The 72,089-nt window shown below is 33.2% G+C and overlaps 7 protein-coding genes across 10 annotated transcripts; 3 read left to right on the forward strand and 4 right to left on the reverse strand.

Annotated features, from left to right (window-relative positions):
- Nucleotides 1-8,585: 8,585 nt before the first annotated feature.
- On the reverse strand, nucleotides 8,586-12,608 carry LOC145034852 (CHY-type/CTCHY-type/RING-type Zinc finger protein). Of its 2 annotated transcripts, none has more exons than XM_078983399.1 (12): nucleotides 10,753-12,608; nucleotides 10,426-10,563; nucleotides 10,235-10,322; nucleotides 10,099-10,158; nucleotides 9,975-10,007; nucleotides 9,805-9,882; nucleotides 9,678-9,721; nucleotides 9,518-9,558; nucleotides 9,329-9,411; nucleotides 9,147-9,238; nucleotides 8,941-9,052; nucleotides 8,586-8,865 (listed from the first exon to the last, which is right to left on the reverse strand). In XM_078983399.1, exons 1-12 carry the CDS (start codon nucleotides 10,794-10,796, stop codon nucleotides 8,755-8,757), a joined length of 924 nt encoding a protein of 307 aa, XP_078839525.1. In that variant the 5' UTR covers nucleotides 10,797-12,608; the 3' UTR covers nucleotides 8,586-8,754. The 2 variants fall into 2 exon arrangements, with proteins under 2 accessions (XP_078839525.1, XP_078839526.1); XM_078983400.1 differs by having other exon boundaries at nucleotides 12,392-12,605.
- An 8,332-nt stretch (nucleotides 12,609-20,940) lies between these two features.
- LOC145034853 (pentatricopeptide repeat-containing protein At5g13770, chloroplastic-like) lies at nucleotides 20,941-23,079 on the reverse strand. Its single transcript, XM_078983401.1, has one exon. It carries the CDS (start codon nucleotides 22,955-22,957, stop codon nucleotides 21,098-21,100), a length of 1,860 nt encoding a protein of 619 aa, XP_078839527.1. The 5' UTR covers nucleotides 22,958-23,079; the 3' UTR covers nucleotides 20,941-21,097.
- An 8,170-nt stretch (nucleotides 23,080-31,249) lies between these two features.
- Nucleotides 31,250-32,690, reverse strand: LOC145034854 (Protein prenylyltransferase superfamily protein). Its single transcript, XM_078983402.1, has one exon. The coding sequence runs from the start codon at nucleotides 32,560-32,562 to the stop codon at nucleotides 31,576-31,578; it is 987 nt and encodes a 328-aa protein (XP_078839528.1). The 5' UTR covers nucleotides 32,563-32,690; the 3' UTR covers nucleotides 31,250-31,575.
- A 6,412-nt stretch (nucleotides 32,691-39,102) lies between these two features.
- Nucleotides 39,103-42,721, forward strand: EMB2794 (Tetratricopeptide repeat (TPR)-like superfamily protein). 3 transcript variants are annotated; one of them, XM_078983403.1, is made up of 5 exons: nucleotides 39,103-41,708; nucleotides 41,851-41,903; nucleotides 41,993-42,060; nucleotides 42,357-42,445; nucleotides 42,545-42,721. In XM_078983403.1, the coding sequence occupies exon 1, from the start codon at nucleotides 39,286-39,288 to the stop codon at nucleotides 41,566-41,568; it is 2,283 nt and encodes a 760-aa protein (XP_078839529.1). In that variant the 5' UTR covers nucleotides 39,103-39,285; the 3' UTR covers nucleotides 41,569-41,708; nucleotides 41,851-41,903; nucleotides 41,993-42,060; nucleotides 42,357-42,445; nucleotides 42,545-42,721. The 3 variants fall into 3 exon arrangements, with proteins under 3 accessions (XP_078839529.1, XP_078839530.1, XP_078839531.1); XM_078983404.1 differs by having other exon boundaries at nucleotides 42,549-42,721; XM_078983405.1 differs by having other exon boundaries at nucleotides 42,021-42,060.
- A 10,033-nt stretch (nucleotides 42,722-52,754) lies between these two features.
- LOC145034856 (PPR containing protein) lies at nucleotides 52,755-55,621 on the reverse strand. The gene is made up of 9 exons (XM_078983406.1): nucleotides 55,515-55,621; nucleotides 54,867-55,362; nucleotides 54,570-54,693; nucleotides 54,146-54,487; nucleotides 53,908-54,070; nucleotides 53,690-53,813; nucleotides 53,540-53,605; nucleotides 53,221-53,442; nucleotides 52,755-53,109 (listed from the first exon to the last, which is right to left on the reverse strand). Exons 2-9 carry the CDS (start codon nucleotides 55,047-55,049, stop codon nucleotides 53,008-53,010), a joined length of 1,326 nt encoding a protein of 441 aa, XP_078839532.1. The 5' UTR covers nucleotides 55,050-55,362; nucleotides 55,515-55,621; the 3' UTR covers nucleotides 52,755-53,007.
- A 6,792-nt stretch (nucleotides 55,622-62,413) lies between these two features.
- Nucleotides 62,414-64,122, forward strand: LOC145035286 (uncharacterized). Its single transcript, XM_078983855.1, has 8 exons — nucleotides 62,414-62,455; nucleotides 62,528-62,556; nucleotides 62,708-62,843; nucleotides 62,925-62,980; nucleotides 63,211-63,331; nucleotides 63,405-63,584; nucleotides 63,766-63,834; nucleotides 63,913-64,122. Exons 1-8 carry the CDS (start codon nucleotides 62,414-62,416, stop codon nucleotides 64,120-64,122), a joined length of 843 nt encoding a protein of 280 aa, XP_078839981.1.
- Nucleotides 64,123-67,084: 2,962 nt separating this feature from the next.
- Nucleotides 67,085-69,541, forward strand: LOC145035287 (uncharacterized). Its single transcript, XM_078983856.1, has 2 exons — nucleotides 67,085-68,318; nucleotides 69,534-69,541. The coding sequence occupies exons 1-2, from the start codon at nucleotides 67,085-67,087 to the stop codon at nucleotides 69,539-69,541; spliced, it is 1,242 nt and encodes a 413-aa protein (XP_078839982.1).
- The last annotated feature ends 2,548 nt before the right edge of the window (nucleotides 69,542-72,089 follow it).

Here is a 72,089-nt window from a genome sequence, read left to right on the forward strand (position 1 = left end):
TTGGACATACAATTGTACCAAGACTCACTTAGAGGATCAATTGAGATATGGTTCTTAATCATTAAGACCTAACATAAAGCATAAAAGGTACTCTCCCTTCTTCTTAGAATGGAGAAACTTTTATCTCTCTGCCTACATGATTCTTGTTATTCGTTCTACTATTGATCTAAACCCTTTAATCAATTCAGAATTACACTTAATCTTATAAGTATAATCATATTTACCAAACCTTTAGTAAATCATGACGAATATATTTGTTACTCTTATGGTGAACTTGATCAACACACAACTTTGTGTACTTGATCTCCTAGTCCTTCACTTGACACTTTGTCAATGAATTAGTCTAATTTCCAAATACGTAATTTCTCATTCATCGTGCATCTACGTTGCATGATTCCAAGTTTCTGTCCAATTGAAACTTGGGCGATGAGAAACTCTCCCTATTTGGTAAATTCTTGACATTTCCATAAATAACATAACTAAGAATCACATCCATTCGTTGTAGAAATATTCAAACATCAATTTTCATAACGATTTCATTGCAAGGAAATAAACAAATAAATAAGTGATTCAAAATTTATTTTATTTATAAAAGCAGCGGAAAAACATTTGTCCTTACAATGCAAAATCCATTGAAAACTATGTAAGAAATGAAAATTTTCTAACAACTTTATCATAACTATCTAAGCTCAAAATCCAATCTTCAAGTCCATGCGATCAAGATCCATCTCTTGTGATTAGATTCATCTTGCTCTCTTATCAAGCTTCCTTTCTTTTCACCGATCCTTCAAAACATTCAAATGCAATCTTATCACATCATGTATTAAGAATCAATGAATAGGAACTTAATGGAGTTAGATAGTAGATTCTTACCTAAAGCGTAGTCATACTTTTGACTCTCCCATCTCTTAGATCTCTTAGGTAAATAGGGCAACTTCGTCTCCAATGCCCCTTCTCTTGGCAATAAAAGCAAATTGACTCTTTTGGAACAACACATGGAACTACTTCAGACATCGCCTTTCACTTATGATCAAACTTTTTGATCATTTCATGTCTTCCATTGCCATTGTCTATATCCATAGAGGTCTTGAAGGCAGATTCACCAATCAACTTTGCTTTTCTATTGCGCCAAACCATTGTTGATTCAGCAGCAATAAGCATGTAGGTGAGATCTATAAGTGTCATGTCGTGGTTCATCATATAGTACTCTCTTACGAACTCACTATACGAGTTAGGAAGTGACTGAAGAACCCAATCAACAACCATCTCTTCACCGACAACGGATCCCATCATTCTTAACCTATCAATGTGTGACTTCATCCCTAAGACGTGTGCACACACCGACTTGCCAAAAGGGCTTGAGTGATATTGAACCTTTCAATTTTACAATCTTGTGGGTTAAGGAGACTAATTGGAGGAGGAGGAGGAAGTGAAGCATGATTACTTGTTCCTCGATCGAATCGTGGAATATCATCTTCATGTGGAATGCTTGTTCCACGGGATTTGAGAAGACCATAGTTGTCGAACTTTGACATCGGGAGAAAAACGAATTCAAATTAGTTGATTGATTGAGTCCTTGGTAAATCACCCAAATGAAATTCCAAGGCTAGGACCCAACACAATATCCTACAACTCGGGAGAGGGATGCCTTAACCCAAATTGCAGAACATTTGAAGGTAAGTGAATGACGATTCACTAATTTCCACCATGAAAAACGAAAAAGAAATTTAAGTTTTAAATCTATGAAAACTCCTAGATCCTTTGAGATTCATTGAACATTTCAATGGCATGTTTAAATCTCGATATGCCCCTCTTTTTTGTGATTGGGATGCCGAGGATCACAAAGCGGGTGTGAATAACCATGCAAACTACATGGTGCCCTCACATGTTACAATCACCTATTCGATGTGCCGGTAAACCACACACGCTCCACCGAACTATGACAAACATTGAGTCACCCTTTGCTACCTTTTCTTAGAACCATTTAGTGTGCCGGTAAACCACACACGATCCACTAACGTCTTCGCAAGGGCACAAAGTGTAATTTCATGGAATTGCATCAATTCACTTTTGCCTAAGTAACTAAGATTGGGAATTAGAAAAACATTTAGTTACTTTGTATTTCATTATACTTATAATGGAAGGTTTCGTCCTATCTTACCCGTTCGGCTAACGACCCTCCACTAGTCAAGAGTGCGGTGGGTAAGAGTGGATACCCATTCAATCGCCATTTTATAGGCAATTTCCTTAAACACCCCTTATAGACCAGCTTCGTGAATGAGGCCTACTAACGGTAAGACTGACTTTTACTCATACATATATATAATGTTAGACTTTTAATCTTATATATAGTATAGGGTGTATTTTATACTTTTAAAATACTATGTGGTTAACTTTAACAATTACACTTTTAATTCAATTAAATGGTTAACCTAAACTTTTATGGATTTATTAAACCTCTTTTAATTATACTCCTTAATTAATTAATAAAACCATAAAGGGTGTGATTTGAACTTTTCAAAACATTACTAGAGTTTTAGAATTTAACATTTCTAATTAAACTCTTAATCAACTTTTAAATTCCAAAACTTGAGGGCAAATTTTGAAACCTTTTTCAAAACATTAGGGTTTTAACTATTTAAATTTCAAAACTTTAAAACTTTTGGGTTCAAATTTAAACTATAAAACCTAAAGGAGAAAATATGAAACTTTTCATAATTACAAGGATCAAATAACAAATAATCTAAACTAACATTTAGTTACATAATTATCCATATTTGATTTGTTTAATGATTTCTTGCAAAACAATTTATCAATTACTCAAAATAATTAATCAATTATCTTATAAGGAAACAATTATCTTGTTAATTGATAATTATCTTTAATTAGGTCAAGAATATAGTCATATATATCATAAAATCGGATTTATATTAATCTAACATGATAAGGTAACTTTCCTAATACAAAAACAGCAAGAAATCCCGAGATAAGCATTATCTGACGAGTGGACTCGTCGAGTCAGGCATGGACTCGGCGAGTTCAGCCATGGACTCGACGAGTCCAGCCTCCACAATCCAAAAAATCGAATTTTTTAGTTATACAATGCATCAATACAATTGAAACCAAGCTAGGCTCTGATACACCTTATGGGTTTTGGTCATAAGACATCCTATGTGCTCATACAAACCCTAATGCTTGGATCTAGGTTTCTCTATTGTACATGCTTTGAATCCAAGACTATAAACCCTAATTCTAGCATACATATAATCATATTAACATGAGAATAAGTTTATAGTGTTACCTCGATTGTTATGTAGCAATAACAATCACAATTCCTCCTTGAATTGACTTTGGAAGGCTTAGAGTCACAAGTGTCACTCCTCTAATGGTTCACAAACACCATAAGCAAGAGGATGAAGAGGAGAGAGGATGGAGGCTACCAAAACGTGTGTAAACCCTTACAAGAACATTAGCCACGTTTTTGAGCCATAAGGGGTCTTTATATAGTTGGGCTATTAGGGTTATCTAACAAGGAAACCCTAATTTGGATGCTTAAGCCCTAAGCAACCCATAGACTCCTTTAATTAAGCCCATGGACGATTTCCTTATGGGTTTCCCATTAGAATTCGTCCATCCCTTAATATAAGGCAATCCATGGCCCAAATTGCAATTATCCTATAATTACAATTCCAGTCCCTTAAGTTTAATTAATCTCTTTTAGTCACAAAACTAATTACCAATTAATTATTGACTAATATTAATTAAACAATATGATTTCTCCTTTAATATATTATTCCCATAATATATTAATAAATCATATTTAATCCTTACTCTCCATAAATCATCCTATCAAGTTGCTTTGGTGAAGGCAACCCAAAAGGACCATGCACCATCGGGTCAAGTACATACCAAAATAGTTATGGACTTAGACACTAATCCAACAATTAATTCCTCATTAGTAAGTATAATGATTATTATAAAGTAACTAAATATTTTCATAAATTCTCAATCTTAGTTACTTTAAGAAAAATGTGAAAATGATGCTATTCCACGAAATTGCACTTTGTACCTTGTTAAAGTCATTAGTGGAGCGTGTGTGGTTAACCGGCACACTAACTTGGACTAACATGGGTGGCGAAGGGTAGCTCGAGAATTATCATAGATCAATGAAGCGTATGTGGTTAACCGGCACATTGATTAAGTAGTAAATGACTCGAGAGTACCAAGTTACTTTGCATGATTATTCACACCTTGTTTGTGATCCTCGGTATCCCAGTCACAAACTTGAAGGGCATAATCGAGATTAAACATGCCATTGAAAAGTTCAATGAATCTCCAAAAAATCTAGTAATTTCATTTCATTTAAAACCTAAATGTTCATTTCGTTTTTCATAGTGCAAATTGGTAAATCGTCATTTACCTACCTTCATATAATTTGCAATTGGATTACGGCATCACTCTTCCGAATTGTGAATTATAGTGTTGGGTCCTAGCCTTAATATTTCATTTAGGTGTTATATTAAGGATTGCTTATCTAATCTAAATTTTGTTCCTTTTCCTTTTCAGATGTCTGGCTTAAACAACGCTTCAAGCTCGAACCCCTCAAGCTCATTCTCTCTTTTGAACATTTGTGGGAGGGTCACCTGCAATGGGTCCAACTTTAATGATTATATCTGCAACATCCGCATGGCCCTCCGATACAAGGAAAAAGAGTACGTCCTCGATGAAAAGCTCAAAGAGACAGACGAAACTAATTCTTCTGCTGAAGAAATTGCTGAGTATAGGGCTCACGAAAAGGATGAAACAAAGGTGTCGTGTATAATGGTAGCCACTATGACTCCTGAGTTGCAGTGGTTCTATGAGGACTATTGGCCTTACGAGATGTGCCAAGACTTGATGGAAAACTATCATCAAATTGTGCTTCATGAAAGGTACAAGACAGTTACTCGTTAATAACAACCAAGATGAAAGATGGAGAGTCCAACATGAGCCACTTGCAAATAATGCAAAAGTATGTGGATCGTTTTCTCAAGTTGAATGTCAACTTTGACGAAGAGTTGGCAATTGATATCATTCTCCACTCTTTACCTCCTTGTTATGATCAATTCAGTGTGGATAACTTGATATTTTAAGATTGGAACACATTATTCTTATCATCCCAAGGTATGTGTTCAATAGTGCAAGTTAAGGAGGTTAAAGCTTAATTTCTTAATAGCTCTTTGAAAAATTGCATTTGCAGGTGCAAGAACAAAAGAACTATCTATATAAGCATGAAGTTTAGCTCCTTCAAGAAGTTAGGACTTGGCTTTGATATGCTTATTAAAGGATGGAACACAAGCTAGTAAAATATAGTATTCACTTACAACAGAAAGAGTTTAATCCTTAGTGACACCCTGATATTCGAATATTTGGAATAAGTAATATACTAATGTGAAATTCAATCGTCGCGTTATTTCATTTATGCATCAGTTTGTTGTTATGTCTTTTTGTTTTAAGTTAATCAAGGTTACACTTAAATGGGGGAGGTTTGTTGGTGATTTGTTTCACTAATTGTATTTAAGTGTAATGGGTTGACTTGTTGACCAAAAATCAATCTTGATGAATATTAAACAAGTAAGGAAGGTGCAGAGTGCACACTTATTTAAGTTTATTCAATACTAAAAGTAGACTGTCATTTAGGGGCAAAGCCCCTGGACGAACGGGGGTCCGGGGGCAACGACATAGCGCCCCTAGGAGCAGGGTCCAAGGGGCAAAAGCCCCTGAAATTTTTTATTTGGGTTATATTATTATATTAAAAATGCATCATAAAATCCAGATTTTGAATATTTGACCCATTTTTGGATTTGCATTAATTCTTATAGAAAACCCGGATTTATGACAATTTTGACTATTGATAAAATTGTTTATGACAGTTTTCGGACAAAGAAGGGTTTTAACCAATTTTTTGGTAGTTTTCTAGTACTCACGAAATTCATATATTTTCATTTTCTGTTCTTTTCTTTTCCGAGTTTTATCCGATCAAAGATTAGGGAGTACCATCCAAATACTTTGATTTAAAAGTGGAATCACAATTCTCATATTATCCAAGTGTTTTTATTACCCCGAATTTCTAATAGTATAATGGGATGTTCTCATGGATAGCCTAACAACATGTATTCCATTTCTAGGAAGCACCAAATTGTACCTAATTTTAAAACCATAATTGAGGATATATGATGGGATCTTAATTTGGTGGAGTTTGCTTATAAAATTTACAACCTTAGAGTTAAAATGGCTCCATATGAGGAATTATATGGTCATAAGTTTCAAACATCCTCTTGTTGGCTAAAAGGGGGAGATAGGATGTAGAATGAGAAATAAATGACATGACATACAATGACAGGTAAAGGTTATTCGAGAAAAAATAATGGCAGTCCAAATCCATCAAAAAGCTATGCAAATTAAAAACGAAAACCTGTGACATCTGAAGTACATGATTGATTCTTGCAAAAGGTCTCTTCGTGGGAAGGGCTGGTTTGATTTAGGATTCACATAAACGTATATCCAAATCACATAAAGGTATATCCCCATTTTATGGAACCTTTTACAATGCTGAATAAGATAGAAAATAATAATAATAATAATCAAACTTACAAGCTTAAGTTGGCGTGATGTGCAGAAGGCATTCATAACACACTTACCATATGTTGAAATCCTTTTGTTGGGTGACTACCGACTAATCGTATTCCACTTGGAGAATTACAGGTAGGTTAGTTGAGGAGCCTAATTCGCAGTTATAAGGTAAATATAAAACAGCTATAGAAGAACATAAACTTGGTTCTCGTAAAATAAGCACCTTATTTGTGACCAAGCTTTAGCAGATAGAAATGAAATGAGGGGTCGTTATCCTCATTTATTTGCCAATAAATAGATGACGATGACAAAATCATCATAAATGGATATAACACATGTAAAACAATGTTACACATCTTGTAATTGGATGCTCATCATATTACCACTAATACGATTTCAGTAAAAAAAAAAGTACTAAGAGTATGCATTGTATATTGATAATGTTGAAGGTGGGGTAACAACATGGATATATAAGGTAAGCTAGAGACCTAAAGTACATGGGTCTTTATTATGCGTTTGGTACAAGTGCAAGGGCCAAAGTGTAAGATGATGGAAGTTGATTAATAAGAAACTTGATTTTGATCTCTTGTTGTTTTGAATGATCTAGAGAATGCGGAGGAAACCATTGAGGTGAATTTTACAATCAATAATGTAGGGGGAATAAAACTAATTAAGGTAATTAACTTTTCGGTTTGTTCACATGTAGGTAACTATATATTTTTTTATACATCTAGGTAACAAACTTTTTGAAACTGTTCACATATAACCATTATGACCTGATGTAGCAGGTTACCTCTGGCTACAGTAGATCATAATGGTTACATGTGAACACTTTCAACAAGTTCGTTACCTAAGTGTGTACAAAAGAAAAATAGTTACCCAAATATGAACAAACCAAAAGTAAGAGTAAATTACACGAATGGTCCCTGTGGTTTGGGGGAATTTATGCGTTTGGTCCCTAACTTATTTTTTTTTAATTCGGATGGTCCCTACTGTTTTATTTTGTTGCGTTTGGTCCATGTCTTACCTAAAAAAACTAGTGTGTTCTTATTAATTTAATTTTTTTAAATTAATTTTCTTATTTATGTATTTTTTATATGTTTAAAAAACCTAATAGACCTCACATATCTGTATCTCCTCACCATCCTATCTTTCATCATCCTAAACTTTTATTTATTTTCCATATTTAATGACAATGAAGTCTTCACCATCTATTCTTTTTCGGTCCTTCAACTTCAGCGAACCAACACCACAACCCAATAAAGTGAAGAGACTGTGGGTTATGACGTTTGTTCGTCAGAGTTGAACGATAAAAAAAAAAGGATGGTGAAGACTTCCATGTCACTAAAGATTGAAAGAAAATAGAGGTTGAAGAGGATGTGAGATGGGATGGTAACCGGTGGGACCCAAATTAAATTTCTCAAATGTGGTTTCAGATTTACGGTGAGGAGATACAGATATGTGGGGTCTATTAATTTTTTTAAACATATAAAAAAACATAAATAAGAAAATTAATTAAAAAAAATAAATTAATAAGGGCATAATAGTCTTTTTAGGTAAGTCAGAAACTAAGCGCGCAACAAAAATAAACAATAGAGACCATCCGAGTTAAAAAGAATAAATTGGGGACCAAATGCACAAATTCCCCTATACCATAGGGACCATTCATGTAATTTACTATTACTTTTGGTTTTGTTCATATGGTTTTGTTCATATTTAGCTGGATGTAACCTGCTACAGCAGGTCATAATGATCATATGTGAACAGTTCCAAAAAGTTTGTTACCTAGATGTGTAAAAAAAAAAGATAGTTACCTATATGTGAAAAACCCGAAAAGTTAATTACCTTAACAAATCCTATTCGCATTGTATGATCAAGGAATTCATACCAAGGATTTTAAGGGCTATATTTGGTAGAATTCTCCAATTCTTGATCATGGATGGGATCATGGATGTGATTTGATATTTGGGAAATGAATGGGAATTACTTACCCGTAAATAATGATTTATGAAATGAGGCAGAAAAAGTTACATTGTCCAAAGTAAAAGAACATGGAAAGATACTCTACATATATCACCATATAAACCCTCAACAATGGACAACTAACATCATAATACAACAAAATCCCAATAGAATAGAAGCTCAGCCTCCAGTTTGGCGGGTGTTGTAGGATTTGCAATTGGGGCACTTAACAGCCACAACATGAAATGCCACTTTGGAATTGGTCCCACAGTCATTGCACAATATCCATATCTTCAACAAGAAATTAAAATTCAAAATGAATTCTTAGAAAAAAAAAAAAAAAAAGATGAGATTGCAATGGCATACCAGTTTGTTTTGATAAAATTCAGGCATTGGTGTAGCTGCAACTTCCATGTCAAGTTTTTCCCAAACTTTTGACATATCACAGACCGACTTAAAACATAAAGGGCAAGCATATCTGTTCCAATAACAATTATAAAAAATATGTATAATTATATATTTATTGACTTGAGTTGAGAAAATGAATTGAAAGTGTTTTTAGATTGACTCACTGATAGTGTTGCTGCATTTCCTTTAAACAGTTCTTATGAATGGTATGTCCACATGGCATGACTGTAACATCATCTATCGAATCAAACAGAAACTGCAAAGTGAAAATAACCAATATTTAAAAAAATCCCACAAATATTTATGATTTATCCAAGTGTATAAAAGGTGAAAAAATGGATAATACCTCAAAGCATACAGGGCAATCATGGTGCATTGCTCCTTCAACACACGGGTGACTGTCTCTCAGAAAATTTGAGTAGCAGCATCCTGAATCACACAAAGTCCAATCAATAACTTGTTAAAAGTTCCAGATAAATCACTATTTTATTTTGAATGATTTAGAAATTAGAAATAGAGAGAGAAGAGAACTTACGACATTTGTCACAGTGAAAAAAGTTCTCTCGCCCACCGATTCTGATCTCAAACAGAAATACATATACAAGTTAGGAGAGATTCATTACATTTTCTTCTCATAATTTCATTTCTCTTATCTTAATACTTAATTCAAAGTTTCTTGAAAATAATATTAATACCTGCAAATACCACAGCCATCACAATGATACTGTTGCTTGGATATCTGCAAAACAGTGAGCAAGCATTAAGACAAATCCTAAACCAAAAACCCAAAAACATGAAAATAGGAAATGAGAAAGGGCTTACGTCATCATCATAAAGCTTGCATGCTTTACAGAAGTAATTTCCCATGCATACACCACAGTTGACACACACTTGTCTCACCTACAAAAAAAAAAAAGCATCAACATATTTAAAACAAATAAGGAAATGAATAAGAGCCACACAAGAGACAATAAGTTAATAACAAGAATCACCTCTTGTTCAGTGCCACAAAGGGTGCATATAACCTGAAAGGGATACATACAATCACACAACATCATACATATTACATACTTGATGAATTTAACAGATAAACAACCATAAAATAAAAAAAGATACCTGCTGGATCTGATGGCGAGGGATTGTGTGTCTCTCTTTGTGATCAACATTAATGTCATTCTGCACAACAATAAAATATTATTACAGATTTTTATGAAGCTAAAGTTGTGAATTTTGTATTTCAATTTTTACAAACCTTTGCTTCATTATGACAATGGCGACAATCAAATATCTCATTACAACAAGGGGCTCTTATCCTGCAACGTCTACGGTAGTGAGAGCATCTGAAAATGTAAAGACACCAAAAGAAGCTGATCATGGACACATGTTACAAAGATATTTATTATTTAACCACAGATAACACCAAAAAGGTTCTAGAAGCAATACCCATGATTAAGAACAGGATGATCAATGTGGTGATTGCATGAATTTGGTTCTTTTGCATTGGTGGCTTGGATTGTGGGAAGAGTAGCTGGCACCTCCATGGAGACTCTAATAACAACTACAAGGGTTGAAAGCAAGCACCTGCATTCAGAGACACATTAAGCAAAAAAAAATCCCTAATTTTGCACAAGGCAGATCTAGTTGTCCATCATCGGGTAAAATCCCAATGATGATGAGGCTTTCTCTCACACTGCAGCACATCAGTTGAAATCAGCAACAACATAATCCAATCCAAGCTGCAACAAATAGGTTATATAATAATATAACTACATTTCAGCAGTGAGAAAGTCCAAGCTTCCAGGAAATGAGGACATCCATTCCACAGCATGGTTTCTTGATTCTTGAAGCCCACATCCATTTAATTAAGATACCACTAAAAGGTGGCATAACCTAAGGTAAAAGCAATAGATCACAAAATCAAGTACGTCCTCAAAAGGAAAAAAAGAAAACAAAAAAGACAGGGAGAAAGGACTAGTGATGCACATATCCAGTTAATGGTCCAGCCCATCAAGGACAAGCCTACCTCAACAGCAGTTCTGCACCAAATCTTCTTCAGGAAAAACCATAACAACTTAAAAGTAATCCCACTTCCCACACATACTTTAAGGCTTACCAAACATGAGCAACCATTGGCTTTCAAGTCTGACTGGATGGACTGCAACACATGAACTTGACACAGGAAAGAGGATTTGGGTGGGAATGCTTGAGTTAGTAAATAGAGGGAGCTTTGGAGTCTATGTCGGCATAGATTGTTTTTGTTAATTAACAAATTAGAGAGGCTGAGAAGTAAGAACCTAACTATCACTGCCTAATGACACTTAGCATATCAGATTTCAGTTGCAGGTGGTTCTCATCTCACTGTGTTAGAAGAGGGAGAAACTGTCTCCATGTTTGTTGAAATGACACACAGATTCATGTCTTTTTACTTCAGTTTTGTTGCAACCTACTTCTATAAGACCAATTTCCATAATCTAATCATAACAGCATCTAATCTTCTATCATTAAGTTGGTTATCTCCACATACCACATCACCAAGCTACTTGAATGCTATTTAGACCCCACCTCGCACATCATTCAGTGTGTAGCACAAAAACAGGTCATGTAAAACCTAAGACCCTTTTGGATGTCACAATTAAGTAAAAAGGAAAAATAATTCTTAGAAACTAAGCTTGCTAACACACAGCTAAATGGCATGCACAAAAGAAGAAAGATAAGTCATCGTATTTATTACAAACGGGGTGAAATTAGAAGGAGATTCATGCGAGTTAGATTCCATGTAGAAAGGCGAAGCTAGAAGCCAGAAATGGATCAGATGTAATCATTGCATAAATTAAGGCCATCACGTTAAGGGTTTCCTTTGCGTTCTGTATTCATTATCAAGAAAACCAGTAGATGTTGTTCCTGTAGATAGTAAACTAGTACTCTCCGTCTGGAAAAGCTATCCACTTTTTGGACTAAAATGGAAGACGAACAACGTAGTTTTACCAAATATAAAACAGTCGGAAATCCTGGCTAAAAACACAGTGACCAAAAGCACACAGCTTCAAATCAACTAAAGTCAGATGGAGAACAAATAAACCGATGGAAGAAACACACGATAATAAGCAGGGAATTACCAGATTAATGACCACGTTCTATATGCTTCACAAAAACAGAACCTAAGTCAGTGACCACTTACCAATACTAATTCAATTCAATCGCGAACAAAATCCACCGAGATATGCAAAAAAAACCTATCAGAAATCAGAATACTAAAGCGTAAAACAATCAGAAGTTCATATTTCACAGACACAACCACAAGTTAAAACAACCAAAACAGTTCCTGAATTGTCAACAGAAAACAGAGCAAATCCGAATTTGAAAGTAATATACTAATTGAAACTCAGGATAACGAACTTTCAATCACTACCGCAGCAGAAAGAAATTCGCGAAACAATTCCTGCTTCCGTTCGACGGCTGCTATCTTCCGTAAGAATAGATGGAGATAAATCGGAAAACTTGAATGATTTGAGGAAATCAGGAGAGTAGAGGGCTTTTATAAGTTGGGGGAGATTTGGTCTCTGGAGACTTCCGAAACGTCCGTTATCGCCTCTCGTGATGGTGATTTTATCTTGAATATCGGATTCTATCTTATCAACTCAAAATATCTTCAACAGCTTTTTCCAAATTCTATATAAAGTATAGTTAAACCTGGGTTAATAGCATCCAGCTACCTAACATGCATTTTATAATCGTTATATATATATATATATATATATATATATATATATATATATATATATATATATATATATATATATATATATATATATATATATATATATATATATATATAATAAATAAATTTAATAATAAGTTATTATCTCTTATATAATAATAAAACAATAAAAATATTTTATATTTCATTACTTAAATAAATTAATGGATATTTAACTTAGGAGTAAATTATACGAATGGTCACTATTGTTTGGGATAATTTATATTTTGGTCCCTAACTTATTTTTTTTAATTCGGAAAGTCTTTACTGTTTGTTTTTATTACGAGTTTGGTCTCTGTGATTTTGTTTTGTTACGTGTTTGATCTGTAGCTTACCTAAAAAGACAATTATTTAAATAGGAAAAAATAATGGGGTATGTAAGGTAAGGTGAGGTGGTAGGGTTGGGGTTGGGGTGTGTTTATTTAAATAAATTAAAAAATCAATGACAAAATAGTTTTTTTAGGTAAAAGAGAGATCAAACGTGTAACCAAAACAAACAGTAGAAACATTCTGAGTTAAAAAAATAAGTTAGGAACCAACAAATTACCCTAAATCATAGGGGTGTAATTTACTCTTAACTTAGTGATATGCCCAAATGATTATTTGGCAATTGGCATCACAACTAGTCTTGCAAAATTTTAGTGTTTTACAACCAGCGCTTAGTTAGTTGGCAAGTTGAAAGCCTTGCAAATATGGGTGTGAATTAACCTGGCTTACAATCATAAATATTATTTCTAAAGTTAATTAATCAAAAAATAATGAGTAATGACCGATTACCATAACATATATACCTCTAGACTCAAAACACTTGTCATTCATTACTTTGTCTTTATAACCTAAGTAAATATATCCAAAATAACAAGAATGTTTACAATAAAAATCATATATGATCATGGAAGCCTCAATTATTTGAGAGCTAGTCTGGATCGCAAACATTACAAAAGCAACGCAAGGTTAAGATTTGGCAGTGACCACCACCCGGAGCACCCTCAGCTTTGCATATGATATCACAATTTCTGCTGTAGAAGCATAACCCTTTGTAGGTTTTGCTCGAATATCTGCATGATTTTGTCTCCACTCCCATACTTGAACTCATCTCTGCCATATTTAGTAAATACACATAATTAACCAACATAGTATTGGAACTTAAGTGTTTTTATATCTTTTTGAAAAAAAAAAAAAAACAAGTGACACAACCATTCAATAACTAAGTGAGAGAGAGAGAGACCTGAAATTATAAGCATTGCCAGTAAAGAGAGGTAGGCTAGATTACAATGTACAGATCGCTCCATCCCAATTGAACAAGGTTGGGATATATCATGTAATTAAGCCTTAGAGGCAAATGAGAATTCCTTCATGGAAAATGGCTAAATCTGCATTATGTAACTACTTCAAACCATGCATGCATATAGAATGATAGGCTTCACGTAGTAAACATTTACTAACTTCCTTTATTTTCTTACTGAATCTTGGCTTCCAATAAACCATCTGTCAATGTTCATCGACAATAAAATGACTATATTAAAGAATAACCCCAACATGCCTATATATAATTAGTGTCTGTTAACAAACTCAAATTTATTTTAAATGTGTGTGCCTAGACTTTAATATAACACTTATTTATATATATATATATATATATATATATATATATATATATATATATATATATATATATATATATATATATATATATATAGTATGGACTTAATTAATGTAAACGAAATAGATTTCAATCTAATATATTACTATATCTATTGCTATTATATTTCCGGTGAATCACATATTTTTATGAGGAAATGAAGAAAATGGTAAAAACCGAGTTTAACATTCAAAAAGATTGTGTTGATGACAATAAAAAATAAAAGTAGAAAATCAAATTTTCTTTTTGAATTTTATTTGATGCATGGAATTGTATACACGTTTGAATGTTTAAAATTAGAATGCATATATTCATAATTTTTAACTTATCGACAATCAAACACAACCAGCTTTCCTTAATATTAAACTAGGAAAAGGCTCGTGCGTTGCAAAGGTGAAAGTTTAGTGGCAAATATATAAAGAAGTAAAAATAAAGTGTTAAATTATAAAGAGTACAAATAAAGTGGTAAAATTATAAAAGAATAAAGAAAAAAAGTTTTAAAGAAGTAAAAGTGAAAGTTTAGTGGCAAAAATATGAAAAAGTAAAAATAAAATGACAAAATTATAAAAAGAAAAAAGTTTGCTGAAACTTTAGTGGCAAAATTAAGAAAAAAATAAAAATATAGTGTTAAAATTATAAACATGGAAAGTTTCTTGTTGAAACTTACCATAAGTAAAAGTGAAAGTTTAGTGACACAAATATGAAAAAGTATAAATAAAGTGGCAAATTTATAAAAGAAAAAGTTTAGTGGCAAAAATTAAGAAAATGTAAAAATATAGTGTTAAAATTGTAAACATAGAAAACTTCCTGTTGAAACTTGCCATGCGCTTTAATATATATATATATATATATATATATATATATATATATATATATATATATATATATATATATATATATATAATTGTTTTTATGATTTAGGATTTTTGCCACGTGGCATTCTATTCCCAAATGTTTTTCCCGCTCATTTCACAATAAGTTTATTTACTGAAATACCCTTCTATTGCTTTGAAATCGGAATTGCCTGTTATCTCGGTTGTTTATAATCCTTGAATCTCGCCCAAGTTATAAGCCCCACTCATTTCAAATGCACTCAGTTTAAGGAACCTGATTGTATTTCCAAATGAATTAGGGTTACTTTTTCTGATGTGCTTCAATGTCAAGCGGTCATACTCAATCTTGATCCCCAATTTCAGCTGGATTAATCACTGTAATATAAAATGTTTTCTTGGCGCATGTTACTCGAACAGACAATAAAATCAAGGAACATCTTCGGGCTTAGAGCTTCGTCGTCCATTTTTCTCTTGCAACTTCTTGAGCTATTTCTTCTATCTGCTTGTAAATGATTAAAGATTATTTGTTCAATTCTTCTTTTTGATGAATCTTTGATGTTAACTGCCCCTTTACTCGTATGATCTAGGGTTAGAATGTGACCTGCTACCCTTTTACGTTTTAAGTGGCCTATGTTTAATGTTGATACATTATTTTTCATTTAACGTTTTATACGTTTCTTATTGGTTTATGAATCTCTTCTGGTAGTGAAGCTGAAGCGATGTTAAACATAGTGATTGTGTTTTTTTATATGAACATCAAGTGGTTGATAAAATGCATGAACCAATACCATATGATTTCACCTGTTGTATGTTATTTTTATGTTAAATAGATAACATATACTTGCAACTTATGTACATACACATTTTATATCCTTTTTATTTTTCATTCTGTGAAGCTTGATTTACTACCTTATATAGTAAATTGTTATCTACAGGGTTAATTAACTTTGCCTAAAAAACGTCACATTTCATTAGAAATATTATTGTATCTTGAGAGTTTTGAATTAAGCTTCCGTGGCTCTTGAAAATTTATGGTTGTACTTTAGGAACTTGATATTAAAAGTTTTGTTGACGGTGATCTTCAAAATTTGTTGTTGTAGGAACTTGATCTTTCAAAAGGCATTGAAATATTGCGTTCTTTCAAGGATGTATGACCCGATTGTCATTGATATTGTATAGAATGAATTTTGAGGTATGAAGGATTGATGAGTTTAAAGGTTTTTACAAAAGGGATTAGGATTAGAATGAATGTTGATATTGTGCATAACAATTTGTTGTCACTAACTTTATCACTTTGAAGATTGATGTCTAGATTTTTGCTACTCAATCTGGTTACAGAACATCTTGAATTCAATACAGTAACTATCATGTTTTTATTATAATTTATACAATAATATTAACTAACACTTTTTAAAATGTATATCATCATGTTTTCAAGTGGTTGCAGGTAGAGGTGCAGTTGGGGATGCGTTAAGTTGGGGATGCGTTAACTGTGTATTTAGAGTACCTTATTATAACATCAGGTCTCACAAATAACTGATGCAAAATTTACCAAGTCATTGTTGGAAAAACTGTGAGCATTTTGTCTAAATTTATGTGTTTTCTTATGCCTTTTTAGTATTTAGTTTAGAAAATCTTACACATATTGTAACACTGAGTCATGTTTCTAGCCATTAAAAATAATATTTTTGTTAGACATCAAAGTAACTTTTTTAAGTAATTAATGTATTTTTCAATAATAGATAATATTTTGTTAATTTCACCACTTTAATTAAAAATAATTAAATAAATAAAATTTTAAACATACAAGTAAATATATGATTACTACAATATCAAATTTTGGGTTTCCCTATTTAACATCGACACAAAAAAATCAAAGTTGAAAAAAAAAAAAAACAAACAAAACTAATAATGTAACAAACAATATATTAATGTTTTTTTTTTGCTGCAACATATGAAGACAAATATAGGCTTTAAAAGGATGTGTGTTTTTTTTTTTAATATTACACGTTAGAAACTGTATCTTCATTTATAGGTAAATATATAAAGATAAATAGGTATGACTTATTGTCTTAATGGATAAAGTGAAAGGATGTATGTTCTTTTTAACTTGATAAGGTTACTATGGTCATTTGTAAATTAGAAATAATTTTGGTTTTTGTAAAAATTACTTGAACACTAACATTTTTTTTATACCACAAAACACCTAATAAGAAAGAAAATGACAACCCCTTCAAGGTACTCACTCACAATTTAAAAAATATACTTAATTTTTTTTAAATGTATATTCTTTAAATCATTTGTCATAAATTATATTTCTTTATCGAAAAATATAAAATGTATATTCTATGCGAGATAAATGTCTTTAAAAATATAATAAAAATTACAATAAAAAATAATTTTTTAAATAATCTAAACAAAGTTATTAAAACATAAAATTTTGAAAAATCTACACATTGGGTTGATTTTTAAATGTACATTAGGATTGATTTTTAAATGTACATTGTCTTAACATGGAAGGTACAACGATTCATTTTTAAAATAAAATTTTGAACTTTTATTATGTAACATTTTATATCCTTGATGGTTAAGTCAATATATTATATATTTTTATGGTATAGTAATTGGAATTCTCAAATGTTTCATTCAATTTGTAACACTCTTTGGTTCCTAGATGGTTAATCCAATTTACACAATTTTAAAACTTTATATTCCAACATTTTTTTCATTGATATAATAAATTTTTTCAATTTGTAGATATTTTTGTAATTTGAAAGAAATTTATTTTTTTATAATAACATCATATATTCATTTCTTCCGATTACAACATTATACTTTTGAAAGATCTACTTATTTAGGTTGATTTCTCGAAGTATAATTCCTTAACATGGAAAGTTCAATGTTTTTTTTTTATTATATGTTTAGGGTTGGAATGTTTTGGTTTATTATAATCACATTGCTATATTGTTAATTAGATGATTATTTCTGTATCTATGTGTATAAGTTGATCATTACTGAATAATAATGTTAAGAATGAGTGGGTTGTTTATATTTTACATAATGATTTGAACTCTTTCATCCCATTCACATGTGGAGATTATACGCAAGTGGTTGCTTGACTTGCTTTTTTTAGTTATTTACCGACACCTGCAAATGGTTTTCCAAGTTTGCAAAAAAAATATTATTTACTTTAAAATTATGTTATAATATAATGGGTTAATATTATAAAAACCCTAAATTTTTAACACGTAATTGGAAAAAACCATAATATTTTTATTATTATTGTTGTGGCCACAACTTTTTCACAGAATTATTACTCTAGCCCACTTAACGAGTTTTATGGTTAACTTGGTTAAATTTTTTGCAAAATCAGTCCTAAAAGTTCATATTTGGTCCTTAAGGTTTGGAAAAAATTACACCACATGATTTTTTAACTTTATTTATCATTTTTTGTATACTTTATTTATTTTCGTTTTTTTTTTTATAAATATATATACATTTTTATTTTCTTTTTTGTATATACTTTATTTATTTTCATTTTTTAACTTTATTTTTCATCAATTTAATTTATTTACCTTTTTATCTTTTGTTTTCTATTTTATAGTGTATATATAGAGTATATTAGAGTTTTTTTTGGTTTTTTTTTTTCATATTTCTTTTGTTTTCTATTTTATAGTGTATATATAGAGTATATTAGAGTATTATATTTTTTTATTTTCAAAATCAGTCCTAATAGTTGGTGTTATTACCAACACAAATTCATTTCTGTCTTTCCTTGAAGCAAAAAATATATTACTCAACCATAAGTCTTGTGAAGAGATGACAGAACCACTCGGTGATGCTCCCCTTACCTCCTCAACGGCTCTTTACTCCTCAACTATGTCCTATGGAAAATTAAAAAAATAAATATAATCGAGATAAAAATAATGGATGGGTTGCTTCTAGGGGTAATACAAACATGTCTATGATTTTTCATTATTTTTTAGGAAATCGAAGCATACTGGGATACAATCAAGCATATTTTTTAGCTCAAACTGCATACTGGCAAGATTTTTCTTAGCACCACGATTTCCTTGGACCATTATGAACATCCTACAACAACATCGATGTTCCACCTACTGTTGTCGGTCAACAAATGATGCCTTCACCTGCTCTCGGTCATCACAAATATAGCCACCCGACGGTGATTTTGCTGCTCTTTCTGCCCAACAAGACTTCATAACAAATAAGAAAAAAATAAGAAAAAATTAAAAAGATGAAAAAATTAAAATATAATACGAAAAGAAATGTGAAAAAAAAAATAAAAAAACTCTAATATACTCTATATATACACTATAAAATAGAAAACAAAAGATAAAAAAGGTAAATAAATCAAATTGATGAAAAATAAAGTTAAAAAATGAAAATAAATAAAGTATATACAAAAAAGAAAATAAAAAATGTATATATATTTATAAAAAAAAACCAAAAATAGATAAAGTATACAAAAAACGGAAAATAAAGTTAAGAAATCATGTGGTGTAATTTTTTCCAAACCTTAGGGACCAAATATGAACTTTTAGGACTGATTTTGCAAAAAATTTAATCAAGTTAACCATAAAACTCGTTAAGTGGGCTAGAATAATAATTATGTGAAAAAGTTGTGACCATAGCAATAATAATAAAAAAAAAATTGGCTTTTTCCAATTACGGATTAAAAATTTAAAGATTTTATAATATTAACCCTATATAATCGCTAAATAAAAAAATTTCAATGATATAGTATATTCAAGGAAATTTAGCTTACTTTTAAATTTAAATAATAGATTAAAATTACATGCTAAATACCAGTTAGATTATATCAATCAAACATAGTATGTTAATTTATTAAAAATATCATTTTCCATTCTATTACTGTAATTAAGAGACACTACATGTTAGTTTATAACATAACTATATAAATCTCAATTGTATTAAATGTTATAAACAAGGATGTACAGGTTTTTTTTTTTTTTTTTTTTTTTTTTTTTTTTTTTTTTTTTTTTTTTTTTTTGCTTTTGCTAAAACCCAACCAAAGCCAAATATGTTGTTTTTTTAGTTGCAAAATCCATGTATTTGGGTTTACGGATATTCAAATAATGTATATTTTAACTTTTAACTAATTATTATAAATTTATAGGCAAAAGTTATGTCGATCTAAATTAATAAAATTTTATAAATCTTTTACTTTTTATTATAATTTATATTTATCTTTTTATTTTATTAACTCGTGGTTTCCACGAATTTTAACCTTTGAATATTTGACAGCAATGTGAATAATATGGATATGGGCCGAGATCAATTTCTTTTGGCATCCAACAGTCCATCCCAAACACGGCCTGCTTTCCTTTATTTACGAAATTTTCCTAACCTTTAACTTCTTTTACAAATCGGTCAAAAACTATAAAAATCGTCCAATTTTTTTATTTGTTAAAATTTAAATCTTTTTTAGTTTTTTATAATTTTCTCCAATTTTTTTACAACCTTTTTCTTTATACTTGCATTCTTTTACAATTTTTTTATATGTGTGTCGATTCATTCTACTTCCTTTTTAACTTATAAACAGATGGCTACTAATTTCAATAAATTTCTAGTAGATGTGAAAAAATGAATTTATTAAGTAAATTTTGGGTCGGTAGTGAATATATAGTTATATATGCATTTTTGTATTTGTTGAGGCAGCTACAAATTATGTTACTCAAATAATATTTAAGGGTTTAGACGAAAATTGTTTTAATTACATTTAAACTAATAACATTTAAATTAAAGTTATAATAAAAAAAATTATTAATTTGTCCACTATCATATATGTTCATATCTATATAACGTAGGAGGACGAACACTTTGCTACATGTAGTTTCATCCTCATGGGCCAAAGCTTTCTTCCAACCATTTCCCCTGAATTTGCACACCCGCATCCCGTAAAGCATGCAATGAAGATCGATAAAGCCTTGCATCTAACTTTGTACCTTCCATTTTCATATCCTGCAAAAGCTTCACAACTTCATCCACTCTGCTCATCTTCGAATACACCCCCACCATAATCCCACCCATTGCCCTATCAATCCCACCACCATTAAGCCTATACTCATTGTAATACTTAATACATGTCTCAAACTCCCTCGCCTTACTATATGCACTTATAACACTCGTATAACTCACTTTATCCTGCATAACTTTCCTTCTTTTCATCTCTTTCCATATCTTCTCTACTTGCCTTAAATTCAACACTCTCCCATGCATATCAAGGAGAGAATTGTAAATCCACACGTTTGGCTCGACACCTTTTTCTTTCATTTTAGCAACAAGTCTCATCGCGTCCCGAATCCTGTTGGTTTTCCCGTACATTGCAATCATGCTAGAGTACGCCACCACACATTTATCGAACCCCTTTTTGTCCATTTCCGAAAATACCCCTTCGGCTTTTTCATAGAGACCGATGCGACAGTATATGTTCAAGATTGAAGCGTAGGTCACTTGCCCTGGTTCGTGCCCCTCCGAGACTAAATCTTGATACACTTTAATGGCAGAATTTGGTCCTTTTTTCTTGGAGAATCCATTCACAATGGCACAAAAGATACAATCAGAAACTCTAAGGTTCGTTTTTTTCATAGATGAAACAATGTCGAGAGTTTTGTCCATTGAATCGGGTAGTTCAATGTACATTAACACAAGCTTTAAGAACACCGAAGGGTCTCTTAACATCTTTTTGGCCTCGGCTTCCTGTAAAAGCTCTTCTGCTGTTTTCACTTCTTGAATGCTTACAAATGAAGAGATTAGCGAGGAGTAAAAAGATGGGTCCTCTGGGAAACCCTTTTTCGTCATTTCTCTGAAGAAATCTAGAGCTTCGAAGGGTTTTCCTAATCGGCCTAAAGATTCGCATAAAACTCTGTAAATTTGAGTGCAAAACGATGTCTGTTCGATTTCACTGGATTCGAATTCTTTAAACAATGAGAAGACAGTCTCGTTCTTTCCCATTTTAAGATAAGCTTCCATTGCATGGCTGTAACTTTCTGCATCTAATTTGATACTCGAAGATTTCATTATTTCGAAGACGTTAACAGCGCTACTGTACATATGAAGCTTGTTGTAGGCTTTCATGGCGGAATTAAAGCTTACGCCGGCAACTTCTTTCTCGGATTGCAGAATTTGAAGCAAATTATTAGCAAGTTTAAATCTTCTATTTCTAATGCAACTACTGACTAATCTGGAACAGTTTGAAGCATCTGGGTAGACATTAAATTTCCTAAAATCTTCAGAAATTGACCACACCAAATTCCAGTTGTTCAAACGCATTGAGTACCTGATGAGATGATGCAAAGTTGACCTTTGGGGTACAAAATCGGGATTTCTCTTAGCTTTCTGATAACATTCAAAACCCCTTTCTTCAGTTTTTGAATCCTTTAACAGATTGCGGATCAAGAGGTTACGATCGTCCGAATCGGGTACAGAAGAATTTTGAGAATCCTGGAGTTGCAGGTCCAGTTCAAGCAGGGGGGAATCAGCGGAGTTATCTTCTAAGATGGGTGGTGGAAAATTGCTGCTGGAGGAATTGAGGATCATGATTCTTGAAGAAGATGAAGAGAGAGGAAAGAGAAAGAGAAGAATTGGTGAGGTTTTTGAAGGATTGAAGTTGAGTTTTTTGGGGGTTTTGTTGATGCAGGCTAATCCGGAAGCCTGAAGAAGAGGTGGAAATAGCCATTGCTGTTGGAGGGGATAAGGCATGGAAATGAAATGGAAGGAGGAAGAAGAAGAAGAAAAAGAAAGGAGTGCGTGTTTATATATACCTTTACATTATCATCCTTGTTGGATTTTTCTTTAGTAATTTAACACTCACTAACAAAAAGAAGCTGGTTGGTTATGCACCACTGCCATGGACATCTCTTCTAAATATACTGAAGATTAAATTACACGAATGGTCCTATAGTTTGGGGTAATTTGCATGTTTGGTTCCTAACTTACTTTTTTAACTCGGAAGGTCTTTACTGTTTGTTTTTGTTACGCGTTTGGTCCCTTCTATTTGTTTTTGTTACACGCTTGGTCCCTGTCTTACCTAAAAAGACTATTATCTGAATATGGAAAAATGATGGGATAGGTAGGGCAAGGTGAGGGGAGTGGGGTTGAGAGTGTGTTTATTTAAATAAATTAAAAAATCAAGGGAAAAATAGTCTTTTTAGGTAAGACAAAGACCAAGCGTGTAATAAAAACAAACAATAGGGACATTCTGAATTAAAAAAAATAAGTTAAAAACCAAACGTGTAAATTAACCTAAACCATAAGGACCATTCGTGTAATTTACTCTATACTAAAGGATGTGTTTTACTTTTTAACTTATCAATTTGCTAATTAAAATGTTTGCTTAAGCTAATATTTTAATTAGCTAGAGATAACTTATTCATAAGTTAACTTTATAAACAAAAAAATAAATTTTCTCAAACACATTTTAGTATATTACAAACTACAATAAATTATTTTTGGAATCTCAACAACTATATTATGATAAGCTCAAAAAATAAATTAATTTAGAAATACCAAACAAAATCTAAAATGACAAAATTAGATGAAAGTTAACTATTTAATTTGTGTCAAACATGGTTGGATTTATTTAAAATCAATACGATATTTTTTTTATAATTAATTAAATTACAAAATGGTAGATTTGGTTTGGCTAAATTTGTGTGACAACCATCAAATTCTGGTAAATTCAAAGTCAAATAAAGTCAACAAGTCAAATAAAGTCAACAAGTCAAACCGGTCAACTCAACTAACCCTTGTGTACTAGGGCTTACGTTATGTATTTACTAAACAACTCGTTATTCTGATGAGAAATCATAAATCGAAAAGTACGTACAACTAGATCTCCTTAACCTAAAACTGTGGTAAGTGGCAAGCCAAACCGTTAAAACAATGTTGCATACTCATCGGGAGTGTGTAAGATCCTTAAACAAGGCTTTACAGGGTTTACGGACCCATCATTGCAAAGCCGGACACTCAAAAAGGTCACAAATGAAACATCTCCCAATCGTTTTCTCTAAATCTCTCTCAAATATCTCTTTGTATGAGAAATCTCTCCAAGAATGTCAAATCTCTCCCAAATCTCTCCAAGTATGTGAAATCTCTCCAAGGATGTAAAATCTCTCCCAAATCTCTCCAAGTATGTGAAATATCTCTCAAATATCTCTTTGTATGAGAAATCTTTCCAAGAATGTCAAATCTCTCCCAAATCTCTCCAAGTATGTGAAATCTCTCCCAAATCTCTCTCAAAAATTCCCGTAATATTTTAGAATCATTCGGGTCATTCCGACCTTTAACCGGGTCAAAAACGGCTCAAAACGGAGTGAAAACGAGTAAAATAGGTTTTAGGAACCAAAACCCTTCTTAGGAACCGAAACCAAGATGAGAGGCCTCTCGGGCCGAAACTCGCGAGGACCGAGCCTCTGCTCTCGGTCTCTGTCCCTTCTCAGTTCCATTGCCCGCTTCTCGGTTCCCTTGTTCGCCTCTCTGTCTCCTCGCCTACTCTCGGTCTCTGCCTTCTCTCGGCCTTCTCTCCTCTCGGTCTCTGTCTCCTTCTCTCCTCTCTGTCTCTGCTCGCATCTTGGTCTTCTCCCGCCTCTCTGTCTCCTCGCCTCTGCTCTTGGTCTCTGCTCTCTCTCTCTCTTCTCTTCTCTTGGTTTCTTCTCCCCTCTCGGTTTCTTCCCTCTCTCCTCTCGGTTCTAGCATCAGAAGGCCGAGCCTCGACCAGATTTCGGAATTTTGTCACTTTTAGCCCATTTTTGATATTTTTAACATTTTAAGCCCGTTCTTCGTGATTTTAACGCGGGATTTTCTCCAGAAATTATATTTTAACATAATAAACCCTAAATATTTATAATCTAAACATATTTTCATGAAAATCATTATCTAAATAATAAAAATCTAATGGAGGATTTATTTAAGGTGGAGTGTTGACCTTGCCTTAACTTATATCACAAGCAACCACCCCACACCCACTCTATGACCAGCCACACCTCCCCACCTTACCTAGGTCACTTCAATGTCCCTTACACTCAATTTCCACCCATTCCCACGTTTTTAGAGCTGGAACAAAACATCCTCTCTCCTCATTTCTCTCATTTGCTCTCATTTCACCAAGTATCAAACACCACTTTTCTCTCAAACTTTTTCTCTACCAAATTCGAAATTCAAGGCTGATTTTCAAGTGTTCTTCCACTCTTAGTAAGTATAATTCATCCTCCTTATGATTATTGCACTTCATTCTACTCAAATCATTGATTGCTTACACAAACTCCATAACTATGATGTTAGATCTTCGAATCTTCAAGTGATTCTTCAAGTGTTCTTGGGTTGAACACTTCTCTTCTTCAACACTTATCTACTGAAATCACTCAAGGTGAGTTCATACCCCTACATTTTAATGTTTTCTCAAGTTTTTAGGGGGAGGGGGGGGGGGGAATACAAGTTAAAACACCAAGAACATAACTAAACTTTTCTAACAGCCTTCATCAGAAAAGTTCAACTCCATTCACGGACTGTTTTGGGCAACTTAAACATTTTTGTTTTCAAAACTGTATAAGGTGAAAATAGTTCAAGTTCTTAGCTTTAAAATGAATACTTGCACATCTCCATACGATTTTTCTACAATTTATGGTGATTTTTACAAAACTGCCTATCATTTCAAACAACAATCCGGACCAGTCTGTGATTATGGACTTTTTCACCCAAGTTGGAGGTCATTAAAAATCGTAATAAAAATTATGAGTAAACTAGACACATTTTGGGAACTCTCAGAATTTACGGATCTAGTTTTCGACTTCGTATGATTTTTCTATGATTTTTCTAAAACAATGCAGAAAGATTAAGAATTAGTTAACAACTTCTAACTATCAAAACACTTTGTAACATGTTGAGCAAAGTGTTAAGTCTTTGATGACTTCATATATTTCATGTATTTCTTGTTATGAGATATTTGTATAATAGGAAATTACTTACTGAATTTATAAGAATCCTCCATCATAATCATTAGTACAAAACAAAGCAAGTTAAACATAGCTATTGTGACATCCCCAAAATCTCGGCCCGAAAAGACCGATTTCATTTATGCTTTTTAAAATAATTTTCAGAGTAAATCCTTTTAATTTTAAAAGAGATGCGGAATTTGTTCCCAAAAACAAAACATGATAAAATAGATATTTATCAAAACATTTCATAAAGAAGTATGATTTCGTTTCATAATCAAAAGTTGGGATGTCATGTTCCGATACAGATCATAAAGCATAAACGATAGCATTACAAGTCTTTCAACAAATATATACATATACAGACTTGTAAACAAAACAACTTGATGTTCGCCCATCTTAAGCTCTTGCGCCACTTCCTGTAAAATAAATCAACTGAGTGGGTCAGGCTTGGGAGCCTGGTGAGCATATAGGGTTTTCAACCCAAAATAAATAATTAAATTAATTATTATCAACCAACAATAACCCAGTTACCCATTCCCGTTATTCTCACTTTATGTCCCTAAATAACTAACACAAGGGACCTAGTCTAAGAATATTTCATCGGGGCGACTACACATGCTTCGGGGGTTCCTCAGCAATATAAGTCAAATAAGGCAACCATGGGGGGATGGAATACAGCGAATGAACACCCAAGTTCATTAACACCTACAGGTTATGAGCCTGCTAGCGTTCCACTGGACTATCTAGAAAAGTCCGTGGTCGTCATCTAAATTCCGCTAGATGACTGATCAAAACAACATCGAGGCCTCTCATCTGTTTATTACACACCAACTATCTACCCATGTTCTACCCAACATATCAGTAGATAAAATATACATTTTTATACGTAGTTTCAAAACCTGTATAGCATGCTCAATCAAAACATTTTTCACATAACAGATGAGACATACACACATAACACGTATTTCATAGAGAATACTTCAGATCTATAAGATAGAAGAGAGTGAATATACACTCACACGTATATCAACCAAATATATACACATAACACGTATTTTATAGGAAATACTTCATAATATTGTGTTGGAATGAAAGTAACTACACACTCACTTGATCAGAAGATGATCGGGCAGCACTACGGCTTGCAGAAGTAGTAATCCTCCGCAGATCTGGAAGATCTCTACGAAAATCGAACTTCTCGCGGGCAGAGCTTCGGCTCGGAAACCGCACTTCTCGGGATCTTCGGGATCTCGGGACTCGCTTCGGGACTCGGGAATATTACCGGGGCTTCGGGATGCAATCGGCACGCAAATCGAGGCAAAAGATGAGAGAAAATGAAGAATTTGTAAAAGAAAACTCGGCTGCTTCGGACCTCCTTTTATAGTTGCTGAACCCTCGCAAGTACGCGGGGCGTACAAGGCTACGCGGGGCGTACGCCTTGGTGGTCGTCAGCGCTTACGTCATCGGTCCATCTCCGTCATTGCATACGACTCGCTACTCCGTAGAACTCGAGTGCCCTATGTTGTACGCGGGGCGTACAGCAGTACGCGCTGCGTACTTCGGATAGACCGCCTCTCCTCTCTTCGGATAATATCGGAGTAAAATAAAAATAAATATAAAATATTTATTAAAACTTCAAAAATTCATATCTCCTTCATACGAACTCCGTTTTCGACGTTCTTTATATCCACGCGAAGGTGAGACTACGCTCTACAACTTTCGTTTAGACTCCGTCGGCTAATTTTGACTTTTATTTTTATTATTTATTTTTAGAAGGCCGGGACAGAAAAACTTCGTTATAAATTCATAACTTCTTCGTCTGACGTCCGTTCTCGCCTAACTTTTCATTGCTTCGGTACTAACAACAAGATCTTCGATTCTCATTTAGATTGTTTCAGCTAAAAACCGCTCGATCTCAAATCGAGTATTCGGGCTGCATACTGCCACGTCGAAACTTCAGAAAATCATAACTTCCTCATACAAAGTCAGATTTGGGCGTTCCTTTTATGCACGCTCTCGGTTTAACGAAATCTACGACTTTCTTTTAGATTGCTAAGGCTAAATATCGCTCTATCTTAAATTCATATTTTACGTCACTCGGCGTCGTGCCGGTTCTGTCTCGAAACTTCGACAGGTCATAACTTCTTCGTTATAACTCGGATTTTGGCATTCCTTATATCTCCGGAATCCTTGTTTCGACCACTACAACTTTATGCAAAGATATCGGGATTATCTCACACTTTAATTTTAATGCTTATTTTATTCTTAATTCATTAAATTATAAAAAATCAAGAAAATAAACACATAAATCACATAATTCACATAATTCACAAATAATACATTCTTATTATTTCAAGTTGAGTTACAAAGGTTAACCTAGACTATTACATTGCTAAAAATGGCAAGCCCAGAAACACGGGCGTTACAGCTATATTGTACTATACATTTGATTTACATAGAATGGGATTCTTAAACACCACAAAGAAATATACTAAACTATAACAGGTATAGTTAGGGTACATATACATTTCAAACATTTTAATAAACTATAATAGGTATAGTTTATGATCATTTACATAACATACTCGTACAAAAGGGGGTACAAATACAAAGTATCGGGTTTTTATACGAAAAGGGGTACAAATACAAAGTGTCGGGTTTATACACAAAAATGGGTACAAATACAAAGTGTCGGGTTTATATACAAAAGGGGGTACAAATACAAAGTACCGGGTTTTTATACAAAAGGGGGTACAAATACAAAGTACCGGGTTTTTATACGAAAAGGGGTACAAATACAAAGTGTCGGGTTTATACACAAAAAGGGGTACAAATACAAAGTATCGGGTTTTTATACAAAAAGGGGTACAAATACAAAGTGTCAGGTCTTTATACAAAAAGGGGGTACCGATACAAAGTACCAGGTTCACTTAAGATAGTTATTATGATATTAAAACTATATTTCATCTAGAATCGTTAGACTTCAACTATAATCGCTGAGCGTATATGTTTGAGTCATATAAGAATTTAGTCTCGATTGGCTTAGAATTGGTGGGGCCCGCCTCATCTCCTGTTCCTCGTTGGGTTGTGGACCTAGGGCAGACCCATTATATTCAACGTTTTGTCTAATTTAAACCTTATATAACTTATATGCGTTGGATGATTATAGAGGAACTCTACGGGTCATTCTAGGGTTCATTAATGCATCATATATGAATATTTCTATTCACACTTAACTAAGAAAATATTGGATTTTCTGGAAATCAAACTATATCGATTTTACAAGGAAAACGGTTTCTACTTCAAACAAAACTCTTATGAACTCACCAACTTAATTGATGACACTTTTTCAAAACTACTTGTATTCTCAGGAAATCAGTGAAACAGGAAAACTTCAGCGCTTTGAGGATGGGACGTTAAACCGTCAACAATTTATTTTTGTCAGCATAATGTAATTGATTTTGAAGCATGTAAACATATACTTTGGTGTAACTTTTTTAATTATATTTATGATTGTTGTATTTACTTTGAGCACTATTATACACGTTGTTGTGATACTGTACATGAAGTCCTCCACCCCCGGGCGTTTCCACCATCCTTGGTTTGGGGGTGTGACAATTTGCAATTTAGTTCAACCTACATGAAGTTTGATAGATTGTGTCTATGTGGTTTCATTTCTTGCATAGTTGGTCCTTTCACTGTTAAATCTAACTAGTTGGTTATTATATTTTTAAATATGACAATTTTACCCTCAACTCTAATCAATAAAAACTATAACTAAAGAGACCAAAAAGCAAAAACTCATAGACCAAATTAATAAAAAGGGCTAACCTAATATATTTTCCTCTTACTAGTCTAATGGTTTCAGGTGTACTGCAATCCATATTCAAGGTTAAAGGTTCAAATCTCGTTTGAGATGTATGTGGAATTAAGAGTAGCTTAGAAATATATTAGGTTTATCGGTTAAAAAAACTATATATCTAGCTATTTCTTTTCAAAATTCGGAAGATTCATTAGGATTGAATGCCAAATTCTAAATGGTGGAGAACTTATTGAGAAGTTGCCACAACAATATACATTCATCTTTAGTCTTTGCACTTTCTTACTTCCCACCACTGGTTTGCTTCAAATCCCTTGGTAGCATATTTCATCCAAGTATGCATTGTCAATGATAATTTTTTAGCTTAATTAAAAAAATGGTAAAAAAAATCAGGTCCTGGACAAAAAGGTTAGAATCCACGATTGGTCATCTACCATTATAAACCCAAGTTTTGTGTTCTTCGTGTATATGAGGAGCTTGGTTTATTTACCTTTTTCTGCCTTATCGGACTAGTTATGTTGTGTTCTACAACATATCTCACCATAAGGTGTGCAACAAGTGACCATGAGTCCATTAGTGTGTTGAGATTTTATATCAGATTAGTCTTCAAAATGTGTCATGAGCTAGATTTGTCGGGTCTCTCTCAAGTTTGACCTTATTTCCAATGTTTAGGTAAATTTCTTTCTATAAATAGTTTTCCTATGAATTATTGTAACCTAAGCCAAATAGAAAGGTGTAGTTCAACAATATCAATAAAATCCTCTCTTGTTTGCCCATGGACATATTTAGATTTCATAAATCTAGTGAAATCGTGTTCTTTTATTTTTCTGCTGATTCTATACTTGTGGTGTGCTTGTGTTTTAATATTTGCCTTATTTTTCATTGATATAGCGAGTAAATTACAAACAACTCACATGACAATTCTTTTTTTTTTTTTTTTTTTTTTTTTTTTTTTTTTTTTTTTGTGATTTACAATGACCTTGCTTTTCTTTTGTTAGAAGAACGATTAATCAATAGATCCATCACTTGTAACCAACGAACTATTCCTCATTAATTAATTAATTACTTAGGAGTTCAGTAATTTCTTCCAACAAACGATGGTTACCTAAATCATGCTCTTCATCAAGTGAATGAACAGATCTAAGATCCCACCATAACAAGTTCAAGATTAAAAAAAAAAAGGACCAGAATTTTCCATCTAATTTCGAACTAATTGAAAGTTTATAACTCAAGAAGCAGTGAAAGTGAACACGAGAGGAAGCTTAGCTAGATTAATATTTATAGACAAACGATGCCCAAATGACCCAAAACTAAAGATTCACGTTTGGAATCCAAAAATATTGTAAACATTAGTTGTTTCTTATTCGAACAAATACTTGAAACAATTAAACTGAAACAAGTTACACTTCACCCATAAAAGGGCACCATAAAGTTCATACTGAAACCATCAAAAACCGTATTATCATGTTTATTTTGCAGTAAATCAATGACATACCGCCTGCTACATTGGTTAGGATCAAACGACATCGTCTCTCTGTTTCAAACTCTTGGAAAATACCCATGAATCAATTCTGGTCATCAGTCCCAAAAAGCTTCATTCTTGACAATGGTGATCGAATGTATCCTTCCACCTCAAATTTCTTGGGTGAAAGCTCACGATACTTGGCAAACTGAACTTTAGCTTCATCGTTCTTGTCCATCAAACTATATATCATTCCTTTACAAAAATATGGTCGAAAATCATTTGGGTCTTCACTAAGAAGCTCATCATAGCTCCTCAATGCTTCATCAATGTTTTTCTGCAAAAACTGAACTTGAGCTATGATCAAGCGTACATCTCTTGCTTCTTTCTCCTTATTTTCCTCCTCTGCAATCTCCAAAGCTTTTTCTAATCTCTTGATCACTGCATCACCCTCTCCACAACTGTCCATCAACAATGCGTTCTCAAATAACGCTTCGAAAGAAAGTGGATTTTGGGTCAAAATTTCTTCCAATGCAGCTCGAGCAGGTTCCACCTCGCCCATTTCATTCAACAATCTCGCCATCAGGAATTTCCAGTCGATGTTTTCGGGTTGGGCAGAAACGAGCTTTTTTAAGATTTTTAAGCTCTCTTCATCCTCCCCTGCTTCTAATTTCTGTTCGAGTAAAGTTTTCATGGCGGAAATCGCTTCGGAGTTCGACTCCAGAAACTCCGGTAAAAGGTTTTCTTGACTTTCTTCAGGTGTTGCGGGTTCTGTTGTTACGACACTCTGGATACTGGGTTCGGCCATGGCGGGGTATTGTTGAAATTTAGAGATAACGACAGCGGCAGTGGCGGAGAATACGATGGCGCGAGCGGCGAGCTTGAGGCTTTGTATGAAGGGGTTATTTGTGGGTTTAGTGGCATCGGAAGCGGCGGCGGAGGCCTTGATTTTAACTGCGGATTGTCTAAATTGTTTTGACAGGGGGAAAGAGGGGTTTGAGTTGATAAGGTTTAAACTGGATGGATTAAAAAATGGATTTTTTTGGTGATGGAACGATGATTGTAATCTAGTTGAGAGAGCAGACTCCATTGTTGCAGCTTGGAGCTTTTTTCGTGACTTCTAGGGTTTTGATAAGGGTTTGGATTGAGAGAGAAGACGGGAAAATGGAAATATGACCAGAAAGCAAAACGTATAGTCAAAACCAAGATACAATTATCTCCCCTTGTTTCGATTTAAATTAGCGGACCAACCACTTATAACTTTTTCCGGAAAAGTTAACAAACCTTAAATGATTTTTTTGGAAAATCTTACAAAAATTTCATTATTAGTATATTATTATTATTTTTACAAAAGTGATTTCTCAAGGGAAAAAAAGTAAAGAAGATATAAAGGGGGTAAGGTTGAGCATTTGCACCCGATCAAACCGGCTTTTGGACCATACCAGACTGGTTTTTAGATCGGACCGATTTCGAAGAATATTGTGGATGGTGAATCGGACTGGATGAGACTTACCAGATCCAAGCCCAAGTCCGGTTTTTCCGCTTCTTGAACACTGTTGGACTGATACAACTTTACATGCATACAATACAAGTCGTTAAAACACGTTTTTGTGTTTGATACAACCCGTTAAAATGAATATGTTGTTAGGTTTGATACGTTACAATTTGTTAAAATGAATACGTCTTTGAGTTTGATATGATCCAACTCATAAAAATAAATACATTTCTGTTTCTTGTACCCGTTAGACCGGTCAAACTTTGATTGTTTATACAATTTGTTTGAACTTTAAATCAAATAAGTTCATGAGTTGATCATATTTCATACATAACTAATCGAACTTTATCTATAATATTATAACTTGCATATTAATTTTCCAAATAAAAGCACCTAACATATATATCAAGTTCACCAAATCTAACATTTGCCTTTTCTCCATATCATTGTCATCTAAATCTAACATGTTTAAAGCTTGTGTGATCTCTACATAAACACAAAACGAAAATGTTGTTAATATTTAATAGAAAGTAATAACTGAAAAATTGAAATATTTCAGTTTTGATATCCCATACTTTGAAGTAGACCTGACAATTCAAGACACAAATACACGAATCTGTGAGAGACACGACACAAACACATCTAGAAAACTAAGATAAAGTTTATCTCTTATCGTGTAATCGTATCGTGTCAAATTAATGGATGACACGTTTTCATGACATGAATACATGAATTGTCTGCTTTAAAGGATTGTAACTTATTAAATATAACATCAAAATTATAGTCTAAATTCATCTACAAACACTAAATTACATGTTGGAAGAAATCGCATGTCAATCTGACTTGAAAAGAATGAGATATGTTTGTTTAAAGATTTTCAAAGAATACAACATTCAAATTTCTTGCTGAAAAGCTGAAATATTACAATTTTGATATCCCAACTTTGAAAGATTGTAACTCATTGAATATAACACCAAAATCAACAAAATTATAGTCTAAATTCATCTACAAACTCTAAACAAAACTTTGGAAAAAGCCGCATGACAACCCAACTTAAAACGAATGAGATATGTTTGTTTAAAGAATTTCACATAATACAAAAGTTTGAATTTCTTGTTGAAAAGTTGAAATATTTCAACTTTGATATCCCAACTTTGAAGAATTGTAGTTCATTGAATATTACACCAAAAACTATAAAATTATAATTTAAAATCATCTACAAACTCTAAACTACACGTTGAAAAAATGTATATTAATTCAACTTAAAACGACTGGGATATGCTTGTTTAAAAATTTTCATTGAATACAAAAGTTTAAATCAGGTCCAAAACCAGTTTTTACCCGGAATCGGACCGGTTTTGGTCAAATCCTAGAACCGAGAACTAGCTTGGGGGTTCAAAAAAAAGGTCTAGGTCTGCGTCCGGTCTGGTCGTGTAACATCCCGGGCTTTCATGTATTTTTTGATTCCTCCCCTTGGTATTTAAATATATCATTTTGGTCCTTGGAATTGATTGTAATTAGCCCTAAGAAGGCCTAGTAGAAAATTGGTGATTATTTTGGGGGCTTGAATTGTACAATGGGCGTACATGTGGTACGCTAAGCGTACTATGGTGCGCCCTAGTACGCTGGGCGTACATATGTACACTGGGCATACGTGTGTTCGGGTGAAAACCCTAACTTTTAGGGTTCGTGTGTTCGGGTGAAAACCCTAGCCATCTTGAAATACCCCCGAAGCCCCCGATATCATCCCGAAGCAAGTCCCGAAGCTCCGAAGATCCCGAGAAGAAAAGAGTTTCAAGCCGAAGCTCTGCCCGCGAGAAGCCCGATGTGTGAAGATATGCCGGTTTCATCAAAGAATACTACTATAAGAGCCGTAGTGTTGTCGAATCATTGTCTTATCAAGTGAGTGCATAGTCTCTTTCATAAACACAATTTTAATATAGATATTGTTTGAGTGTATTAAGTATATGTTTTGAGTGAGGGTATATTCCCTTTCTTTTAACACGTAGATATGAAGTATCTCCTATAGAATACATGTTATGTGTATATATTTATATGTATTATTTGTTGTGTGGAATGTGTATGGAATGAATATCTTATCAAGTTTTAAGTTGTATATGAATGTATATATGTATATATTTTTATTACATAATGTTGGGTAAAACATGGGTAGATAGTCGATGTGTGATAAAATGATGAGAGGCCTCGATGTGGTTGTTGAACCAGTCATCTAGCAGAGTATGGATGACGACCACAAACTTTTTCTAGACAGTCCAGTGGAACGCTGACAGCTTCATAACTTGTAGGTATTGTGAGCAATGTGTTCACCGATGTACTCTATCCCCCACATGGTTTCCTTTAGGACCTTTATTGTTGAGGAAACCCATTTGCAGTAGTGTCCATCCCGATGAAAAATCCTACATTAGGTCCCTTATAATAGTTGTTTTAAGGTCGTAAAGTGAGGATAACGGGAATGGGTAATCGGGTTATTGTTGGTTGATGAACTTAATAAATTATTTATTGTGAGTTGAAAACCCTATATGCTCACCATGCTCCCAGGCCTGACCCACTTAGTTACTTTGAATTACAAGTAGTGGTGCGAGAGCATAAGTTGGACAACTTGTGAAGATATTTTGTTTATAAACCAGTAATTGTAAATAACTGTTGTAATGTCTATGTTGTACTGTTTATACTTTTGGTTTGTATCGGAACATAACATCCCGAGTATTGTTATATAATGAAAATACATTTCTGTAAGAAATTCTTTGATAAACTTTATTTTATCATATTGTGTTTTGGGAACAAATTCCGCAACTCTTTTAATCAAGAGTAAATTACTGAAATCGTCCCTATGGTTTGGTCAAAATTGCATGTTTGGTCCCTAACTTTTTTTTGCACTCGGATCGTCCCCCTGGTTTGATTTTGTTGCGTTTTCCGTCCTTTACATACATAAAGTTAGGGACCAAACGTGCAATTTTGACCAAACCGTAAGGACGAAAAACGCAACAAAATCAAACCATAAGGACAATCTGAGTGCAGTAAAAAGTTAGGGACCAAACATGCAATTTTGACCAAACCACACAGATGATTTCAGTAATTTACTCTTTAATCAAAGGATTACTCTGAAATTATTTTAAAAGCATAAATTAAACCGGTCTTTTTTGACCATGAATTTGGGGATGTAACAGTTGGTATCAAAGCATTAGTTTAAGTGAACTAGGAATTTGTAGGATTTCTAAACTTAAACTTAGAATGCTAAGTGAAGATTGTGAGATAAATGCCAGTTATATTTTAAGACACGAGCACTAGTTTATATTAGGAAAGATGCCTAAAATGCTTTTATGTGCTAAATATTATATGATTGCCATATATGAAATTATTTGTTTGGATCTATGGTTTGTTGCCAACCGGATCTGGAGACCTTATGTGTTTAGGCTTCTAAGCGTATGTTAACAATATTAGAACTAGCATGTAAACGTTTCGTGGTGATATGAATGATTTAATTATCAATCGTGAATGGGGATCTAAATTCACCCTATTCAGTGTATATATAAAAAATGGCAAGAACAAGAGTGGAGTTGGAAACGCAAACGAAACCAGGAATCAACCACCTGTGGTTGAGCAAGTAGTTATTGTAGCAACAACACCTGAGCCAATGACAATGGCTAGAGTACAAATGATGATTCAAACGATGTTGGATCATCAGATGGAAGAAACTAGACGTCTACTTCGACAAAATCATGAAGAACTTTCAATCCTGATTGAAGAGCCCGAAGTGAATAGAGGGTAGTCAGAAGGAGGAAACTTCAGTGGGATTATTGGTCAAGCCGATCCACTGTTAGTTAGGCAGAACAACCTGGAGGGAGGAAATGATGGGCGTGGGTGCAAGTACAAGGATTTCATGGCATCTAAACCACCATGTCTATCCGGAAGCCCGACGCCGGTGGAAGTTATAAACTGGATATCTGAAATGGAGACAATGTTTGAAAGTTGTGAATGCATCAACAGACAGAAGACCGCTCTTGCGATCCCTTTGTTAAAATATGGAGTGTTGAGTTGGTGGAAGCCGTTAGCTGACTCGATGTCCAAGGGAGAAGTTGGCAAGATGTCTTAGAAGACTTTATGGTGCAACTGAAATTGCAATACTGCTCAGAGCAGGACCTTCTGGAAATCAATAATGAGTTTTAGAATATGAAGAAGGGAAGAATGAGCGTTATTGAATACGCTGCTAGTTTTACAGAAAAGATGAAGCTTATTCCATATTTAGTTCCAATTGAGCTCTCTAAGGTCAATAAGTTTGCTCGCGTATTACCAGTGGACTTTGGCCTAATGGTTAAGCAAGCAACCACATTGAAAGCCACCATCTGGGCTGCTAAGAATGTTGAGACCCAGATCAGGGAGAAGGGTCTGGAGAGGTCAGAGGTTGGTGAGAAGAGGAAGTCCGACAGACGCTCGGGGTCCAACAAGAAAAATAAATTATCGAAATCTGGTTCGAGAGGAGGTGGAGGAGGCGAAGCGAAATGGTGATACAAATGCAAGAAGAAGCATCATGGGAAATGTGACGAGGAAGTCACATGCTTCAAATATGGAAACCCAGGGCACTATGACAACGAATGCACCATCACCAAGAAAGTCTACTATGGGTGTGGTGAGGAGGGGCACATCTCGAGGGATTGCCTGAAAAAGAAAGTGGCAACTAAACCCAACATTCCACCAAAGCCGAAGGCGAGAGCCTTCCAGATGATTCTGGAAGCTGCTAAAGAAGAAGCCGATGTCACTTCAGGTACCTTTCTCTTAAACGAATTGTCTGCCTAAATTTTGTACGATTTTGGAGCCAATTACTCCTTTATATCTCACAAATTTGGTTTAAAAATAGTCTTGTCTATTGATAGACTAGATAATGATTTTGTGAATGCATCGATGGTGATGACTGTGGTGGTGATTTTGTGACTGCATCGATGGTGATGATTGTGGTGGTGAGTGGTGTTGGTCATTGTCTTCTAAGATAGAGTGGAAGTATATGATGGCGACTAAAGCAAATATGGTGGTGTATGATGATGATGGCGGTGACTTGAAGGAGGGATGCTAAGGTTTTATGAATTTTGTCACGGGAAGATGGGAGATATAAGCGATGGGGAGCCGATGAATAGGCATGGGGATTTGAATGAGTCTATCCATATTTTACGCAAAAAAATTGCGGGGATGTCTATATGAATTAGTCTTCATGAGCGGTTCTTATCCTTGACTTCGACCAAATCAATGAACAAAATTATTGTAAACAATCCATAAGGCTTGTACGACTTAAAATTCAACATCTGACTAAAGATGATTTATAAGGTACACACACACACACACACACACACAGAGAGAGAGAGAGAGAGATGTATTTTCTTATTTAATTGTTGTAAAAAAACAAAAAAACTAAATTAAAAGGATAAATTTGTCATTTTAAATGTTTTCACATAACTTTAGACTAACTAAGTTATAAACTTTTTGGACCTAACTCCAAAACATTTTAAGCTAAACTTTCATTATTTAACAAACCATAGGACCAAAATTTTACAATCTTGCAATAATATTTAAAGGTAGTTTCCTATGATTCACCTTTAGCACCTTAAGGCCTTAACATTATTTCATGTTGGCACTAAAGGCCATTTTCTAATTCTTGTGAAGGTTACTCACTACACCATATATACATACCTATACGGCTATACCTTTTCTTTTAGTTTACTGTATTTTATGGGTTTTACTTACATAAAGAACATTCTACTTTATATTTATGTAAGTTTCTTTCTATACTTATTTTATATTATTTAAAGAAATAGTTAACTTATAAAACTCTTTCTATACTTATTTTATATTATTTAAAGAAATAGTTAACTTATAAAACCTAAAATGAATGTTGAAAATAATTTGAATACCATGTTTTAATATTTGACTCAAACTTCATATTTCATAGTTCACCTTCACACTCTTTATTCTTTAAAGTTACAAACCATTCTGTCATTCTCCAATAAAATATTGGGCTCCCTTTAGCAGATAGCCCAAAATAAGCCCACCTATTAAAAAACGGGTCAAATCCGAACCGTATTTACAGTAATAGAATGGAATGAGAAAAACCTTTTGCCGCTTGTCTTCTTGAACCCCTGGTGGCTAAAAGCCTAAAACCCTAACTAGCTTCGTCGTCAACGGTTTCACCTCCATCTCCATCAGCACCACCTCAACTAAATCCCTACTCAATACAACACTGTCACTGTACAAATTCGTACGCTTAAAACAACAATGAATGGAAGTTCACTTTTTTAGTTTGCTTGGACGATGTTCGTCTTTCTTCGCAGCCTTGTCATCATGGGAAGAAAAACAAGATACCCTAATCATCGCGTAAGCCTTCTATTATCATCAACAAGAAATTTACCGTCTCCATTGAATCCTAATAAAATAATTTTCTGCAACTGTTCATCACCATCATCGTACACATTCTTATTCTGTGTCACCAGTTTTCTCTGCTTATTTCGGTACCCTTTTTCGAGTAAGGCTTTCTGTGACGAAATCGGAGACGAACTTGGTCGGGAATCCATTTGTGAAATTGTTAAGAATGAGCGCTGGGACGATTATAGGATCATCAAATATTTTGATTCAAGTTTAGCCCCAATTTGGGTTTCGAAAATACTATTACAACTAAACGAAGAACCTACGTTAGCTTTTAAGTTCTTCAAATGGGCTGAAACCCGACCTAAGTTTTGTCATACGACTGAGGCCTATTGTATTCTTACCCATATTTTGTTTTTCCATAAGCTTTACAATGAAGCTCATGGTATTCTAAAAGCTTTGCTTAGTTCTACCCTAGTTTTGCCAGGTTTTGATGTGTTTGATGTAATGTGGTCGACCAGAAATGCTTGTCGTCCAGGGTGGGGGGTATTTGACACATTGTTCAATGTATTAGTGGAATTAGGGAAATTTGAGGAAGCAAATGAGTGTTTTTCAAGGATGAAATCTCATAAAGTTCTCCCAAAAGCACGTTCTTGTAATTCATTTCTGGGTAGATTAACTAAGATTGGTAAAGGAGACTTCTCAAAGAAGTTCTTCAAGGAAATGATTATGGCTGGTGTTAAGCCTTCTATATTCACTTACAATATCATGATTGATTATTTGTGTAAAGTAGGAGACATGGAAGGTGCACAAAGATTTTACATGGAGATGAAAACATTAGGGATTACACCAGATATTGTTACTTATAATTCACTTATTGATGGGTATGGTAAGCTTGGGAAGTTAACCGAATCAATCTGTATATATAATGATATGAAGAACATCGGTTGTTACCCTGATGTGATCACATACAATGCATTGATAAACTGTTTGTGTAAGTTTGGTAGAATGCCACAAGCATTTGAGTTTCTTCATCACATGAAGAAAAGTGGATTGAAACCAAATGTGGTAACTTACAGCACATTCATTGATGCTTTCTGTAAAGAAGGAATGATGCAAGAAGCAATCAAGTTTTTCATGGATATGAGACGTGTTGGTCTTATTCCCAATGAATTCACATATACTTCTTTAATTGATGCAAATTGTAAATCAGGTTGTATTCAGGAGGCTGTGAAGTTAATCAAAGAGATGAATGAGGCAGGTGTTATGGTGAACACAGTTACATGTACAGCTTTACTTGATGGGCTTACAAAAGAAGGTAAAATGAAAGAAGCTGATGTGTTTTTTCAAGAAATGCTTAAAACCGGTATATCACCTAACATAAAAAGCTATACAACTCTTCTTCATGGGTATATAAAATTGAATAACGTAAGTGAGGCTACAAATATTTGGGAACAAATGGAAGCCAAAAGCTTCAAACCAGACTTATTGCTATATGGTACTTTGATCCTAAGACTCTGTAATGACAAAAAGATTGAAGATGCTAAGGCTGTTCTTCAAGAAATGAAGAAAAATGGTATAAATGCGAATTTTGTGATCTATACAACAATTATGGATGCATATTTTAAATCAGGACACAAAAAAGAAGCTCTTGATTTGTTTCAAGAAATGAATGAAACAGGTTTGACCCCATCAGTTGTGACTTACAGTGTCTTAATTGATGGTTTGTGCAAACTTGGATATGTCCATGAGGGAATGGATCATTTCTGTAACATGTCAGATGTTGGAATTGAGCCTAATGTTATTGTTTATACAGCTCTTATTGATAGTTTTTGTAAAAATGATCAATTAGAATCAGGTGTGAAACTGTTTGATGAAATGGTGGGAAAGGGTGTGATTCCAGATGTAAATGCATACACGTGTTTGATTGATGGGAATCTAAAACATGGGAATGTTAATGAGGCTTTGGAATTGAGGGACAAAATGGTGGAAAATGGTGTAAAGTTTGATCTTCATGCATACACTTGTTTGATTTGTGGGCTTTGTAGATGTGGTAAAATGGTGGAAGCAAGAAAGTTTTATGATGAGATGATTGTGAATGGTGTTTGTCCAGATGATGTGATTTATGGGTGTCTTGTGAAAAAGTATTATGAGATTGGTGATACAAAAGAAGCTGAGGAATTGCAAAATGAGATGGTTGGAAGACGAATTGTGAATGGTGTTAGTGATTAGGGTTTGAAGTTTGAAGCAAGAAGTGAGAAATTCATTACTTGATTGCATCTTGTTGCACATGGATATTATGATTTGTGGATCAAGAACACATTGGAAGTCGTATAAATTTGGATCAAGACTTTTGCAATCTTCAAACTAAGGTAAAGTATACATCTTATCATTTTCATATTTACATTACAAGAATCAAATGTGGAAGTTAGTTTAATGAGCATTCATGAACTTATGAATGTATCTTTGTTGATACTTACTGATAAGTGTTATTTGTATCTCTTTTTATCACAGATATGGGATTTATCCACTCAAAGAGGCGACATGAATCTCATTGATTACCAAGTGTGAGTTTTATGCAAATTATGTATGTTTTGTTAAGTTATTTATCTAAGGAAACCTTTGATTACTAATCATCCCTCTTTAAATATTGAAGCTTCTAATCTATCCCACCTAATCATCAGGATTCCATCATCTTTCAGCATAACCCAGTTCTTGAATCTGGTATGTGATGGTTTGTTGTTAGTTTCAGCATGTTATTTTGAGATTTCTTTATAATTGCAACATGTTTGTTAATTTAAAAGATTCGATCATTCTCGTGTCAAAATTGCTTATTTGCCCATTGTCATCATTACACAAGTAAATAATAGATAGTAGTTATTTTAGTACACAATAGTTTCTGAGTTTTTCTTGAAGGGTATTTTAGATAGTTGAAAATAGTTAAAGATTTAAACCATGTGTTAAAGTTAAATTTTACTATTTTTCTTGAAAAAAAAATCATGATTTGATTGTGTTTGCAGGTAGTTTTGGAAGTCTTTTGGCAGCAAAATGAAATTGTTGCTGTTGGGAAGAATAGGGGAGAGGCAGATGGGGTCAAGAATCTCTGAAAGTTAGTTTTTTCTACACAATTTTGAGGGAATTTTTCATTCATTGTAAGTAATTGTATATTCACATACAGTTATTATATTGTATTTTTTTTTTGAAATAGATAGATAGTGTGCTGAAAGAGTATAAATGGGAAGGCCATAAAGATGAATTGAAGCTTGGGAAGCGAAGCATGTCTAAAACATAGAATGAATTGTCCCTATTGTTCGTTGAAAATTGTCATTTTAGGCCAAACAGGTTTGAACTAGTATCAGTGATCCAAAAGTTTTATTTTGCTGCATGTTTGGTTCATTTTGTTTTGATTTTTTATAAAATTATGATTTTGCCCTTTATATTTTCTTTTTTCAGTTTTCTTATTACAGAAAAAAATAAAATAAAATAAAATACTCTCTCTCCGTGTGTGTGTGTTTGATAAACACCTAAGAACATATTCATACGTTTGCTTAGCTTTGGCTCTTTCAAAAAAAAAAAAAAAGAACATATTTATAGATTCAAGAACACTCAAGAACATCTTCTGCCACTTTCATCGTTTGCCACCTCCATCTCCACCTAAATCTTTTTTGCGATTTCATATCCGCTAAAAAACTATCCTAGAAACAAAAACCATATAGAAAATCAAATCCGATGAACACATACATACAAAATCAGATTACATGAACACACATCAACATAAATATCCATTGATTTTTTAATAGATTTAACACACACACAAAATCCAAAAATTGATTCAAAGATCTGAGGTGGGATGCCACTTGTTGGATTTGAAACTCTTTGGATCTGAAACGTCATTTTTCTTCTTCTTCCCCCCTTCTTTCTCTCTCTCTCTCTCGTTGGATCTGGAAAGTCATTCTCTCTCTCTCTCTCTCTCTCTCTCTCTCTCTCTCTCTCTCTCTCTCTCTCTCTCTCTCTCTCTCTCTCTCTCTCTCTCTCTCTCTCTCTCTCTCTCTCTCTCTCTCTCTCTCTCAGATGGAATGTCACCTCTTCCGCCATCTCTCTTACAAACCCGATAATAGGAGGTGGTCATAGATGTTTGAAACCTGAAATGGTGTTGTTCGTCGATTGTGGTGCTGTAAACCACAAGTCGCCGTCTCTACTAGAGTTTGTAGAGCCGCTGTCGGTTAGCGACACCGAGGGCGGCACGGAAGGGGCAGAGGCTAGGGTTTTGCTAAGGGTTTCGTCGATGATGAGAGAGATACATAACATATCCAACAGATTGCATGTTCGATTATGGTGCGTTGAGGTCTAGTGGTTTTTGACGGAGGTCCGATTACGTGCGAGAGAGAGAGAGAGAGAGAGAGAGAGAGAGAGAGAGAGAGAGAGAGAGAGAGAGAGAGAGAGAGAGAGAGAGAGAGAGCGCATCGTTGTCCGATACCCTCACTCATTCTCCAACGAAAACATTAACAAGTTTATTTATTTATTTATTTTTATTTTTTGGCGAGACATAGATGGCCTGGTGAGGCTGGCGGCTTCGGCGAGAGGCTCTGATGAGGGTGATGGTTCCGACAATACGATGGCTTCCAGCGAGAGGTATCTATTTTTTTTATTTTTTTTTTATTTTTTATTTTTTTAAATTGTTGGAGAGAGAGAGAGAGAGAGAGAGAGAGAGAGAGAGAGAGAGAGAGGTATATAATTTATTTCGATTTATGTAATAAAAAAAGTGAAAAAACAAAATACAAATAGTAAAATCGTCATTTTATAAAAAAATCAAAACAAAATTGACCAAACTCACATCAAAAGGAAGCTTTTGATGTTAGTCCAAACATGTTTGACCCAAAGTGTCAATTTTCAACATACCACATGGGTCATTCTTGCAATTTTGTCAATTTTTTTTATAAAGATGATTTGGAACATTATAAAATGTAGAGTAAATTACAGTTTTGGTCCCTATGTCTTTACACTAATATGTATTTTTAGTCAAATTTGTCTTTTACTTATTTACTTATTTTAATTATTAATGAAAAAACCACCATCACACCACCACCACCACCACCTACTATAGCCTACCACCGCCATCACAAATACCAACACCACCACATCACCAAACACCACCAACCTCGTCACCATCATTGACAACCTCATCGCCAAATCACCGCCATTGTTATTTCTCTCTTTCCTTACTAGTACTTCACAAACACTCTAGCTCAACCATGGTTTTCCACGAGTGCAATTGCAACTTGTCTCGCCACTCCAACAACAATGAATGTTTAAAGCATCAAACTCTTCCCCTTTCCTTCATTCTTCATTGTTACAGACAAAGAATAACATCATTAAGAACATTAATCTTGTCTGCTTCCATTTTATTGCATCCAAATGTACATCAATTTTGGAAACCTGTACACAAAATGATTTTGCATAAATATAAAAAACCACATATTAGAAAGAGATGTGGCAAATTGAAAAATCGAAAAAGCTCTTGTTTGCAAATTCTCCATGATTTACATGTCAGCAGCAAGTCTATATCTCCTAACAGTTATTACCGAAGTGATGAATGGAAGAGATGATGATTTTGTATGTGTAGCTATGAGTCTAGGGCTTGTAATTGCAAAAAGAGAAGGGGGAAAAGATTTGAGTTGATTCATAAAAATGGCAGTGATATATTTAGCTGCACCATCACAAATAGCAGTAACAAGTTAAGCGAAAATAGTGGCAACACAGTTTTAACAATGCAAATTTAATACAACTAGCGGTGACAGTAAAAAACCATTAGTGCGTTTTTTTTGGGAGGATTAGCGGTGTCGAAGCTTTTCATGTTGCCCCGATTACCGTGATTCTAACTAAGCACCACATTTGGATTGCCTAAAAGATCAATCACTTAAGATCATATGGTAAGAAAGAACAAGATTAGAGAAATTAGAAATAGTGGTGACACCTATATGATAACATCCATTTTCTTATGGCTAACGAAGTTCACTTGATGGCTTGCTTTTGGGTTAAAGATTGTAAGAAAAAAAGGATTTCCTTTTTGTTGGATTGAATGGTGTAAAGGGCGGGCGGAGTCACATGATATCATGGTAAGCCTATGCCCACTCTCGATCATACCTATCCATCGATATAAAGATAGTCAAGAACGAAATTCATATGAGAGAATTATGATTTTTTATATGGGTTTTTACAGTCTAAGCCTATTAAAAATATAACTTTAAAAATAAAGTGAAAATTAGCCGACAAAGTCTAAATGAAAGTTGTAGATCTCGTAGATAGCTATGCGTGGATATAAAATACGTCGAAAAACAAGCTCGCATGAAGAAGATATGAATTTTCAAAGAAAATAGGAATTCTTGTGTGCACCACACACATGACAACATGTGGGACACACGTTGACACTTCAATAGAAGCCCGAAACGTGTCACCACCCAGACAATGCGACATCATCCACGCATCGACTAAGCGGGCGACACACACCCTTTTTCCTAGTATAAATAGACGACACGTTCATTCATTTTCTTCATCCCTTTTCACCCAGATTCCTCTGGAATTCTCTTGTACTCTTAGTCCCTTTACTCCATAGTTTTTGACTACTTTAACGAGACCCTACGACATTAAAGGGCCAGAGAAATAGAAGTTCTTGGGTCGGAGTTCTGTCAGTGCAATCTTCCAGTTTCACTAGAAACTCTCTGTAAGTTAGACTATACTTACTATACTTTAAGTGTAACTTATTTTTATATTTATAGTCGTTATTATGAATGTATAAATAGGATATATCAGTAATTCCAGTTATAATGCTGATTGATCTACTTATGAGAGATGTGTATAGAATGGTCACATTGGCTTGATTGTTAGATTTCAGAAAGACTATACGCCGAAATGGTCATGCCTCCCAATTGTCCGACCTAGCTGATCCTTATTTGATAGAACTCTCGGTATTCATTGAGATTTGTGATCGATCTAACTTTCATTATCAGATTGTCATAAGAACCGATGAGCTATAATATGATAGGTTAATACTCGTTTGGTGCATTGCCCATCAGTGGGATTGCCCAAAAAGTTGTTAATCTTCTGAGAAACTGTCCAGGTGAGTTATCTCACTATGCAATGTACTACAATATATATCCATGTATGTTAGGATAAGGAACGAATAAAGTAGAGCTAGTAGTATAATATTTATGTGCTTAAGTGTGAACTGGTAGAGTGGAAAGTATAAATGCGCATGTATTAGTAGAATCTAAAGTTTCTATGAGGACCGGTCGAGAATGCACATTTTTTTGGTATAGAGCTTTACAGTGACATATACTTGAGAAATCCGACTAGAAGTGATGTGGAACAGTTGTATGTCACACATCAGGCTAAACATGGATTTCCAGGAATGCTAGGTAGCCTTGATTGTACACATTGGGTGTGGGAAAATTGTCCCAAAGCATGGCGAGGGCAATTCATGCGAGGTGATCATGGTGTGCTTACTGTTATACTAGAAGCAGTTGTTTCCACGACCTCTGGTTTTGGCATGCATTTTTTAGTATGGGAGGGTCAAATAACGACCTGAATCTTCTTAGAGCATTTCCATTATTTAATGACATTTTGCAGGGTAAAGCACCAAACATGCCATACGTTGTAAATGGACATGAATACAATTATGGATATTACCTTGGTGATGGGATATATCCAGAGTACACTACATTTGTCAAGTCATACACATATCCGACCGATGAAAAATAAAAATTGCTCAAGTTAGCACATGAATCTGCAAGTGGACACTACTAGAAAAACAACCTTTTACAACGTGTAAATGCGTGTCGTAAAACATTCAGACGATGCGCAAATGCGTGTCAAGGAAGACCCTGTTATAATGAGAGACGACACACTTTTGTGTGTCTTCTATAGACGTCGCGCATTTACGACGCACATTTATGACACACAATGCGTATCATTAAAGCCACTGTCAAGAAGGCCATGCCATAAATGAAGATGACACACATTTTTGCGTATTGTAATTTTTATTTTTATTTTTTGTTAAAAAAATTATCTATAGATTTACTAATTTTCAAATTAAATTTGTATTTCATGTCTCATAATAGAAAATAAAATACCATATATACAAAAAATACAATCCTTTACACAAAAGTTAATGTCATACAAAATACAAAATAAAATACAATAAGTAAGAAAGATAATTCATTGCACTAACATGTCAAATACAAATAATCATCCCAATAGTAAGTGAATGTAATACATTGTTAATATTGCATAATGTAGTATTTATTATATAAAAACAAAACATGTACTACTGGTTGGATCCCTTTAAATGCTTAATTTGCCATCAATTCCTTCTAATTATCCGCCCCACTACCCCTGCAGTTCAATCAAGACACCAAATCAAATGCAGGTATGAGTTACCCATATATTCTTTAGACTTTAGGGTTTAGTAAAAATTGTTTCTAACCTGCAACATGATGCCATCAGACCAAGCAAACTGCATTCCTTCTTCACTTTCAACAGGTAAGTCAGATCGCAGTGGATCCATCATGCCAGCCTATGGTTTAATTAGAAATCGTACATATGAACAACAATATTTAGAAATATCCAAAATACACACAACCAAAAAAATGCCAGAAATTTAGGTACCTGATAAGTTAATCCGAACAACAGAATGTCCAGAGAATTTTCCAGGAGCAAGGACTAAACTTGTCTTTCCAACACTTAGACTTCCTTCCCCAGAACTATAATGCATAATAAAATATAGATAAGTAAGAACATCATGTAGTTGTAAACACAGTAAATAGTGTCCCAAATTATAAAACACATCATTAGAAAGAAGAAAAAAAACTAGGCTTTTTAAGTTGCATAACACGGAGTATACGCAAGGAATTTCTATGGGTGGTTGGTGCCAGAAAGTCAAATCCTTTAGTTTCTAAATGATTGTTACCTAAGGCATAGAAAAATACCTCTCATTAAATAGAAATATCTTAATATCCATTGAAGGTCAACATATATCAAAACCATATTTAATGAATGGTCAACCTTTTTCAATGTAGAATGGATGAATTCCAAAATGAGTGTTGATCTCCATGCCATTACTAGACAGTGCCTAACCAGATTTCAGAAGATCATACCAACCATAGTTTTCATCTGTCAAAACACTTACCTCATTCAGTTTTCTCTCGTGGTGCAGCAAATATAAATATTAGTTAGTCAGTAACTAATTAACAATAAGTAAAAAGATTTGAAAATAGTCAAAATACATAACACAAGTGATTAATATAAATATTAGTTGCTCAGTAACTAATTAACAATAAATAAAAAATTGAAAATAGTCAAAATACAAAACTTTACATCCAACATATATGAGGTCTAAATTAGCACATATATGGGGTCTAAATTGCTCAGTAATTAATTAACAATTAAGTACCAAGTGATACATGAAAATCAAGAACAAGTTGTTCCAATAGCCACCAAACTCATGTCATACCCTATATATTAGAGAGTGAGGGGGGGGGGGGGGGGATAAAAAATTATACTGAGATAAACTCTTGCTCCTGCTTCTGCTCATGTCGGGGCTCTTGCTAGGACTACGTCTTTTTGGGCTTTTCGTTACCCGCTTAGGGTGCCGAACTCCATTGTCACATACAATCGTTATATTTACAAATAAATCAAAAAATAAGATGCTATAAATAAACAAATAAATCAAAATTTGTGTTTAGACATTAGACCAAACTACAAAAAGGTTAAAAATTAGCCGATTAGATCAAATTATGGTTTGAGTTTGACTTACAGAAGGTAGGGGAGATCTGGATCTTATTGGAGATCTGCAAAAGTTCCAGAAACAAGCGAGTTTAATATCCACATGTTCCTCTGATCCAATATATATATATATATATATATATATATATATATATATATATATATATATATATATATATATATATATATAGGGGGAGAGAGCCTTGATGCCCACTTCCATAATCAATAGTATTAATCAACGCAAAATCCACATGTTTAGCAGCCCAACAGAGACCAATATACCAACCACATGCAGGATCTAATCAATTAGGAGGTAACCAAAAATAAATTATAATAAAATTTATTAAGCCGTGTATTATATGTGTCGGGAAGCAGTCTCCGACACGGTGACACTGATGAGTCACAGCCGCCGGTAAAGTGATCAATGAGGCGCGCCAGATGAGGTCGTCGGCCGGTGACATGAAGCATTGCATCCGTACTCTAGATCGATCGTATGGAGAATGTTGAAGTGAAAAAACCCTAGTTATCGTGTGGGGGACTTTAGGGATTCAACATCACGCTTCTTGATAAAGGATCAAACAAGGTGTCGTCATATCTTTTAGGAGGCAGATGTAGATGGAAACTAGGATCGGGAAGTTGTCTCCGACAGAGTGAAACTGATGAGTCACAGCTGCCGGTGAAGTGATCACTGAGGCGAGCCTAATGCGGTCGTCGGCTGGTGAGATGAAGCATTGCAGCCGTACTCTAGATCGATCGTATGGAGAATGTTGAAGTGAAAAAACCCTAGTTATCTGTGGGGGACTTTAGGGTTGTTTTGGGATGCTAAGGGGAACAAGGGATAATGAGAGAGGATCGAAGAGGCGGGGGTTTTAATTATTTTGGATTCGATTTACTGCCTTGGATATTAACAAGCGCGTTTCATTAAAAATTATAAAACGACACGCTTAGATGACACCCATTTTAAATATGCACCCTCCATGTTTTTTTTTTCTGACATTAATTTTAGGGCACGCATAAATGCGTGTCCTCTATCCTTCAAATTTTAGAAGAGATGACATTATTTTTAGGGCGCTCACTTTTGCGTATCGTAAATCACTGTGTGTCATTGTTTGCACGTCATTAAAGGGCTGTTTTCTAGTAGTGGGAGCGGGCATTTGGAGTCCTTAAACATAAGTGGCACATAATCAAACATCCAACACGAGCACGAGATAGGGAAAAATTGATGACGGTGATGAAAGTGTGTGTTATTTTACATAACATGATAATATAAGAAGAGGGTAGGACTATTTGTACATATACTTTGAACGATATACTCAATCCAACTGCAGTAATACAAGTCGGTAGTCCAACATATTTTACAAGGATTTTAGAAATACAAAACAGTGAAACACATCATAATCTATGTCAAGATTTGACTGAACACATATGACAACGACAATTCAAAAACCCCAATGATGATGAGGAGGATGAGGACGCGGACGATAAGAACGAGACCGACGGTGAGGACAACGATGACGACGAGTAGTATTTTTTTATTTCAATGCTTTATTAATGTTTTTTTATTAGTAAAGTGTACGTTGAATTTTAAAAATATTATTTTTATTTAAGTTAATGTTTTTTTATTTATAAAATATTTATGTATGTTTAATAATTGTATTTTGAGAAATTAAATTGCTTCCTACCTTTTATGCCTACAAATGTTTCTACCCATTAACATTATGACACGTGTCATCATTCCACAATTCAATTTAATTTAATTTGATATATTCCTAATATACTCTTAATGAAATAGTTAAGTAAATATGGAATGGTGACATGTGTTATAATATTAGTGGGCATGAATATTTGTAGGCATAAAATGTAGAAGCCAATTTAATTTCTCTTGTGTTTTTATTTAATATAATATAAAAAAAAAAGATAAATTAATATAGAGGGATAACCATTTCCAAAGTCTAGTGAACATATAATGAAGGTGATGTTGGACATAAGGGTTGTTTGATAGTTGATAACCGGGTTAGTGCTGACTGAGTTAGAACTTTTGACTGAATCCACATCAGACTGAAACCATGTTATTTGATTATATCTCTGACCGGTTGTGATTAATAATGAAAATGACCATATTACCCCTTGATGAAAAACTTTATATAGCACCAAAAATAAAATAAAATAAATTATTCTTGATTCCAGAAAAGGCAATGAACTTTGATCAAACCAACAAATAATTAACAGAAAAGGCAATGAACATTGATGATACATACACATACACAAAGGGAACATAATAAAAATACATGAATTATTTTTTTCAATCGAATTACAAAGCAATTTGGAACACCAACTTTGACTTTCAATACAATACTTCACCATCATTTGAATCATCCCCAGACTCCTCTCCCTAAAAAAAATAAACTAAAGGAAGTAGATGACATGGAAACAATTCTATCCATGTCACCCAGTATCCAACAGTTAACAAGTTTTAAATTTCCTAGACACACAAAAATTAAACAGAAAAGTTGAGTTGTTAAAGCCTATTAGAAACAAATGAAATTTGGAACACAACATGGAAACGTAGACTTCACTAATTAAAGGAAGAATAAATTGATTACAGAAATCGTCTCTCTCCTGCAAAATTTAAAGGAAGAAGAAACCAATTGAAGAAGAAAGCCCTTACCTGCAAAAATTAAAGGAAGAATAAATCGATTGAATGGTTAGCGCCGATGGAAGGAGACGAAGAAGGAAGGAGGTTGTAGGCTAGGAAGGGCCGATGGAGGAGAGAGCGTTGTGTCGTTCACGATGGAGGGATTTCAAAGCTTCAGGGCAAAGTGGAGAAATTTCTCGGCCAGCCTCTCTTTTAGGAACGACCGAATCAGACGATTTTACATGACCGAGTCAGAGCATTTTATCGCTTTATCAAACAAGCTGACCGGACCAAGTTAGCCAAAACAGCTGACCGGACCTAGTCAAGTACATATCAAACAAACCCTTACATGGCTAAATGGTGACACTTAGGCCATCTCTAATGAGAGTTTAATGGGGAGTTTAATTTCATTAAACTCAAAATCATCATTGTGGGATAATGACAAAGATTCAATAAAACGAGGTGTTCAATCTACATTGAACACTCTGCACTCTCACTCTCCTCTCACACACACACACACACACACACATATATATATATATATATATATATATATATATATATATATATATATATATATTAAAACTATTTTTTATTTCAATTTATTATTTGTAATTTTTAATTCATGTTAATTTTAATTATAGTTTTTAAATTTTAATTTCATGCTAATTAATTATTTACAAAAAAAAAACAATAAATAAAAAGAAAATGATAAATAATATGGCAATCCATTAAATTGTATAAAGTTTAATAAAATGTAGAGTTTAATATGTAAAGTTATATAGTGAGTGTTGGATTGTATATGTATCAATCCATTAAACTCATATAAGTTCAATGAGATGACCTTATGAAAATTTGATGGTCAATTAAATCAAAACCCCTAAAAATATGGGTAAATAAAATATTCAACATATAGGTGAACCTTTACATGAAGTCCGTTTTCCTTTTTTGAATATAATGTGTAAGTTTCCTCATTTGTGTCATTATAAGGCATACGAAGGTCTAATAAAATTTTAAGGTCAACAAAACCACAAACACCTCTACCTGATTTAATATAAATATAAATATTTGCAATTTTTACAAGACACATTCACTATTCCAATACATAGTAAACATCCACAATACAACAACTAATCCTCTACCCCTTCAACACAACAAAAAAAAACTTCAACAACAGCCCTAGATTGTTTTCAATAATGAAGGATGAGAAGGGCATTCATGTCTTTTACCAGAGGCAAAGGAAAAAAAGAAACACATCATGTTCCCAGCCTCTTGACACCACATTCTGAGCAGAATTTGGAAGTTTCTCGCAAATACGGAGCACCACATTCATCACAAAACTTTGCAGGGCTTGTAGGCTATAATAAATATATATATATTAAATAAACAATTATTAACAAACTAAAATGTGTTTTTTTTTTTTTTTTTCAAAAAAAAAGGTTGAGATTATATAGATAGAGAAAGATTACCAGTACATGCAAGCGGGCCCCAAGGTGAGTGAGTGGTTGTAAACAAGCCAACTGTTGAGACATGGCAGATGACTGCTGTGTGTGCCCAATTTCAGGAAGATGTGATGATTGAGAATATTGACCATGAGTCAGCGATTGAATATGAAACTGACCCTGGTGTGGAAGACTTTGCATATGCTGTTTTGATGATGTCTGCTGATGTTCATCATCTTGTGGATGTGGCTGAAAATAATTATTCACCAAATCTTATTATTATCATAATTATTCAAAATTATATATTATATAATCAAATTAAATGGTGAAAAGTAAAAGATGTTACTTCAGTAAGAGAGCGGTATCCTTGAGCAACAGACATTGGAGAAGAATTATCAGCACCAGGAAAATTCTAAACTCAAAACAATAATATATCATCATTATTCATTATCTTCAATATTAATATAAATAAATAAAATCAGCATAGAAAACTTACAGAAAAACCAGAAATGCTTGAAACAGAATTGGATGAAGAACGCCTATACTTATGTCTTGGAGCATAAAACTTATAGTCACGAGGTGAAACTGCCACGTCACTTCTACCAGTCAACCTTTTGAACCTACATACATCAAAAAAACTTGTCATCTATAATAATAATAATAATATAAATGTATTATAACTTATTTTAAAAATGATAATGAATATTGTTTTACCACTCTCCATCATCTATATGTGTAATATTTGGCTTCTCCATGATATCCAAACCATTGACTACAACAAAACGAACTCGTTTCTCTTCTTGTATTACTAATTCGGGAAATCTTGACCTTGTCTCAAAAGATGTTGCTAGTTCTCTTCTTTTAAATGTGCAAGGTCCTAAATGAAATTTATTTTGGAGGATAATAAATAAGCATGGGGAACAAGCAACAAAAGAATATTAAATTAACAAACCTTTTTTAGGAAATTTCTTTGCAAGCTTCCTATATAAACCACCAGCAGCTTCAAGTGCGACTCCAATGGTTTTTTCACGCATTCCATCCAATGAAGAAAGTCTCATGTTTACTTCATTAACCAAAGTTTCATACATATTTGCCACATACATCAATGGCAATGCATAAAGGGAATCACCTTCATATTGGATCTCTCTTTCCTTCCTCTTGCTTGCTTTTTCTTCCACAGATTGAGATAAACTTTCTGTCTCAGAATCTGTTGCTTCAACTATATGTGACCCAATGAAATTATCCACCACAAAATCCAGAAATCTTGCTCTTGCTGTTTCTATTGGTGAAACATCTATAATATAATAAAGTCAAATTTAGTCAAGTGGTTTAATCTTAATCATAAGATGAACATGTGGTGGGAAATTTCATATTACCATTGGCTGATAATATATTATATGGATCCCTTGAAGACCCGTTAGAATCAAGGCTTGAATGACCTCCATCTACCCCTACATTATGAAGTGGTAATGTATTCTGGTAACTTTCATGCATGCATTCCTGCATTATGAAGAAAAATCATTTATAACAGGATAGCTCTTAGAAATGGATCTGAACAAGAAATTAAGCACTAATTTCGGATAAAACTCAAACGCATTAAGTAATAGAGTAGCAAAATCATTAGAAGAAAGACAACAAATAAGGTAAATAATATGAGACTATTTGGAACTCACAACAGCACCAGAGTCGTCTTCATTGTCTAAGCTTTCATCTGTAACAGCACTTCGGTCAACCATGGGTTCAATGATCTCTCCAGAACGCCCATCCACAGTATTCAGATCATGCAAAGAAGTCCCATCTATGTATGAATCAGCCGATCTCAAATTAAACTGTTGAACCGGAACCCTAGTGCCCATCTATCTGTTCATGTACAATTTCACTAACAAAACCCCCAATAATTAAAACCCTAGACCGACAAAATAAACATACATCTCTGTGATCTAACTCGACACCGCTTTCTGTTTAGCATCAGCTGACATCAAATTGCACTGTTGACCCAGAACCCTAACCCCATCTATCGTTTGATGTACAATTTCGCCAACAAAATCCCAAATAATTAAAAAAAACCCATAAACAAAACCCTAGACCCACAGAAGAAACAAACGTATATGTTCTCTAATTCTTCCTCGTCTTCTGTTTTCCATCGAGGTCAAACACTTAACTGAAAAGCTGAGATGATAAATTGGAAAGGCATTAGAGATTGTGTTATTGAGTGATGAGTTGATAGAGTTGAGGAAAGATGGAAATTTGTTGGCCATTTGAGTTTGAAGGAGGGAGATCTCAACGGCTATATATACATTGAGAAAGAGCGAAGTCCAAACCTGAGGTTGAGGATGAGCTTCAGGGAAGTAGAAAGCAGGTCCCGAGCCTGTGACTGATTTCCGTACCACCTCCCAAACCGGCGAGTTCAAGCGTTCTGAAGTGGTACTGGTAAATAGTAATACGAAAATTACATATTTGCCCTTTTAGAACTTGTAGAGCATAAAAACACCCATCAACTTTGTCCCATATGTACATTTTACCCAAACCTTAGGACACTCGTTTGTTGTTTTCTTTACAATTTCCAAAGAGAGAACGTGTCCGTTCGATATATGCATATTTACCTTGAGAATGGTAAAAAGATTTGTTATTGCAATACATACATCTAAGTTTTTATATTTTCTTGTTGAAATGGTTTTTAGCTTTGAGATTTAAAGATACATTTAAATACTTGATTGATGGATACTAAGGTTGTTAAGATTCTTATTTAAAATCTTTTTTTAGAACGGGATCAAGGTCAAATCAGGATAAAAATATTCTACTAAAATAAATTTAATCTCCAAATTTGCTAACACGGGTCTTGTTTGTGAAGTACCTATTATAACCTTATATTGATTGAAAACATCATGGTTGAATCTACTTTAACTTATTAAGCAGGAATCAAATTTTTTATGGCAACAAACAACAAAAATTAAGGTAAAAACATTTTAATCAGATACGAAAACAAACATCATCACCATATACATAATAAACACATAATATGCAATTATGTAACTAACGTGCAAGAGCACAAGCAACACACAAAAGACTATATTAATCCACAAGATTTAAAGTGACCCACTATTAATTTTGTATTGTTCATCCATCAAAGACGATAATACCCTTTTATTTATCATAAAATCCAAAATCGATAATTTAATTAACCCTATTATTTGGAATTACACGAATCAGATATATGGTCATTCAAGTAAGCAATATTCAGATTTCATGCAAATTCAGATATACAAACACAAAATACCTTGTTGTTTTATGATTACAAAGATAATGACTTCGAAGAAAAACGTTTAGGGAAATATATCAATTTGTATAACCAGTTCATATACTTATGAGATAATGAAAATTAAATTTGGTTATTTATCAGGAGAAGTCGTATACGTTAGGAGCAAACGCTTTAGTTGGGTTTTGTGGAAAAATAATGGATGCATAATATCCTTACATATGAATCCTATATCGGGTCACGTCAATGCCCCTTGGAACCCACCAGAGGTGTTGCCCTTGACCGTCATGGTCCTGAGATCAAATTAGTTTATACTTGTGTACACTCTACATCTTCAAGCGTGTATGTTATAGCTAAAATTGAATTCAGTTTGTCTTGAGTTAATCATGATCAGGTCCGACCCAATAGGGTGGACAAGTTGGGTGACGGTCCTGAGCCTCATGATGGTTTGGGGCCCCAAAATTAGTTTGGTTGTATATTACATATAATATTTACACGTCTTTTATTTGAATTGAGCCAGGTTCGTGTAAAATCTCAAAAATCAAGGTTAAAAATTTCATTTTTATTATATTCAAAACACCATTGTAACTTTGCCCAAACGTTGAAAAGATTTTAAATAAAACTACTTTCAGAGTTCATTCCCAAAGATCATATATTGCAGAGAACACAGGTGTATGCATTGCGATCGTATCGAGCCCCTTTAATTTGAAAACCGGAGTACCTGAAACATAAACTGAAAACCGTAAGCACAAAGCTTAGTAAATTCCCCAAATACCACATACCAATCATATAATAACATATAGTGGGCCTCGCCCGGCATCGAGCCGAGCTCTGTAAAACGGGCCCCGCCCAACATACAATAACATATATCAAAATAACCACATACACATGCAATAATCATAGAGATGCATAGAATACATATATCCATCAGGCCCTGCCCGACATCGAGCCTTAACCCGGAAAACATATAAACACAACACATGCAAGAGTCACGAAGTCAACTAACGTACTAACAACATAATATAAACATGGTCCGGCCTTGGTGCCTTCGACTCGCTAAACCCAATAAGGAAACTCACCTCAAATGCTGAAGCTCACTACAAAAAATTCCTAACTGCTGCCCTGACAACTCCTCGAGCTAACAATACCAAAATATCACCCAATTAGCAATTAGGTTCCAAACCATGATCCAAAATCCATACATGGGGTAAAATGACCATTTTACCCCTAGCCCAATAAGATTTATAACTAAAGCCCAAGCCCAAAACCACAAAATCCATGAAAGCCCACTAATGGCCCAATTTTCCAAATTAGGCCCAATCCCATACGGGCCTTATCCTAAGCCCACATTTTCCAATTCAGATTGTTCCAAACACCCCTTGGGACAAACTTGATCAAAGGCATAAGCCAAAAGTCAAAGTCAACGACCTAAGTTGACCCAACTCACCGAGTTTTATCCTTCAACTCGTCGAGTTCCTCTGACAACCGCAAAGTCGGGAAGAAACCGGTCTAACTGGCCGAGTTGTCTAACCAACTCATCGAGTTGACCCACACTAACTCAAAGTCGACGAAAACCAAAACAACTCGTCGAGTTGGTCATCCAACTTGCCGAGTTCACCCGAGACCAAACAACTTAATCCATTAAGCTAACATAATCGAAACTAGCAGCTTCTCCCATTCAAATCTGAACTAAAATGGCCTTAAGAAGGGTAAAGTTTCCAACTTTACCCCTAAGAACCACCAAAATGGGTTCAAAACCCAAACCCTTAACTTAAAAGGGTAAGGACTTATTCATTAAGCACTTATTCCATAAGGACACAACTCCAAGATGCAGATCTGACCATAAGAGGCTAGATGGCCATGTAAAGTTTCCGACTTTACACTTATTCATGCTTAGAAGGAGCTCAAAAGATTAAACGAGAACAAAAGAAGGACTTAATGAATGCATGAAGCCCTTAGGACCATAAAGTTGGTACCTTTATGCCAAAAGAGCTCAAGAGGACCATAGATCTGGAAGGATAGCACTTGGGATGTCCTTCAACCCCACCAATCACCCAAACATGGCTAAAAGCATCAAAACTTAACCCAAAAAGAGATCTAATCAAATATTAAGCAATGATAGAACTTTATACCCACAATATGTTGGAAACGATGCAAACAATCAAGATCTGAAGGCTTCTACTTGAACCACCACCTTGCACCAAGCTTCTCCTTCTTCTAAGAGCTTCAAACACACCAAAACATACTCACAAAGGGATTACAACACTCAAAAAGGCTTTAGGGTTTCGAGATTAGGGTTAGAGGCTATAGAGGCTGGAAATAAAGACAACACCTAGGACTTAAGGTGTTTAAATAGGGTGCAAAATTCCGAAATTAGAGTTTCTCAAACAACGTCCAACTTGTCGAGTTCCTGTCACCAACTCGACGAGTTGGTCCTTAAAAAACACGCACCCCAAAAACTTCCAACACGTCGAGTTTATGCAATAAACTCGACGAGTTGACCCCTAAAAAGGGAATTTATTTCCATAATTTGTCCTTCTAGATTTTGGATGTTATAGTTCGACTCCTCTTATAGGCTTTTATTTATATTTTTTAACCAAAAAATTGATGCACAAAAGTTTACATTTAACGACATGCAACACCACATTATTACCCACAATACAAAAGCTTTATTAGTTGTTTTTATTCTTTTTCTTTTGCATATTTTTATTATTAGTCATAGATTTCATTTATGTTCTATTTCAAATCCTTCTTTCCCACTATATATTTTGATAGGAAAATGATACAAATACCCTACGAACTTTCTAGGGTTTACCCTTTGAGTCTCTAAAGTTTTGTCGGACTTTATGGATCTTTAAACTAGGATATGACATGCTTTTTTTGTCCCTGTCAACTTGTAATAGCCGGTTCAGTAACCTTTTAGACCAAAAAAACTAACACCATGCCCTTATAAAACCAAAAAAAATAAGTTCGATGATCAATACGAATTGAGTGTGAATCGGCTGTAGAAGAAAATGAGAGTTTTTTTTGTACGAATTGATCCATGAACTTATTCTTTTTGGCTTTTAGGGGCACAATGTGAGTTTTTTTTTGTATAAAATGTCAATAAACCGACTACTACAGGTTGACAGGTACTAAAAGAAAATGTCATATCCTAGTTTAGGGACCCATAACGTCCGACAAAAACTTTAGGAATTCAACTGATAAACCTTAGAAAGTTGCGTAGGACATTTTTGTTATTTTCCATTTTGATATCACGGAGGCTTGTTTTTTTGTTGAACTTTTGATATTTATTATGCGTAAGTAAGAAATACTTTTGTAGCGTATTGAAAAATAAGTTTTATTGCACATGGATAGTTTTAATGATATGTCCTTTCAAGCTAAAGAGTTAGCTAAAGAGTTGGACTAAAAACATCATTTTTTTATTTTACAAATATAATTTTAAAAAGAATATAATACTAATAAGGTCTTCATACTTAAATTATACAAAAGTTGAAGTTTTTTTAGAACTTGAATTGGTAGGTGTCGATAAATAATTTTTTGTTCAAGTCCATGTGAAACATTTTTATAAAATATAACGCCCTCATTTTCTTAAATTCACCTAAAAAAATATAAAAAATTTAATATATTAAAGACTTAAATTTATTCTGATTCGATACGTATAGTTGCTTTTTAATCCACAAACAAGATACGAGTCTCTTTACAACTTTGTTAATTTTACCTCAAACAAGAAGACTATATAGTATTTTTTATATTCAGACATAAACACGTTTAAATATTTTCTTACCTTCACCTAAAAATATTTATGGATCCGCCCCATTGTAGAACCACCACCGACCTAATCATTATCATACTAAATCCTAATTCTAATAAATAAGTAGAACTCGGCCACGTGGCATTCTCCCAGCCCCCCAAAATAGAGTTTTCCCGCTCATTTTTTCTTCTATATTTACGTAAATGCCATTGAATCCGAAAATTGAATAAAAGTTCAAACTGATGCAATATATCAGGCAATTTTAGCTGTCAACTGCATTCAAAATATTAATGCATTAATTTTAAATGAATAAAGATTATGGAAATAATTTGAAAAAATATGTTAATGAATAATCAGATTCGAAAATCACGATTAAATTTGAAAGTTTGTTTATTTTGATTGCAAATTCAATATATTGCAATCATTAAATCCCTAAAAATCTGCAGTATTTTTCAGCAAACGTAAATATCATTTATATGGTTATTTTGTTTTTACCATTCTGCTCCATAACAATTCTGCTCCATAGAAACCACAACAAACGTATTCTTCTTCATTCTTTGTTATTCTGCAACGCTTCAAGAATTAAATATCAGGTTAGTGTATTCAAAAATCAGAATTACCAATATTTCTATTTCCTCCATGTTCTTATTTATCTGTATCTATCACGTTCTCATTGTATGATTTCTATTCTTCTTCTTTTTTGTAATTCTTCTTAATCGTCTACTTCTTCTACCTTTTCAGTTTAAAAGACGAAAAACTAATGAACATTACAAGTTCATTTTCTTTAAAAAAAATTAACAATAGTCTTTTTCAGATGTGCACAGTAACTTTTTTTTATGGTATGAAATTTTAAAATTTGTTTGTTTTTATCTAAATACAATCTCAAAAAAATTTAGAATTTTAAAATTTATGAGTACATTAAGTCAGTTGTTATTGTCATGTGTTGATTTTTAATTTTTCTGTTTTACTCATTGTTATGTTATCTGTTAGTGTTAGTATGTTGCAGGGGCATTTTCGGTATAATTGTCGTTTTCATGTTTATTATATATTTGTGTTCCATCTTATTATATAAACTTTTATTCAATCTAAAACATTATTTCATATGAATTATTTGTTTTTGTTTGTATTCCATTTTATTATAAAATAAATTATTCAATTTAAAAATTTATGAGTACATTAAGTCAGTTGTTATTGTCATGTGTTGATTTATAATTTTTCTGTTTTACTTATTGGTTACGATGTTCTGTACATTTTAAAAGGTTGCTAATTTTCCTTACAATTCTATAATGATTAAATTTATTGCAGAAAATGGAAATAGGAAATAAGGTTTACCTAAATAACATTGACCAGATAGATGAAAAATCGCATATCAAGGTTCGGGTGCTTAAAATTTGGAACTTTGTCAGAAATAATAAAGTTTGTTCCATTGAAATGATCATCATGGATGAGGAGGTTTGTTGTATTTGATATATTTTTTATTCATCATTCAATATTAGACATGTTTCATGAACATAATAATTTTTAATTTTTTTTAAACAGGGTACACAATACCAAGCTCGTGTCTTCAATCAGAATTTCTCCAGATTTCGTCATCTTTTAAAGGAAGATGAAAGTTATATAGTTATAAAACCCAATATGGCTGCTGTTACTAATGGTTTTAGTTATACAGGTCATAAACAGACCTTAACTTTGGATTGGAAAAGCATCCTAAAAAAATGTGATGATTTCTCGGGTCTGGTCAATGGATTTATGTTTGTTGACTTTAATTCTATCATAGAACAAACATGCCCAACAGACACATTCTTTGGTTAGTCATAAAATATTAATAAAATCATTTTTTATCATTTGTTTTTTTGGTTATACATTTTATTATTTAAATATTACAAATTTAATCCTAAACTTTTATTTTTTTGTGGTATCTGTTGTGTAGATGTTATTGGACATATCGTGTCATTTAGGCCTCTTGAAACTTCAAATCCAGTACCATCCAAGCACTATATAAAAGTCACTCTTAGCAACCTAGAGTGAGATTATATTGTATTATTTATTTATTATTTATTATCTTTAATTAATCACAAATTAATATTAATATACTATTTTATGGTTTATTTAGTTCTGTACATCTGAAGGTTACTATTTTTGGAAGTCAAGCATATCAAATTTCAGAATACCTAAAAAATAACCCGACTGTTAATTTTGTTGTTATCGTGATGCAGTTTTTGAAGCTAAACATTTGGAATGGTTTGTATTCAGTCTTTATATATAGATGTTTATAATTACTGTTTTTATATAAATTTTAATAATTGGATATACATTTTTTACAGGTCTTGGTGAAGCTAAAAGTCATTTTGAAGTAACGAAATTGTTCATAAATTCTGACATTTATGAAATAAATGAGTTTAAAAATAAGTTAGTTTCCAATTGTTTTTTATTTTTTTATAATGTATTTTAACTTAAAAAAAACACAAAACCTAATATTCATGAATCTAAATTAAACATTACAGGTTGAAATGTCATGACAATTTCGGTATAACTGAAAAAAGCATAACTACACTTCAAAGCTACTCTTCTTCATATACAGATGACTTTAAGGGCAATTTTCCATTAAAAACAATCTGTGAGATCACCGAGCCAATTAAGGTATATTGCATTATTTTATATGTTTTACATTTTATTTTTGCATAATTTATTTTAATAATTTTTACATTTGATATAATACAGGAAATGAAGTTTTTATTAGTTGCTTCCATTGTTAATATAAGGCAGAATCTACCATGGTATTATGAAGCATGCAAAAAATGTGGAAAAAAATTATCCCTGTTCCCAAAACCAATCATTCGTATACCAACCCTGAGGGAATTTCAGAAACTATGGTTGTCGAGTGTACAAATGCACAATGCAAAAAATCTGAATTTCAGTCAGTTATAAAGTATAGACATATTTATTTCTATTAATTTTGTCAATCTTAAAACAACACTAACAATGACATAATTATTTTTTGTTTTAGGTATATAATTCCAATTAACGTACAAGATTGTACTGGAACCATTGGATTGACTCTTTTTGATAGGGAAGCAAGGAGGTTGTTAAATATAAGTGCCTACGAGTTGAAAAAGATACATGATGCGGTATATTATTCATACCTTTAAAATCAGAAAACATTTACTTAATTTTTTTAATTTATTAAAATATATCTTACAGGCCGGAGACAGTGATGCCCTATTTCCAATGCAACTTAACGTGTTGAAAAACCGCAAGTTTGGTTTTGTTGTAGATATTACAGAATACAATGTCAACAACTATAATAACATCTACACAGTTCTCAGAGTTACAGAAGATATGTCCATTGTTTGTGAATTGGAAAGTAAAATAGAACTTATGGTATGTAATTTTTTATTTTTTAGAGTATTCAATCTGTCTCCTTAACATATTTCCATTTTATTTTTTATTTTTTAGAGTATTCAATCTGTCTCCTTAACATATTTCCATTTTATTTTTTATTTTTTAGAGTATAATAACTTAAAGTACATAACGATTAACATATTTCCATTTTATTTTTTAGAGTATTCAATCTGTCTCCTTAAATCAAGTTGCTTTGGAATCCGATGATGTTGTACAGCCTGTTCAAAAGGTTTTTCATTTTATTTTATAAACTTTTAATTATATTAGTTATTTTTTTTAGGAATCAAACATTTTTTTTTTAAATTAGGATGTGATCTCACAAACAGACGAAAGTTTTACACCCTCAACAGTTGATAAGTCAACCGCAACAAGTCCTTGCAAAATATCAGGTGATTTGAAGCGCAACCTCCAAGAAATTTATGATGTTGATTCTGGATATGATTTAAGTTCAACTAAGGCTAAAAGAAAGTCAACCGCAGAGGAAACTCCACACTTGATTCCAAAAATTGAAAAGTGAGTTTCTATCGGTTATAAGACACATTTAATATATTTTGATCATTTGTTTTGGTTATAAAGATATTTTAATTGCTTGGTATGATTTTTATTTTGGGGTATTTAGGATGTCAAATATTATTGGTTTTGAATATTTTTGGATACTTTTATTGTTTTAAATTGGACAAGTTAGTTGATTTTGGTTATAACTCAAATAAAATATATTGCCCCTAACTTGATAAATATTTCATATATCGCAATTAACAATTAAGACAAATCAATCAATCAATCAATTTGTATAATAAAAATGCGAAATTCTTAGCTTTCTTCCCCAATTCGCATTCTACTGTAAAATTCGCATTCTTCATTCACCTTCTTTCTTCGCATGTTCCAGTCATTTTTTTTTAGTTCATTCGCATTTGAGTTGTTTGTCTCACCAAATGCGAAATGAATATTAACCATAATCACCTTCGCATCTTTAACCCCAATCCATACAACCTCATATGCGAAACCCAATTTTGATTTGTATTACCAAATGCGAACATTTTTGCTTTTACACGTGAACTGCATTTGACTCCAATATTGAACAAATCACATTTCACAGTCCTTCTTGACTTCGCATTTTTCTTCACGAATCGTCCCTCAATCAATAACCCAATTAACCCAATTGCGAATCCAAAATCAAAACTTATCTGTTTTCATATGCGAACCCAACTGATTGGCTTTTCAAAATCAAATTTGCAACTCCAAATCGTTCGATTATTCGCCCCAATTCCAAAATCAAATAACAGATCCTTCGTATGATTCATTTAATAACCAAGGCTTCGTTCCAGAAAACATCGAATTTAACAGTTATTCGTTCCCACAATCTTTAACCTCCGTTTAAAATCGATCCCTGTATACAAACCCAATAACCAATCGAACACATACCATTCGAAAACAATAATCATTACACCCTTCAACAGATTTGACATCGCATTTCAAAACAATCGATCTTACTTCATCTGCTTGATATATCGCAATTAACAATTAAGACAAATCAATCAATCAATCAATTTGTATAATAAAAATATTGCTATATATGTAAAGACCATATTGCCCCTAACTTGATAAGTATTTGATATATCGCAGTTAACAATTAAGACAGATAAATAAATCAATCAATTTGTATAATAAAAATTCTACTATATATGTATTCTGAATAATAAAATCTACTATTTATGTATTCTGAATAATAAATCTGCTATATCAATCAATCTATGCCCTTAATTTGAAAACAAATAACTGAATGTATATTGCTATTTCTACTTTTTTTTTTTATGTATTCTGAATAAAAAAATTTCTACTATAGTGTATGATATACTTTTTTATTTTTTATAACTGTCATCTTACTCTTTTCCATTTCTTTTACTTCAAAAAGACCATATTGCCCTTAACTTGATAAGTATTTGATATATCGCAGTTAAGAATTAAGACAAATAAATAAATCAATCAATTTGTATAATAAAATTCTGCTATTTATGTATTCTGAATAATAAAATCTGCTATTTATGTATTCTGAATAATAAAATCTGACCTATAATAATCAATCAATCTATTTGGTTTTTTATGTATTCTGCTATTTATGTATTCTGAATAACAAAAAATTCAATGTGTATTGCTATTTCTACTTTTTTTTTTTTTTTTAATGTATTTTGAATAATAAAACTTCTATAGTCTATGATATAGTTTTTTATTTTTTATAACTGTCATGTTACCCTAAACACCACAATCATGAAAAGCACCTGAACCGAGACCTAAAGCTGAACCGCTGAAGGAACCTCTTTCCGTTGTTAAAGCAAGTACGCTTTTCAAGCTTTTTCCACTTCGTTTACTCCAAAACGACCATATTGCCCCTAACTTGAAAATGTTTTGATAAATGCCAATTAACAATTAAGACAAATAAATAAATAAATCAATCAATGGCTTTCGATTTTTCTTTTTATATTTTAACATTTTTGTTAACAAAACAATTATTTTTTAATTACAAGGTACAATGGAACATATTACTCCTATAAAGGAAATTGACTCAATCAAGGATGATTTCACAATTAAAGTTCGAATCATACATCTTTGGACTCAAAAGTCGAAAACTAAGTATATTGCTATTTATGTATTCTGAATAATAAAATCTGCTACTTATGTATTGTGAATAATAAAATGTAAACAAAATTTATATCTTTGATTCTCTAAAATTAATTCATACATTTTTGTAATGGTTGCAACATATTTACTTATCTTCTGTAAATAACCTATATTCAACCAACTATTTCCTAATATTCTATACTCCCTTTTTAGATGAAATCTGAATATTAAACTAATTTTTAGTTGTAATCTTTTAAATTCCAAAAAATTAGGAAGAAAATTATATCTAATAAAGATCCAACAACAATAAAATCATATAATCGTAATCTTTTTCCAATATTCAAGCATATAACTTTACCTCAAAACGTGAAATCCAAAATTTTGAAACACCTCATTCGTCTTCTTAATGTTCAATTGTTTATGTGCTTTTTTTTTCATTAAGCTTACATCAAACTGCTTCATTAAAGTTGTAATCCTCATTCCAGTTCTACCTGCAAGATTTCCATATCCATATGTCAGGTTAGTATTATCAGTTTAGATCACTTTGTTTTCTCTATGAATTTATGGTTGAAATTTACAACAATAATCAATATGCTGGAATAGATGTTTTTCTAATTGTAAAAAAATAATCTTGAATAGATACATAAGATCAATAAGCAATTTATAATCATCACGATTATCGTGTATCACACAATTTTACCTTCATTGATTCCATGGAGATCTAGGGTTTTAACCCCTGATATCATCCGAACCCACGATTGGTTGAAATTGGGGAAACAGTAGATGAACTTAAGAACTTAACTTTGTTCGAAATACAACAAATTTTACTTCGAAACAACTCTACTCTCAAAAACTTCAAAAACATGCCATACCTAGATGTTGAATCCGTTTCTTCTTCAAACAATCGACTTATCACCGAGGAACTAGATTACGACATTCCCGTGATAAAGAATGACTATGATCGTATGTTTCTTGCATTAACAAATGAGCAACGGAACATTTTCCTAAACATCAAGAGTGCTATTCAACAAAATAAAGGAGGTGTCTTCTTTGTTTACGGGTATGGTGGAACGGGTAAAACTTTTTTATGGAAAACAATATCTGCAGCAATTAGATCTGAAGGAAATATTGTATTAAATGTTGCTTCAAGTGGTATTGCTTCCTTATTATTGCCCGGTGGTAGAACAACACACTCTCGATTTATAATTCCATTTGAGCTTACAGAGGATTCTTTTTGTAACATAAATCCAGACGGTGAGTTGGCAAGCTTAATAAGGAAAACCTCTTTGATAATTTGGGATGAAGCACCTATGGTCCATAAGCATGCATTTGAAGCTTTAGATCGAACTTTGAAGGATTTATTAAGGTGCGTAAATTCAACCATCTCAAATATTCCATTTGGAGGGAAAGTTATTGTCTTTGGAGGAGATTTTAGACAAATTCTACCTGTTGTGCCGGGTGGCAGTAGACAGAACATTGTAAATGCTTCTTTGAGTTCTTCATATTTATGGGAACATTGCAAAGTCCATAGATTAACAAAAAACATGAGGCTAACTGTTGGAAGGGATCAATCAGATATAGGAAAAATAAGAGATTTTGCAAATTGGTTGTTGGATATAGGAGAAGGAAAACTTGGTGGTCCGAACGACGGTGAAACGATTATCGATATTCCGGATGATATTCTCATTAATGATTCACATGATCCTATAGGTTCCTTAATTGAGTTTGTATATCCTTCAATTTTAGAGTACTATAGCGATATAAATTATTTCCAAGAAAGAGCGATACTTGCTCCAAAAAATGAAGTTGTCCAGGAAATAAACGACTGTTTACTTAAGAAGTTTCCAGGAGATCAAGTTGAATATTTAAGTTCAGACTGCATATGTGAATCCGAATTTCTCCATGATCAATTTGATGCAAATCTATACTCTCCTGATGTATTAAATGGACTTAAAGTATCCGGTTTACCAAATCATAAATTAGTTTTAAAAATTGGTGTTCCAGTAATGTTACTGAGAAATATTGATCAGAAAAACGACTTATGTAATGGCACAAGACTACAGGTGTTATCATTGGGCAAACGTGTTATTGAGGCACGTATAATAACTGGAACTAATATTGGAAATCGGACTTTTATTCCAAGAATGTCTTTAACTCCATCAGAAAAAAAGATTCCCTTCAAATTCACAAGAAGACAGTTTTCTTTGGCTGTATGTTTTGCAATGACTATTAACAAAAGTCAAGGACAATCGTTGTCAAAGGTTGGTCTGTTTCTGAACGATCCAGTTTTTTCACATGGACAATTGTATGTTGCCTTATCTAGAGTTCAGAGTAGAGAGGGATTAAAATTATTAATTTTAGATAAAGATGGCAAACTCACAAATAAAACTTCCAATGTTGTTTATAAGGAAGTTTTTCGAAATTTGTAGCCAACTTTTTTGTAACGTCGTTTTATTCAATTTTAGGAAATCACACTTAATCCATCATATTACTGTATTTTTTTATAATTACGTATTGTTGTATTTTATGTTAATTTCATTACACACATTGGTATTGTATCATCTGCATATGTCCAATTAGAATGATGAATAAAAAAAATAGTTTTCAAAAATCTTCATTCCTAATTAAATACTTCCCATTTAGTTAGTAATTAAATAATTACCAATAAAAAAAATTATTTAAATATTCAATATTACAATTTATAAGTTATCAGAATTATTGATATAATATTTTATTAAATAATTAATTTTTAAATTCAATTCAAAAACAGCACCCGTGGGTTCCACGGGTTTTAACCTAGTGGCTTGATATATAAAGAAAAACCTAAATGAAGCTAAAAATCAATCTTTTTTAAAACTCAAAAACCAAACCGTTTGTTTTTCACTACAATAGTACGATCCAACTTTTTGTTTTGGTTCCTCATCGGTTTTATGCATACCTTTGCATTGTATTGGTTTTGATATATAACTAACATGCCTAAATCCCAACTTGGTTTTTCACAATATAATTTATTATGATAATAATGAGGCTCCTTTATGTTTTTGTCCCGGGCCTAAAAAAATGTATGAGATGGCCCTCATCATTATCATACTAAGTGGCTTGATACAATAAAATCCCCAATAATATTCATGAGTTCAAAACACGGCCAATCAATGATCACATTCAATTGAGACATTTTATAAACTCTCATGAATAAAATTGTGATTTGTAAGTTGCCAAACTCAAAGTAGCTTTAAAGATTGAGATGGTGACTAGGAGGCTTATAATTATCTATCATTTTGTTAGTTTTTACTTCCTTATTCGTAATATTAGATAACTAAATGTCTAATCCATTTTCATTACACTATCATAATTTATTATAAACTATTAATTTCATATTTCATTGAGGATTTAGTCCCTATGACAACGAAATTTAAGCCTAAGAAAAAATAAATTTGGACCAAACCTAACAAAGTTATGGAAACTTGATGATGATTAAGTTTGTATTTCATTGAGGATTTAGTACCTACGACAACAAAATCTAAATCTTGAAAAAGAAATATTTCACTATGTTTTAAAAGAAACAAAGACAGCTGGGGAGACATACTATGATGTTATGTTAGCCTTAAAGAAAAAAGAAACAATTATATATAGTTGAATCATATTTTGATTTTTATATATTAAGTCAAAAAGAAATGATAACTTAATGTACTTAATATAGTGCGTCATGGGGTCTTATATGTTGGAGCCTCATTCTTCCCATAAATGCTTTTTTGATAGATAATCTTGAACTGCACATACTACTAACAAATCAAAATAGTGAAATTGGAACATGATGGCTTAATTACCAATTAGCATGATAATCAACAATAGAACGACAAATTAAGAGAACACGTCAAAAGATGCCCAAATACATCAAATCCAAACCAATCAAGTCGTGAATGAGATTGGCATCCCAACATCATTGCCTCTATGACATCAACATACAAATAAAGTTTGCTTGTTTTTGATATCCAAGACTTTAATATAACATTTTTAGGAGAATTTCCTGGGTAAAATCCTGCTCTGCCATGTTCAGAAATATGGCATTTCCACTTGGGGCCATTGAAGAATCTTTAGTGAAAATCACAATGACTAGTGGATTATCTATCTTCTCACAGGCAACAACAAGAGCATCAGCTAAACAGTCTCCCTTTATCCCCTTGATTAGCTCCTCAGTAAATGTTGATGGCAGTACAGATGCAAGATGAGAGCATCCCAAAAGATCAAGTAGATGATGAGAGTAGTACTGTTGTCCCGAGTTTACACAGATCATGGAAAGAAGAACAGTTAATCTCAAAACCAAAACATCATACGACTCCTTTGATCTTGTGACCCATTCCAATAAATCATCATGGGAATTCAACATTTGCATACCATTGAAACTAAAGAATGATGGATATCCTTCATGGTATCCAAACATGTAACACTGCCTACATTTGAACTTGAACCTATGCACCATCCCTCATAACTAAGCCTTTCGACACATGAAGATCGTGTCATGAAAATGTAACCATGAAAGCAAAATGACAAGATTAGAAGACGCTCAATAAGATATAAGAAGCAAGTAGGTGACATATAGTCATTGACTTTCAGCCAACTTGAAGAATCAGTTGTCCCTTTTAGTACATTGTGTAAACTTATAGCTAAGTCAACATTTATCGAATTCGATTTATCATCGTTGACTTTATCAACTAAGGCTTGCCAGTTCAGGGAAGAATTTTTTTTAACTTTTCTCATAGTATCACCATTGAATTCGGTCATTTTGTATGCTAGAAAGATGATTGCTATTCTCCCAAGCTGCCCACATGTTAGACCTTTAGGCGATTTGCTGTATATGTTGATTGCTTCTTCGAGTATGCTCACAAATGATTCATTTCCCTTAAGAGATATCATATCCTTTGACTGTGCGATATTGATATGAAAGACATTCTTCATGAACTCATCCACGCAAAATTGGTAAGATTGATCAATAATCTGACAAGCACGGTGCCCAACATTCTTTGGAAACTTGTATTTCTGCAGTAATTTTGGAACTTCAAACAAATTTGTAAGTATTTTCATGCGTTGCTGCATGGAAAAGTTTTTCACAGTTGAGTAAGTATGAAGAGATTGAAGCTTTCACAACACTCTTTCAGCAACAAAAAGTAGTTCCGAACACCAATATTGTGAAGCCACAGATGAAAATTCAAGAGCATGAATGATGTGCAAATGCCTGTTTCTAATAATACAAGAGTACTTCATCTGTTTCACCCAATGGGCTTCAGCATCAAGCACAACATAACTACCCTTTTTGTCCAATCCATACAACTTCCTCAACCTAAGATAATTGCAAATGAAATCATCGTATATATTACTCTCTTTGCCATCGTGACCCCGTGTAGAGCTCCAGTTGATCAGTTCCGTTATCACTTCCTTCCAGTAAGTCCAAAAGTAAATCAAACCTTCCATGGAGGCAGTATTTTCTGATAACTTGCTTTTGAAATGCTTAATTTTGTCATCTTTAATACATGTTTCAATACAAGCATCGACACTGCATTTTGAGACAAGGTAAAAATCCAAAAGTATTTGGGAAATCAGAAAATGTATCCTAAAGCTTCTGTCTCTTGGTATTTCACTCAAGTTCTTACACATCTCACATAAGCTGATTTTTGCACTTGATAAAATGCTAATCTCTGTACGCATCAATTTAGAATCCTCTGAATCATGATTTTTTTCACATATGATTTTACATCATGCAGGAGCTTGTTTTTTTTGCTTAAAGTCCTTCAGCGACCAAGATCTCTCCCCACAAGCCCAAAGGGATCCGAAGAAGACATACAAGAGTCTGCTCGATGCTGCTTCTAGTGA

This window comes from Lactuca saligna, chromosome 3 (genome assembly GCF_052625555.1).
Source record: "Lactuca saligna cultivar CGN05327 chromosome 3, ASM5262555v1, whole genome shotgun sequence".
In the NCBI taxonomy this organism is placed as follows: Eukaryota; Viridiplantae; Streptophyta; class Magnoliopsida; order Asterales; family Asteraceae; genus Lactuca; species Lactuca saligna.

Bases quoted from the DNA above. Each gene is read 5' to 3' on its own strand.
- LOC145034852 (XM_078983399.1), bottom strand. From the start codon at position 10,796: ATGTCCTCATTTCCTGGAAGCTTGGACTTTCTCACTGCTGAAAT. The intron at 10,564-10,752 runs GTAGTTATATTA...CTCTGAATGCAG, and splicing joins GACTTTCTCACTGCTGAAAT to GTGCTTGCTTTCAACCCTTG. The intron at 9,559-9,677 runs GTATTAATATTA...GTTTGAGATCAG, and splicing joins GATGGCTGTGGTATTTGCAG to AATCGGTGGGCGAGAGAACT.
- LOC145034853 (XM_078983401.1), bottom strand. From the start codon at position 22,957: ATGCCTTATCCCCTCCAACAGCAATGGCTATTTCCACCTCTTCTTCAG.
- LOC145034854 (XM_078983402.1), bottom strand. From the start codon at position 32,562: ATGGAGTCTGCTCTCTCAACTAGATTACAATCATCGTTCCATCACCAA.
- EMB2794 (XM_078983403.1), top strand. From the start codon at position 39,286: ATGTTCGTCTTTCTTCGCAGCCTTGTCATCATGGGAAGAAAAACAAGA.
- LOC145034856 (XM_078983406.1), bottom strand. From the start codon at position 55,049: ATGGGCACTAGGGTTCCGGTTCAACAGTTTAATTTGAGATCGGCTGAT. The intron at 53,443-53,539 runs GTAACATCTTTT...AATTATTTTCAG, and splicing joins GATACCGCTCTCTTACTGAA to CCACATCCACAAGATGATGA. The intron at 53,110-53,220 runs GTAATCTTTCTC...TATTTATTATAG, and splicing joins GGGCCCGCTTGCATGTACTG to CCTACAAGCCCTGCAAAGTT.
- LOC145035286 (XM_078983855.1), top strand. From the start codon at position 62,414: ATGCAGTTTTTGAAGCTAAACATTTGGAATGGTTTGTATTCA. The intron at 62,981-63,210 runs GTATTATGAAGC...TTTTTGTTTTAG, and splicing joins ATAAGGCAGAATCTACCATG to GTATATAATTCCAATTAACG. The intron at 63,332-63,404 runs GTATATTATTCA...TATATCTTACAG, and splicing joins TGAAAAAGATACATGATGCG to GCCGGAGACAGTGATGCCCT.
- LOC145035287 (XM_078983856.1), top strand. From the start codon at position 67,085: ATGCCATACCTAGATGTTGAATCCGTTTCTTCTTCAAACAATCGACTT.